At 46.7% G+C, this 60,948-nt stretch overlaps 2 protein-coding genes and 1 long non-coding RNA gene across 6 annotated transcripts; all 3 read right to left on the reverse strand.

The window, feature by feature from the left end:
• Positions 1-8,555: 8,555 nt before the first annotated feature.
• LOC122900439 lies at positions 8,556-33,374 on the reverse strand. The gene is made up of 2 exons (XR_006383225.1): positions 31,864-33,374; positions 8,556-9,200 (listed from the first exon to the last, which is right to left on the reverse strand). It is a non-coding gene; the product is annotated as an uncharacterized LOC122900439 (long non-coding RNA).
• Positions 33,375-33,660: 286 nt separating this feature from the next.
• On the reverse strand, positions 33,661-39,490 carry ECM1 (extracellular matrix protein 1). The gene is given in 11 exon segments (XM_044239120.1): positions 33,661-33,950; positions 33,953-34,136; positions 34,566-34,653; positions 34,823-35,043; positions 35,555-35,929; positions 36,196-36,518; positions 37,186-37,266; positions 37,362-37,442; positions 37,599-37,700; positions 37,781-37,843; positions 39,276-39,490. Coding segments are annotated over 11 exon segments (1,632 nt in total). The 5' UTR covers positions 39,346-39,490; the 3' UTR covers positions 33,661-33,906.
• Positions 39,491-40,139: 649 nt separating this feature from the next.
• TARS2 (threonyl-tRNA synthetase 2, mitochondrial) lies at positions 40,140-55,923 on the reverse strand. 4 transcript variants are annotated; one of them, XM_044239122.1, is made up of 18 exons: positions 55,803-55,923; positions 55,296-55,492; positions 54,849-54,972; positions 52,970-53,094; positions 51,495-51,612; positions 51,317-51,381; positions 50,974-51,052; positions 49,712-49,858; positions 49,477-49,575; positions 48,982-49,199; positions 48,346-48,508; positions 47,992-48,129; positions 47,743-47,820; positions 45,551-45,651; positions 45,235-45,336; positions 44,988-45,060; positions 44,266-44,380; positions 40,140-40,502 (listed from the first exon to the last, which is right to left on the reverse strand). In XM_044239122.1, exons 1-18 carry the CDS (start codon positions 55,866-55,868, stop codon positions 40,354-40,356), a joined length of 2,157 nt encoding a protein of 718 aa, XP_044095057.1. In that variant the 5' UTR covers positions 55,869-55,923; the 3' UTR covers positions 40,140-40,353. The 4 variants fall into 4 exon arrangements, with proteins under 4 accessions (XP_044095057.1, XP_044095058.1, XP_044095056.1 ...); XM_044239123.1 differs by having other exon boundaries at positions 45,560-45,651; positions 55,794-55,923; XM_044239121.1 differs by having other exon boundaries at positions 55,794-55,923.
• Between the last annotated feature and the right edge of the window lie 5,025 nt (positions 55,924-60,948).

Genomic DNA, 60,948 nt, shown 5'->3' on the forward strand with positions numbered 1-60,948 from the left:
AGCTATTTTCTGTATATGCATGTATGTATGTACAGATTTTTGAGAAATTTAGCTGAGTTGGCTTAATCATTTTTTTTCTAGTATTAGATTAAGGGAGCTGTGTTTTGAAGTAAGTAAAAATTTTAACTGTTTCCTGTGAGACATTGTCCTTATTCCAGATAATGTTGCTGTGTATAGGTGGGCCCAGGAACCCGTATGAAATCATCTGTCTTTTGGTTTGTGGTCACAGTAACCATTTTCAGAAAGCCTGGTGTTGGCTTTTCTGCCTCTCGGAATCACGGTTTGCTCAACTCCTTTGTTCCAGAAGAGCCGCTCTTTTCCCAATCGCTACACACCAGGCTGGTCTCCAGCTGTTGATTCCCAGTATCCTGTCACATTGGTTCATGCTGTTTTCTTTCACTGAGGCCATTCTTCTGACCATTAGGCTTTGCCTTGGCCCATTTAGCTCACTTCCCACAGGTTATTAAAACAGCCGATTGTGACCTTTTCCCTGCAAGGAACCCGGTGGGTGGGACCACTGGGCACCTCACCCTGCACATAGCAGGCATTTAATAAAAGCTTATGGGATGAGCCCATGAATGAGAAATAGGGAGCACCGTCTTAGCTCTGGCCACCTTCTAGCTCTGATAGCTGTCTTGTCCTAGCATGGCTCCAGGGGCTCTAGGGTCATAAAATGACGCAGAAACAGAATGTGACCTGTTTGCTAACAGCAAACAAGGACCAAGGACCAAGGACCAAGACACAGTGGGACGCTCTGGTTTCCTAGTCACTGCTCTGGAGACATTAAATGTGCTCTGAAACTCCCAAAGTTAGAATTCTTCTCAATTTGAGTTCCATATTTCAATCTAATAGTGCCCCTCAGGTAGGTCCCTGGTCCTCGGTGACAGACTTTTCCTCAGTACCTCCCTGAGCACGTGTCTGTCTGTCCTTCGGCATTCTACAGACCGGACACACTCAGCAAATGTCAGTGGAATCGAGTGAATTGATTGGACAGAACTTGGCAGCCATTAGGTTTATAATATTGTCGATACTTTCACAACCGTGTTAAGTGGTTTGGGATCATATGCATATCTTCTTCCATATGTGTTTGAGACATGGCCATAAAGCTAGGGCTTCTGGATCAGTCCTCTGAGATGTTTGTGGATATTCATTGTCTGCTAAGTTGGAAGATTTCTCAGGCCATATCCTCTGTGATAGTCTCCACACAACCAATTTAACAGGTTTAATAAAGTGGTACCTGTCTCCAGGGATGGGAAGGACTGGCCAGCACCTGTCCCTCTGATGCAAGCTCCCAATCAGTCTTGTCATTAGGATCTTAGAGAACATTCAAAAGTATCCACATGCCCTTGCAGCTACCAGGCCCTGGGGAGCCCACGGTGGTCCGAGCTGTTGCTGCCACTGCGAGCTGGTGATACTCGGCACCTGGTCCTGAAGGGACTCCAGACTCCAGTTCCTTTTTTTGCCATTTGGGGACCTGTGTGGCCTCAGGCATGCGCGGCTTCAGCTTTGTCATCTCTAAAAATGGACTAACAACAGTGTGCAGCTTCTCTACTTCATAGGTTATTGTAAAAACCAAAATAAAGATGATAGCATGTGTATGTGAGCTCAGAGTCCTGTACAAAAGGTGGTCAGAGTTATGGTTAACGATGCTGTTCAAATTGTTTTCCAGCTGACGTGCCTTACAGATCAAGACTCTGCCCTGTGTGAAGACTTACAAGCTGTTCTGTCTAGAGGCCCCGAGTTCTCTGCCCAGCATGACTCAGCAAGGACTTGCCAGAGATAAAGTGACATATTCGTGTGTTCTCTCAGCAGGTTGAGATGGCGGGAGGGCGGGGGCGGGGGCAGCCTCTGTGCCAGGGACTGGGGAAAAAAGTGATGTTGCTGTCTGGGCAGAAGTTGTCTTCCTTACTAAGATCTCTGGCTGCAGGGCCACTACCAGGACTGAGCTCTGTGAGGTCTTCCCCACTTGGCAGGCTCCTTGCTGCCTTGGGGCTCCTGGACCAGAGCGTGAGATGCTCTGTCCTGAGTGGGCAAGGGCTGGCTTGGGTTCAGCGGAAGCTGAACCCAGGGCAGAGATGCTCTGGGCAGAAGGGCTGGGCTACAGAAAGAAGGGCAGGCACTGCCTAGTGGTGGTGGGGACCAGGCTTCAGGACTCCAAGCATTCTGAGAAAACAGAGCAACCTATTGTTTCGTTCTTGAATCTGGAAGTGCACTTAGTGTCCTGGCCACACAAAGTACTGTGACCAATTCCAAGATCAACTACAGATGTGAGTTAAAAGCAGGAAATAGTGCATGTTGTCCCCAGTAAGGAAGGTGACAGAAACATATCTTCCCAGCCCAGAGAGGCTCCTACAAGAGAATAAAGGTCCATGTGATAACTGGACCCAATGTCCCACCCCACACCTAATTCCAGACATAAATTAAGAATTTTCCAAGCAGAGCAGAGGTAAACAGAGAAAGCAGGTTCTGGAAGTGATGAGGGTCCTATTCATGGTTTGAGGAAGGTGTCTCATTTGAAGTTACAGAACAAAACAGGGAAGGGCCAGCGGAGCACCAGATTCCATGGGCCAGAATCCATATTCCTACTTACCTGCGCCTCAAGAAATGGCTTCTTTCTCCAATGGGTTGTCACGGGACACAGAAGACTCTAACTGCCTTAAGGAAGGGGTCACGGTAATTCTTCCCACATGACATGAATTTTGCTCTCGTGCCTAGAAGTTTCCCTGCCTTTCCTCTTTCTAGAGAAAGCCAGTTTGGTGTCAAATTAATCTTGACAGATTGTGCTGAAGGCCCAAGAAAGGCAGACATAAAAGGGTAAGAATAAGGGTACAAACTCAAAACTGTGGCCAGAGAGGCGGGCAGGGCTGCCAAAGGAGGGGCAAGAATTTCATACATACCAAGGCCTTGAAGTCAGAAATAGAAGTGTCTGGGCATGATGTGAAGGCAAGGCGAGTCGAGGCAGGAGGTAGTGCGGGCTTGCCCTCTGACCACAGGCCACGGCTCATTTGGGGACTTCAAGAGCCCTGAGTGGACAAATAAGGGCCACATCTGTGCCTGGTGCTGGAGATGGTTTCCCCTCTCTGCTCACAGCCTTCCCTGCTCTTGGCAGCTTCAGGATCTAGTCTGGCTCTGAGCTTGGCATTCAGAGCTTTGCCCTGTGACCGCAGCCTGCCTCTCCAGCTTCACACCCCGCCAAACAGGCAAAGCCCCTCAGCCAGGGCCTATGTGTCTCCTTCCCTGCCTGGAGTGCCCTCTGCCCTCCCTCCCCTCTACGCCTGGAACATCCACCCCATCCCCAAGCCCCCACTCAGTCTCTCTGAGCCAACTCCTTGTCTCCCAGGACCATCTCCATCCATCCCTCTCCTGGCCCCAACCCCTGGCCGCGGCAGCTGTCTCCCAGCCGGGGAGCCTCTCACCTAGGTGCTACTGACAGCTGCCTACGGGGATAATTAAATCACAGGAACCGAGTGCCCAGCCTGGGGAATCCTGTTCCCGAGGGGTTGTGTTCATGCCTAAGCATGATGCCCCCATCTGAACCACTCACCGGAGGTTTGCCTGTGAACCAGGTACTCACGTAGGTGCGGGAACCCGGGCATGAAGGAACCACATTTCAATTTACTTCCCAACAATTTATTGCTCAAGCTTCCCTTACCCTGGGATGATGGAAACTCAACTGTCCCTTTAGGGGATCCCACCCCAGCCTTCAAGCATTCTGCAGCATCAGCTCCTCTTCCAGAAAGACCGTGTGGGTGACAACAAGGTATTTATTCACCGAGGGAGAAGCTAACAAGTCTCCCAGAGCAAAGGCCAGTTCCTCTTCCTTGCTCTGACCTTCCTGCTAGCGGGGTCACGCTCCCAGAGGAGGGGACGCAGTGGGACAGACCCAGTCAGCCTAGTGGAAGGCAGGGTCATGGTGGGGTCCAGCCTGTTTACTTAAAACTGAAGTCTTCTCCCCAAACCTGATTCCTCTCCTGATTTCTCACCTCCTGTTGTTGGGACTGTTCTTCGGAAGCCTAGAGTCACCTGAGTCCTTTCTCTCCTTGCTCTAGAATAGTGTGGACCGTTAGAGACATTTTGCCCAGTCCTTCATTTTACAGGCGAAGCACTTGTGGCAGTTCCTGGCAAAGCCAGAGTTAGGCCTCAGGTCATTTCACAGATATGAAATCCAGGGCTCTGAGCCCAGAGACTGACTTTCTGGCCTTCGCATAGTTATGTGTTCTCGTTCTTTCCATGGCCATCACCTAATGAAGTTCCCCTGGCCTCCTACATGGATGATCAGTGCAGAAGCCTGACACTGTGATCACAGCCTCCACAGAATGCCTTCTCGCCTTCCCCTTCCTCACACCCGACCTTCTTTAAGGTCAGCTCCACTGGCACCTCTCTCAGGGGGCCCTGCTGGTCTTCTCTCCCTCCAGCTGCACCCGGCTCTGCTAGTCCCTGCGGCTCTCCGCAGACGGCAAGCGCGCTGCGTCAGTAACTGGCTTCTCCATTGCTCAGGGCCGGAGCTTTGCTTTAGACTTCTGGGTTTCACCTGCAGGGCCGGCTCTCCGTCACCTCTTGTGTGTGGCCTATGCGGAGGGGAAACCTTAGCAAAAGTCTTCGAAATGGCCACAGAGACATGAGTCCAAAAGAACTGGGGACACACGCCAAAAAGGAAGTGTTTGCCCTGTGCTGCGAGCAAGCTCCAAGAGCGGTGAAAGCACTCTGGGGGGAGAAAAGCGTGCATGGGGCCAGCAGGTGTCGCAGAACAGGAGGGGAGGCTGAACACGTTGAGGACAGAAAGGCAGAGCCAGGAGGGTGGAGGCTTGCTACGGGCCCGAGGCAACTCAGCTCCCACAGCCCCAGGGTCCCCCACCCACAGATGCATGGGTGCATCTAGAGTCGGAGGTGCCATTGTCCCCAGGGGATTTCCAGGGCTCTCAGGTGACCACTGCCCTTCCTGGTCTCTGCTCAGCGGCCACCTGGTCGGTGCAGACTTCAGCCAGGCTCCAAGACCTTCCCACTCTGGCCTCCCTGGGCTGCTCGCTCCCTGTCCCCATGGCCAGCAGGCTCCACACCCCTGTGGTCCTAACATGGGCAGCAGGCCTTCTGCCTTGAGCAGTTTGCAGCTTGCTTTTCTCCTCTCTCGGGTACCTAGTGCCCAAGCAATGACTGTGTTTGATGACTGAGTTGCCTTATCTGGGCCCTGAGACTCTTCCTTTGAAGCCTTGAGGAGTGAGCTCCAGGGTGGGTGTCAGGAGAAAAACATATCTGAGCTCCTCCTCAGCCCTCCTCGGTGTCTGCGCCTCAATCTGGCCACTGGAAGGCTCTCACATCTGATGTCTTGCTTTCTTCCACCCGTGGGAAGGGTCCCTGCCACTGGAGGCCACTGGCCAGAGGCAGGGGATGGACTGTTGGTGATGCCCAGTTCGGCCTCTGTCCTCTCCCTGCATCCTGTTCCGCCTCAGAGGCTGGGAAACGCAAGCAGAGAGAGGCTAAGAGACACACCACACCCCCAAATTCGTGAACTCGCCCTGGGCCTCACAGTCTCCACAGGGTTTTCAGATTCATCACCCAAACCTCATAAAGTGAGGACGCGTTGGTAGATAGTCCATGTATCAGATGAGAGAAATGAAGCTGGAGACCCCAAGCACTAAGCCAAGCAGCCAGGCTTCCCTCCAGTCTCCCGCCTCCCAGCCAGGCACCTCCCACACACCTGCCCTGTGCCCAGGGTAGGGAAGAGGTTTGGAGGGTCAGCCAGGATTTCCAGCTCCCAGCACCCCTGCAGGACGGACTGATGGACACCATCATCCAATGTGATGAGCAGCCTTTGGGCGGCTGGAGAAGTACAGGCTGTCCCCTTATTTCAGAGCTGGTAGGCGCCCCACACTGCCCGCTCTGAGCTCAGTGTGTGGAACCATCAAGGACCCGTGCTTTTGTTCTCTGGCTACCAGGCTGAGGACTGGATACCATTTGGTGCGAGGTTGTAGGGTCCTTCTGCAGATCACTTTGTTTTCATTTGCGACCAGCTCCCGGCATGGTGTGCCCAGGCTGCCTGGGCTCACATCGCAGCTCCCTGGTTGGCTATGGGCCAAGGGGACCTCCTTGTGCCACCACCACCTAAAGGTTCTGCGGGACTTTTAGGGAGGTGATACACATGGAGTCTTCACTGAATCAGGCCCCGCCACAGTGACTCCCCACAAAATACTGGTTGATGTTATTATGTACTTATTCTAGAGTTAGAAGAAGAGGCAGGAACATTCTGTTTGGCTTTGTGAGTGGAAGTGGCTGTGCCGGTTCCCATGTGATCCAGAGGCCTCAGGAGGGTGTGGAAAGATCTCAATTGTTCTGCAGCAGGACAGGAGCTCTGGGGTTTAACTGACCTGCACATAGCCACCCTCGTACCCTCTTCAAGTGTGAACCAGGAGGCCCTAGCCTGCTCTGCATCCTGCCAGGGACCTTTCATCAGCGGCTGACTCCACTCCCTGACTCATGGCCCCAGATTACCGGGGATCAGAATACCCGAGGGTGGCTGGTTCCTACCCCTGGCTGATGGCTGAGAACAGCTGGGTCCTGAAGGCCCGGCCAGACCTATTTGTGGGCAGGCAAAGCATATCCAAGGCGAGATGTTGGAGAGAATTCGAGAAAAACAGCCCCATCTCAGCTTCTATTCGCCAGGCTAGGGCCGGGCACGAACCCAGGCAGAACCGGGGAACTTCTATTCAAAGCAAAATGACCAACCAAGCCGTTGGGAGTTGAAGTGTGCTTGGATCTTAGCCAAGAGCTCCTGGGGGGACTCAGCGGGGTGCTTAGGGAGTCCAGGATTCTCTCTTTGAAGGTGTGGGATTCTGAGGAGCCTGGAGCATGGACAGAGGACAGTGGCTTCAGTGACCTGACCAAAGAGCATCTTTGGGAGAGCTGTTTCTGTCACTCTCCCAGAACAGTGCAGGTGGTGCTCACTGGGCAGCCGAGCCCTCTGAGGACACAGGGTGAGACTGCTCTAGGCGTGAGGCATGTGTGCACAGGCCGGGGGTGGGAGAGCCAAGTTAGGATCAGCCTGTATGTGTCTCTGCCCCTCCCGGGCCACACCAAGGCTTTGGCAACTTCTTCCCCACCCATCCAGTCCTCTCCAGCTTCGGTCCTTTATACTGAAGTGGACTTTTAAAAATAGGTAAAGCACATGGTACTCACTGAAGTTTCCCATCCTGTTCTGCCCCCCACTCTCCTCTGCAAGGCATCGTGCACAGGTCCTTACTGAGGCGGCACGTGTGTATACAGGCATACAGGTCAATATTCTCCTTTTCTGGCCTTTTTTGGTGGCAGACTCCTCTGAGTCTGGAAAACTCTGGGTTACTCCCTAAAATAAGGCATGCACACACACAGAATTAGTGTATAATTTCAGGGGTTTACTCTATGACCACTTTTGTCTTGCTCAGCAAGGGGTTCTGGCTGTGACTTGCAGCAACTGGGTCTGAACCTTATTTTCTCTCCTTAACACTGTCTTCCCACGTTCACACATCCCTCACCTACCTAGATCTTCGCAGGATTTCATCGGAGGCGAGCTTTGAAGGCCTTGACAAAAGAGCTTTAGCAAAACAGCCGTTTTGTGCCTTCCTTCAGTAGCTTCCTATTATATTGAGACCAAAATAAAATCTCAACTCTTAGAATGGCTTGGAAGGCCCTTGACTCCTGCTGTCCCTGAACGTCCCTCCTGGTCTCATCCCACCATTCTCACCTTCTGTTCACGCAGCTCTGGCCACAGCGACCTTCTTTCTGTTCCTTATTGAACTTGTCAGAGTCAGGTCTCCCATCAGGGTCTTTGCTTCAGCAGCATCCTCTGCCTGGAAAACTGTTTCCCCTGATGGCAGAACCCCTGGTTCCCTCTGGGTCAGCCTCCAGGTTGTGGCTCCAGGAGGCCCTCCCCAGCCACCCCTTCTCATGGCGTGTCCCTTCCACAGTACCATCCCATCCCCCGGTCCTCAGGGCACTTACCACTCTGAAGTTATTTTACTTCTTTAGCCATTTACCTACTAGGATGTGAACTCCCATCTCCAGCACTGCAGAATGGGGCCTGGCACAACCTAGGCACTCAGTAAATGTCTGTGGACTGAATAAAGGGTCTCAGTGGAGGTTAGATAAGAATCTGGACTCCCCCCACCCCACCCCCCAAAAAAAAGAATCTGGACTCCCTTCTCCATCCCACCAAAGCAGCCCCAGGCAATCTCTGGCTCCTGTTCTAGGCAAAATTCCGGCCTCTCCCTCATTTCTCTATTCCCAGATGTCCTACCCTTTTCCCAGACTTCTGGGCCCCTCCTTCCCAATCAGCATCTAACAAAAACTCTTTTGTGATTTTATGCCTGGAAGATTTAATCTGAGTCAATTTGGCTTCTCCAGCTCTGGCTCAGTGGAGTCCAAAGGTCTGATCAGCATTTCCAGTGGCCCAGCCAGCAGCTCTGCTGTCTGAGGGCTTGAGCTCCACCCCAGGTGGACCAAGGGTACTGACGGAGGATGGTCCGAGCCTTGCTCCCTGAGCTGCCGTTCCTGGGTCTTGGGGAAATAGACGAACACCAACCAGATAAGAGCAAAGCCTATTTATTCAGAGCTTGTTACATCAAGGGAGTCAGTCAGCCATGGTCACTTGTTCTCAAAGAGACTGAAGGTCAGGCAGAGGGGTGGGAAGGCTTTATTTATAGCAGGAAAAAGGGAAGGATTCCGATGTGCCTTCTCTGCAGGCTGTCTGCCTGGGTAAGCTGTAAAGGCAGGTACCTAGAAGCCAGGCATCCTGTGTGACTGGTTGGGGGTGCGTATTTGGCCATTTACTGTCTTCCACATTGTTTGGCTCTAAGTTGCATTGTGGACAAAACTTGGGGAAGTTGACCGTTCTGGCCATTTTGAGCCAATTGTTACAGAAAGTTCACGTTTCGCTTTCTGAATTGTAACTAGAGATAGTCTTCTTACAGATGTGACCTATGGATAGCCTGGGTGTTTTCTTGTTGATGAGGAGTTGGTTTGCTGGGCAGGTTTCTGCAGGTCATGGGTCGGAATTCTGTTTTTCCATCTGCTCTGGCCACTGCCTGTGTGTTCAGTCTCTTAGTCCATGGTGCAGATCAGTCTCTCGTTGTCTCCTCTTTCCCTCCCTTCAAGATGGGAACATCTTGGGGTGGGAGAATCATCACCATTCTGATCTCCTTCATTCAGCAGCTTTCTGGCAAAGGCCTTGGCTGTGGGAGGAATCTTGGTGAGAGGTGCAGGCTGAGCAGGACTGGCCAGACATCTCTCATGGGATTGGTTCTGCAGGGGGATTCTCAGTTGGGAAGGCTTTGTAGTCAGTGTGGTGCTTCAGGAGTGGGATTGCTATAGATGGGAACTGGGGAGAGACGGGGTGGGAGAGACTCTTGGAAGGGAATACGACGAGGCAGGGGCAGGTGGAGGGGCCTAGGGTAGTCACTTTCTCTCTGCCGCTGGGAGGCAAACATGGCATATGCATGAAGGTGCTGTGTGAGTTGTGAGTTGTGTGAGCGTGAGGGAAGGCGGTGGGAATCGCCTGGAAAGGGCCTCTCTCAAAACAAGGAGACTGAATGTACCTAGGCAGCAATAATCGTAATACCAGCAGAAGGGTTCCTGGCTGGCTCAGTCATAGAGCATATGACCCTTAATCTTAGGGTTGTGAATTCAAGCCCCACGTTAGAGCCTGGTTAAAAAATTAAAAAAACAAAACAAACAAACAAAAAAAACCTACCATTTACTGAGTTGAGGCCGCTGCTCTGAGCCTGGCAAGAACCCCTATCACAGTCTGGTGAGGTAGTTACTATTATCATCTACATACTGCGGGTGAGATCCCTGAGGCACAGACAGGCCAGTTAAGGAACTTGCCCTAAGTGCCAGAGGAGAAAGTATGCTTAGATGTGTGCTTTGCACAAGATCAGCAACAATCATGCACCTTCAAATGCTGCTTCCTTTTTTTTTTTTTTTTAAGATTTTATGTATTTATTCAGAGACTGAAAAAGAGCCAGAGGGAGAAGCAGGCTCCCCACTGAGCAGGGACCCCGACATGGGGCTTCATCCCAGGTCCCTGGGATCATGACCTGAGTCGAAGGCAGATGCTTTACCATCTAAGCCACCCAGGCACCCTCAAATGCTGCTTTCTGATTCAAGGTCTTTGTCCACGATGTGCATTCCAATGCATCACTAACAATTAGCTATAATAAAAATCGGACCTCACTAAGTGTGAGGAAGCATCCTAACATTTGCAAGTATTAACTCATTTAATCTTAGTATATCAGCCTCTGAGGTAAGGAATGTGATTATCATTTCCATTTTATGGAGGAGAAAACTGAGGAGCTATGTGGCACGGCCTATGCCTCAGTCCCTGGGGTCTGCACATCTACCACCGTGCCACCACCTCCTGTCAACAAGCGGGACCATGACTCCTCCGCCATCAAGCCCTGACCCCCACAGTGCTCCACAGCTAGAAGTTAACCCAAAGTCAGTGCTTCTCGCCTTTCTGGACACTCACCCCAGAAAAACATGCATGTGCACACACACCCACACCCCTTAGGAAATTCACAGATACCCCCTCAAATCTTTCCATGGCAAGTGGGTGATAGGGGAAGACTATGGGGGTGAATGCTTCAGCCAGGGGGTATTCTGCAGTTTGGAACAAAAGAGGTCAACAAAAAGTCAAAAAAATTCAAAAATCTTTGAATTCTAAGAGATTGACTTTATTGAGAGAATGGAAATGAAATTCTACAGCTACTTTTATTTACTTCACTAGAAAACAGCCTGTTCAGGGCACCTGGGTGGTTCAGTCCGTCAAGCATCTGCCTTCGGCTCAGGTCGTGATCCTGGAGTCCTAGGATTGAGCTCCAGGTCAGGCTCTCTGCTTGGTGGGGAATCTGCTTCTTCCTCCCCCTCTGCTCCTCCACCCTCTCCCTACTTGTGCACACACGCTCTCTCTGTCATACTAATACATAAAATCTTTAAAAAAAAATTAAAATTAAAAAAAGAAAGAAAACAGCCTGTCCTGAGAGTCCCCATCTTTGGGTAAACTTAATTACCCAACATGTCTCACACATCCAGCCAGCTGGACACTGCTGGAGAAAATCTCTTAATTCTGCCGATTTATGCCAATGCACATTTATGGGGTCTAATCCCAGCTGGGTCTTTAACACAGCTTGGCAGCTCTTACTTGTACCAGATAAACACTCACACCCATGCTCACAATGGCCACTCCAACCCGTCTATAATGACTCTTTGAGCTTTAAGAGTTTTCATGTGTTAGAAGCACAATTGCACAAATTTTAATTCACATCCGCCAGGACTTTTATCCAGTTCCTCCCTCTGCTTGGCCTCTTGACCCTTTATTTTGTTTGTTTATTTGGATAATTATTGATTTAGAGGCTAACATGCCTGGCACTGGGCTGGGCTCTAGGCCCCTACCATGGTCTCTCTTCCCATGCAATTTACAGCCCAGAGAGAAGGACTGCCATTCCACATATAATTACAAATATGATGAGGGACACTAAAAGGAAAGTAGAGAGACTGTCAAATGTGTTGATATGGAGGTTTTAGGAAGGCCTCCCTGAGGAAGTGGCATTTCAAGCTGAGTCCCAAAGGATGACATGTCAGTTTGGAATGCTTTGGGTTGCACACAACAGAAAATCCTACCAACAGTGAAACCATAAAGATGTTTATTATTTCCTTAAGAAGCCTGGAAGCAGAGTTTCAGGGCTTTTAGTTGGCTCAACAATATCAAGGGCCATGAGTGGATATCCCTTCCTGTTTTTTCTTTCAGCCATAAGAGGGTTGCCATAGATTCAAGTGTGACTTCCTTACATAACATCATCTCAAAGCCCAAAAAGAGGAGAAAGGGCTCTGGTTCCCATGCAGCTCTCTTTCAAATGGGCACAAAAATTCATCCACAAATTCCCAGGAGTTTTCCTCTTGTGTTATTTTCTCCCCAAAATGGGTCATAGGCCCACCTCAGGCACAGAGAGAAGGGGTTTCCCTGACTGACTCAGACCAATCAGGATTGATCCCATAGCACAGTCAGGACCCCACCCTTCCTGAAGCTATTCCTGCCTGTTGGATCCCTCAAATCAAAGGGTCTACCAATTCTGGATTTGGACACCTAGCTATTATGTAAATAATAAATATGTTTGAATGCCAATAAAAATAAATTTTTAAAAGTCATCTTAGGAGAATGACAGAAGTAACAAGATCTGAGGAACTGCTGAATTGAGATGCCGAGATACTGGAGAGGATGGGAAAGTGGAGAAGTGAAGCCTCCTCTGAAGGCTTAATACTTAAGCCTTCAGGTTTTGTTCTGGAACAGTTTGAGCTGCAATTCTGGCAGCCTCCAGAGGCTTGTGGAAATATTTCAAAGTCAGGTGGTTCCAACTGCTAGTGCCCTCAGGAGATGGCAAAAGAATAAGTTCTCTTTAGAGGAAGACAATATTATCTTGAACGTCAGGGTGTTTCTATAAATAATTTTCTAAAACAATGTCTAATACACAAAGATAACCCAAGGATTTCAGCACAAGTAAGAACAGTAGGTACAGTAGGTAATAGAAATAGACTCACAGGGTCTCCAGATACTGAGATGACTAGCATAGATTACAAAACAATTATGCTTATTATGTTCAAGGAATAAAAGCCAAGGATGGAAAATTTGGTTGGGAAATAGAAATTTTTAAAAATGATATTGTAGGGGCATCTGGGTGGCTCAGTGGGTTAGGCCTCTGCCTTTGGCTCAGGTCATCGTCCTGGGGTCCTGGGATCAAACCCTACATTGGGCTGTCTGCTCAGCAGGGAGCCTGCTTCCCCCCTCTCTCTCTGCCTGCCTCTCTGCCTGCTTGTGACCTCTGTCTGTCAAGTGGATAAACGAAATCTTTAAAAAAAAATGATATTGTAAATATTAAACAGGAAAAAAATGTAAATTCTGGAACTTAAAACCCAGTACCCCAAATTAAGAACTGAGAGTTTTACCAGCAGGTTAGAGATAGCAGAAAGGAAAATTAATGAACTGGAATATATAGGTTAGAAGAAAATACCCAGAATGATGCATAATGGAGTAAAGAGAAAGAAAATGGAGAGGAGTGGGTAAGAAACGTGGATGTCATAATGAAAAGGTCTAAGAAGCATCTGAAAGGAAAGGAAGGAATGGACATAGGCAATATTTGAAGAAAAAAAATGGGTCAAAAATTTCCAGAATTGAAAAAATTAAAAAAAAAAATTAAAAAAAAATTTCCAGAATTGAAGAAACACATTAAATCGTACATTTAAAAATCTAACGAATCCTAAGCAGGAAAAATAAAAAAGAAACTCACTGCCTTATACATTAGTGAAATTGCAGAAAATCAAAGAGGAGAAAATAGTAAAAGCAGTCAGAATAAAACAGACAAATTACCTTTAAAAGCCACAAGATTTAGAGGACCCACACTTCCCTATTTCAGAACTTACTATGGAGCTACAGTAATCAAGCCGGTGTGGTGTTGGCATAAGGGTAGACACACAGGTCAGTGGAACAGAATTCAGAGCCCAGGAAAAAATCCTTACATTTAATGGCCAATTGATTTTCAACACCAGTGTCAAAAATTCAATAGGGAAAAAACAGTTTTTACAGCAATCAGTTCTGGGACAACTGTATATCCATTTACAAATAAATAAAAGTGAACCCCTGCCTCATGTAATATATAAATATTAACTCAAAATGGAACAAAGACCTAAGTGTAAGAGCTAAAAATATAAAAATCTTAGATGAAAACAAACACAGAAGTAAACCTTTGTGACCTCAGGTTAGGCAATGGTTTTCTAAACTTTTTTTTTTTTAAGATTTTATTTATTTATTTGACAGACAGAAATCACAAGTAGGCAGAGAGGCAGGCACAGAGAGGGGGAGGCAGGCTGCCCACCAAGCAGAGAATCCGATTCAGGGCTTGATCCCAGGACCCTGGAATCACGACCAGAGCGGAAGGCAGAGGCTTTAACCCACTGAGCCACCCAGGCGCCCCAGGCAATGGTTTTCTAGATAGGACATCAAAAGCATAAACAATTAAAGTAAAAATAGAGGGGGGGGGCGGCGCCTTTAATAAATAAATAAATAAACAAACAAATAAATAAAATCTTTAATAAATAAAATAAAATTTATTTTTAATAAAAAAATAAAAATAAGGGGCGCCTGGGTGGCTCAGTGGGTTAAAGCCTCTGCCTTCAGCTCAGGTCATGATCCCAGGGTCCTGGGATCGAGCCCCACATCAGGCTCTCTGCTCAGCGGGGAGCCTGCTTCCCCCCTCTCTCTCTGCCTGCCTCTCTGCCTACTTGTGATCTCTGTCTGTCAAATAAATAAATAAAATCTTTAAAAAAATAAATAAAATCTTGAATAAATAAATAAAATCTTTAAAAAAAGAAAGAAAAGTAAAATTAGAGGGGCGCCTGGGTGGCTCAGTGGGTTAAAGCCTCTGCCTTCGGCTCAGGTCATGATCTCAGGGTCCTGGGATCAAGCCCCGCATCAGGCTCTCTGCTCAACCGAGAGCCTGTTTCCTCCCTCTCTATCTGCCTGCCTCTCTGCCTACTTGTGATCTCTGTCAAATAAATAAATAAAATCTTTTAAAAAAAAAGTACAAATAGATTGATTAGACTGTATGAAAATTTAAAGCTTTTGTGCTTCAAAGGATATCATCAAGAAAGTGAAAAGAAAGGGCACCTGGATGGCTCAGTCAGTAGGGCATGCAACCCTTGATCTCAGGGTCATAAGTTCGAGCCCCATGTTGAGGGTAGAGTTTATTATTTATGATAATCGACCATATACTAAGCCATAAAGCTAGTTTCAACAAGTCTAAAGGATTAAAATCATTTAGCACTATTTAGCCACAACACAATTATGCTAGAAATAAAAAACAAAAGGACAGCTAGAAAACCCCAGAAAATTATTTGGCAATAAAACAATATATTTCTAAATAATTCATAAATTAAAAAAAATTTTAAATAATTCATGAATCAAAGAAGAAATTATAATAAAATTACAAAGTTTGAAATAAATAATTTAAAAACATTACATATCAAAAGTTGTGGGATACAAGCCATTCTCTTGATGGAAATTTATAGCCTTATACAGTTAGATCAGAAAAGAAGAAAATATGAAAATTAATGAACTAAATATGCATCAAAAAGTAGAAAAGAACAGCAAATTAAACTTGAAGTTAGAAATGGGGAAATAACAAAGATAATTGAAAGCATACATACACACAATAGAATAAAAATAAAACAAGTTGGTACTTTGAGAAGACTAATAAAACTGATAAACCTTTGGTGAAATGAAATAGAAAAGAGAGAGAGAGAAACAGACAGAAGGCTGGAATGAACCCTGTCAGGAATGAGAAACAAGGCATTACTAAAGTCCCCGCAGATCCTTGGAAGAAACCAAGAGAATATTATGAACTTTAAGCTAAAGCACTGGAAAATTTTTATGGAATGGACAAATTCCCAAGGGGAAAAAGATAGTTTATAAAATACCCAAGAAGAAACAGGAATTCTGAATAGACCAATAACTCAAAAGAGCTGAAACCCTAGTTTAAAAAATCTTGGTTAAGCATCTGCCTTCGGCTCAGGTCATGACTCTGGGGTCCTGGGATGGAGTTCCCTATCAGGCTTCCTGCGCAGTGGGGAGTCTCCTTCTCCCTCTGCACCTCCCCCCCATTCATGCTTTCTTCTCTTGCTAACTCTCTCTCAAAATAATAAATAATCTTTAAAGAAAGGTGGAAAAATATTTCCCTACAAACAGGTTCTAGGCCCACATGGCTTCATCAGCAACTTCTATCAAATATTTATGGTAGCTATAAGTCAATATTGTACAAACTCTTTCAGAGAAAAGAAGTAATTAATTTTGAGCCTAGTACAATGTCATACACACACACACACACACACACACACATTTTAAAAATACATGTATTTTTAAAGTTTTCAAAGAAAGAGAATATGGAGGACTTAGGAGAACTCTAAGCTCACCTTGTCCCACAGATACAACTAGATAACACATCAGTGTAAATCACCTAAAACTTTCTATATCTTACTATGTTTTGACGTCCTAGAAAAACCCTTTCCTGGCTTGGGAGAGATGGCAAAGGGCCCAGCTGAGAGCATCATCCAGGGCCGTCTCTCCTCTGTCTGACCCAGGAGGCAATAATCCTCTGCCTTAATCATCCCAGGGCCAGGTGCCAGGCAACTAGGGACCAACCCTGGAGCCCAAAGCTGGCCAAAATTACTCAACTAGCCAGTCCTACACCCTTCCCTGACTTTTCCCCAGAAACCCCTGTAAAGGCCTAAATATTCCCACATCCCACTGTTTTCTGCCACCCTGGTGTCTTTCCAATGTGGCCCTGTAAAAATTTATTTTTTTCTTTTAAGATTTTAATCATATATTTGTCAGAGAGAGATACAGTGAGAGAGGGAACACAAGCAGGGGGAGTGGGTGAGGAAGAAGCAGGCTCCCCGCTGGGCAGGGAGCCCAATGTGGGGCTCCATCCCAGGACCCTGGGATCATGACCGGAGCCAAAGGCAGACGCTCAACGACTAAGCCACCCACGCATCCCCCAATTTTTTTTTAAATTAGCAAAAGGTGGATTTGTGTCTGCTGTCTCTAGGACCTGTGCATTCTGGGGGCGCCCCCCGCTCTTTTCTGTCTCCTCTGTGGCTGCAGCTGACTGACCACCTCATATAAACCATAAACATAAAATATGTACTTTTTATTTATTTATTTATTTATTTATTTAAAAAAAGATTTTATTTATTTATTTGACAGAGATCACAAGGAGACAGAGAGGCAGGCAGAGAGAGGAAGGGAGGCAGGCAGAGAGAGGAAGGGAAGCAGGCTCCCTGCTGAGCAGAGCACCCGATGCGGGACTTGATTCTCAGACCCTGGGATCATGACCTGAGCCAAAGGCAGAGGCTTTAACCCACTGAGCCACCCAGGTGCCCCAAATATGTACTTTTTAAAAATATTTTCTTTATTTATTTGAGAGAGAGAGGGCATGAGAGAGGGGAGGATCAGAGGGAGAAGCCGACTCCCCGCTGAACAGGGAGCCCAATGCAGGGCTCAATCCCAGGACTCCACGATCATGACCCTAGCTGAAGGCAGATGCTTAACTGACTGAGCCACCCAGGTGCCCCAAAATATGTAATCTTTTTTTTTTTTTTAAAGATTTTATTTATTTATTTGACAGAGAGAAATCACAAGTAGATGGAGAGGCAGGCAGAGAGAGAGGGAAGCAGGCTCCCCGCTGAGCAGAGAGCCTGATGCGGGACTCGATCCCAAGACCCTGAGATCATGACCTGAGCCGAAGGCAGCAGCTTAACCCACTGAGCCACCCATGCGCCCCTGTAATCTTTTTTTTTTTAAAGATTTTATTTATTTTATTTGACAGACAGAGATGACAAGTAGGCAGAGAGGCAGGCAGAGAGAGAGAGAGGAGGAAGCAGGCTCCCTGCTGAGCAAACAGCTCAATGTGGGGCTCGATCCCAGGACCCTGGGATCATGACCTGAGCCGAAGGCAGAGGCTTTAACCCACTGAGCCACCCAGGCGCCCCCAAAATATGTAATCTTGATACCAAAACCCGATACGCTATGGAAGAAGAAAAATTACAGATAAATCTTATTCATGAAAAATGACACAAAAATTCTCAAGGAAATATTAGGAAGCTGAATTCAGCAATATGTAAAAAAGAATGCCACAGGGGCACTGAGTGGCTCAGTGGGTTAAGGCCTCCGCCTTCAGCTCGGGTCATGATCCCAGGGTCCTGGGATCAAGCCCCATATGGGGCTCTCTGCTCAGCAGGGAGCCTGCTTCCTCCTCTCTCTCTGCCTGCCTCTCTGCCTCCTTGTGATTTCTGTCTGTCAAACAAATAAATAAATCTTTAAAAAAAAAAAAGAATGCCACATCATGTTCAAGTTGTGTTTATTACAATTTTAGTAATGTAAGCTAAGTTTAATTTTTAAAATATCAATGAATGAATTCACCATGTTAACAAACCAAACAAGAAAAATCACAGGTCATCTCCATAGCTGCAGGAAAAATATTTAATAAAAAAAATTGACATATATTAATGATACAAAACTCTTAGCGAGGGTGCCTGGCTGTCTCAGTTGTTAAAGCATGTGACTCTTTATCTCGGGGTCGTGAGTTCAAGCCCTATGTTGGGGTACAGATTACTTTAAAAAAATAAACAAAACAAAACTCAACTCTTAATGAACTAGGACTGAAAGGGGACTTTCTTAATATGACAAAGGATACTACAAAGCACCAGTAGCAAACATCATGTTAATAGTGAAATGTTGAAAGCTTTTCCTTTGAGGTCAGTGATTTATTATGGTATAGCAAGTTACCTCAACACTTCGTAGACTAAAACAACAAATATATATATTATCTCATGGATTCTGTGCTTTAGGAATTTGGAAGTGACTTAACTGAGTGGCTCTGGCTGCAGTCAAGAAGGGAGCTGGGGCTATAGCCATTTGAAGACTTGACTGGGGTCAGAGGACCCCTTTGAGGCCACTCACATGACTGTTAGCAGGAGGCCACAGTTCTTTACTTGTTGGCTGGAGTCCTCAGTTTCTCATCATAGACCTCTTCTCACAAGATGGGAAGTGGCTTCCCCTAGAACTAGTTTCCATGAGAGAGAGGCAAATGTCCCCATGTCTTTTATGTCCTAGTCTCACAAGTGACATACCCTTACTTTTACCACGCTCAATTGGTCACACAAACAATATGAGGGGGGACTACATGAGGGTGTGAAGACCAGTAGAAGGTATTGACATTGAGGGCCATCTGGAAGGCTGGCTACCACACAAGATCAGGATGCCCTTATCTCCACTTCCCATCAACATTACTTAGAGGTCTATCCAGAGTAGTAAAAAAGAAAAAGAAGAAAGAAAGAAAGAAAAAGAAGTAAAAGGCAAAATGATTGGGGTACTGGTTGGCTCAGTCAGTACTGCATGCAACTTTTGATCTCAGGGTCATGAGTTTAAGCCCCATATTGGGCATGGAGCCTACGTTAAAAAAAAAAAAATGCAGGGGCAAAAGGATTAGAATGAAGGCGTAAAAATATTGATATTTACAGAGAACGACTATGTGTGTAGAAAATCCCAAAGACTCCACATCTTTCCCTCTCATAGCCAACCCCAGGGTGCCGAAGTAACAGCTTTCACCTTGCTCGTCACAAGCCAATTCCACTGACAGCACGTTCCACTAAGGGGGAGATAAAGATCCTCAGGGGATGGTCAAGGTTTCTCTGTAAAAAATGGAAGCTATGTCAAGAAAACAAGAAAGGGTAAGTCTTCAGATTAAAAAAAAAAAAAAAAAAAAAAAGACTTTTTTTTTTTTTTTTTAAGATTTTACTTATGTATTTGACAGAGAGAAAGAGAGAGACAACACAAGCAAGGCTGTCGGTTTAAGTGTCTGTTTTCAGCTCAGGTCCTGATCCCAGGGTCCTGGGATCGAGCCCCACATCAGGATCCCTGCTCAGTGAGGAGCCTGCCTCTCTCACTCCTTTTGCTGCCGCAAACCCTGCTTGTGCACTCTCTCTCAAATAAATAAATAAAATCTTACCCCCAAAAGAACAGTTATGTGCAAGGCCTTATGTGGATATGTTTCCATTTCTCTTGGGTAGATACCAAAGAGTAGAATTTCTGGGTCATATGGTAAATATGTTTAGCCTTTTGAGAAGCTGTCAGTTTTCCAAAGTGACTATCATTTTTTATTCCTGCCAGCAATGTTTGAGGCTTCCCATTTCCTCACACCTTGCCAACATTTGCTATTGTCTGATTTTTTAAATTATAGCCATTTTGGTGGGTGTGACAAGGTTTGCACATAGTTTGGATTTCCATGTCCCTATCATTAATGATACTGAGCATGTCATCATATTCTTATCAGCAATTTTTATACCTTTTAGGTGAAATGTCTATTCAAAATTTTGCCCATTTTCTAATTGGATTGTTTGTTTTATTACTGAGGTGTGAGAGTTCTGATATTTTCTTCTGGATATACACCCATGTTATTTTTCAGCAGAATTGTCACTTTTTTGGGGGGGGGAGAAAGAGAAAGAGTAGCATAGGGGCTGAGGTAGAGAGAATTTTTTTTTTTAAGATTTTATTTATTTATTTTATAGAGATCACAAGTAGGCAGAGAGGCAGGCCGGGGCGGGGGAAGCAGGCTCCCTGCTGAGCAGAGAGCTCGATGTGGGGCTCCATCCCAGGACCCTGAGATCATGACCTGAGCTGAAGGCAGAGGCTTAATCCACTGAGCCACCTAGGTGCCCCGAGAATCCTTTATTTTAAAAAAAAAATTTTTTTTTAAATTTACTTGACAGAGATCACAAGTAGGCAGAGAGGCAGGCAGAGAGAGAGAGGAGGAAGCAGGCTCCCTGTTGAGCAGAGAGCCCGATGTGGGGCTCAATCCCAGAACCCTGGGATCATGACTGAGCAGAAGGCAGAGGCTTTAACTCACTGAGCCACCAAGGCGCTCCCCCTTTTTTAAGATTTTATTTATTGGGTGCCTGGGTGGCTCAGCTGGTTAAGCAACTGCCTTCAGCTCAGGTCATGATCCTAGAGTCCTGGGATCGAGTCCCGCATAGGGCTCCAAGCTTGGCAGGAAGTCTGCTTCTCCCTCTGACTATCTCCCCTCTCATGCTCTCTTTGTCTCACTCTCTCTCTCTCAAGTAAATAAATAAAATCTTAAAAAAAAAAAAAGATCTTATTTATTTGACAGAGAGAGACCTAGCAAGAGCAGGAACACAAGCAGGGGGAATGGGAGGAGAATCAGGCTTCCTGCAGAGCAGGGAGCCTGATGCAGGGCTTGATCCCAGGGCCCTGGGATCATGACCTGAGCAGAAGGCAGTCGCTTAAGGACTGAGCCACCCAGGCGCCCGCAAAGAGAGAATCTTAAGCAGTGCAGCGCAGCATGCAGAGCAATGTGGAGCTTGATATCATGACCCTGAGATCATGACCTGAGCCAAAATCAAGAGGTGGATGTATAACTCCTGGGTATTTACTCCAAAGATACAAATGTAGTGATCTGAAGGGGCATGTGCACCCCAATGTTTATAGCAGCAATGTCCATAATAGCCAAACTATGGAAAGAGCCTAGATATCCATCAACAGATGAATGGATAAAGAAGATGTTACACACACACACACACACACACACACACACACAGGAATATTATGCAGCCATCAAAAAGTGAACTCTTGGGGCACCTGGGTGGCTCAGTGGGTTAAGCCGCTGCCTTCGGCTCAGGTCATGATCTCAGGTTCCTGGGATCGAGCCCCGCATCGGACTCTCTGCTCAGCGGGGAGCCTGCTTCCTTCTCTCTTTCTCTGCCTGCCTCTCTGCCTGCTTGTGATCTCTCTCTGTCAAATAAATAAATAAATAATCTTTAAAAAAAAAAAAAGTGAACTCTTGCCATTTGCAATGACATGGATGGAACTAGAGGCTATTATACTGAGCGAAATAAGTCAACTGGAGAAAGACAAATATCATATGATCTCCATGATATGAGGAATTTGAGAAACAAGACAAAGGATCATAAGGGAAGGGAGGGGAAAATGAAACAAGACGAGACCAGAGATAGAGACAAACCATAAGAGACTCAATCTCAGGAAACAAACTGAGGTTTGCTGGAGTGGAGGAGGTTGGAAGGAATGGGGTGGCTGGGTGATAGACACTGGGGAGGGTATGTGTTGTGGTGAGCACTGTGAATCATGTAAGACTGATGAATCACAGACCTGTATCCCTGAAACAAATAACACATTATATGTTTAAAAAAAAAAAAAGAGCTGTATACTTAACTGACTGAGCCACCCAGGTGCCCCTTTAGCCATTGAATTTACAGGAATTTGTTATAGCAGCTATAACAAATGAATACAGATAGCATTAGTCTAAATTTTTTAAAAATTTTATTTATTTAACAGAGACAGACAAAGAGAGTGTGAGAGAGAGCAAGCACAAGCAGGGGGAGTAGCAGAGGGAGAAGGAGAACCAGGCTCTCCACTGAGCAGGGAGCCCGATGCGGGGCTCAATCCCAGGACCGTGGGACCATGACCTGAGCCGAAGGCAGATGCCCAACGAACTAAGCCACCCAGGTGCCCCTTAGTCTAAAACTTTAAAAAAAATTTTTTTTAATTTATTTTAGAGGGACAGCATAGTGGGGAGGGGTAAGGGAAGAGGGAGAGAGTCGTAAGCAGACTACACATTGAATGTGGAGTCTGGGTCTTTATGTGGAGTGTGGGTCTTTATCTTATAACCCAGAGATCACAACTTGAGCTAAAACCAAGAGTCTGACCCTTAACCAACTGTGTCACCCACGTACCCCTCTAAATTTTTATTTAAATTTAATATTATAGGGCGCCTGGGTGGCTCAGTGGGTTAAGTCGCTGCCTTCGGCTCAGGTCACGATCTCAGGGTCCTGGGATAGAGCCCCACATTGGGCTCTCTGCTCAGCTTGGTGCCTGCTTCCCCCTCCCTCTCTGCCTACTTGTGATCTCTCTCTCTCTGTCAGGTAAATAAATAAAATCTTAAAAAAAAAGTCAAACATGGAATACTATCAAGCCATCAAAAACATTCATATTTTTGCAATGACATGGATGGAACTAGAGGGTAATTATGCCAAGCAAAATAAGTCAACCAAAGAAATACATTATATGATCTCATTCATATGTGGAATTCAAGAAACAAAAGGGGATCATAGAAGAAGGGAAGGAAAAATAAAACAAGACAAAATCAGAGAAGGAGTGAAGCCATAAGAGACTCCTAATCATAGGAAACAAACTGAGGGTTGTTGGAGAGGAGGGGGGGCTGAGGGATGGAGTAACTGGGTGATAGACAGTAAGGAGAGCACATGATATAACTAGCACTGAGTGTTATATAAGATTGATGAATCACTGAACTCTACCTCTGAAGCCAATAACACATTATATGTTAATTAACTGAATTTAAATTTTTTTTTTTAAGATTTTTATTTATTTATTTGACAGAGAGAAATCACAAGTAGATGGAGAGGCAGGCAGAGAGAGAGGGGGAAGCAGGCTCCCTGCTGAGCAGAGAGCCTGATGCAGGACTCGATCCCAGGACCCTGAGATCATGACCCGAGCCGAAGGCAGCGGCTTAACCCACTGAGCCACCCAGGCGCCCCAACTGAATTTAAATTTTTAAAAATAGAAAAATATTTAAAAAGTCAAACCCAAAGAATACAAAAACACTAATTCAAAAAGATATATGCACTCCTATGTTTACTCAGCATTATTTATAATAACCAAATTATGGAAGTAGCCCAAATGTCCACCAATAGATGAATGAGGGCTGCCTAGGTGGCTCAGTCAGTTAAGCATCTGCCTTCAGCTCAGGTCATGATCCCAGGGTCCTGGGATCAAGCCCTCCATCAGGCTCCCTGCTCAGTGGGAAGCCTGCTTCTCCTTTTCTCTCTCCCTCTGCCTCTCCTTCTGCTTGTGCTTGCAGGCACTCTCTCTCTCTCTAATAAACAAAATCTTAAAAAAAAGAACATTCTATAAAAAATAGATGAATGAATGTAGATGTATATGCACAGGCATGCACACACACACACACACACACACACACGGGAGTATTACTCAGCCATAAAAAAAGAATGAAATCTTGCCATATGCAACAACATGGATGGGTCTACAGAGTATAAAACTAAGTGAAATAAATCAGAATCAGACAAATACCACACAGTTTCATTCATGTGGAATTTAGGAAACAAAACAAATGAACAAAGAAAAAAAAGACAAACGAAAAGTATACTGTTTCTTTAAATTTTTTTTATTATGGGAGGGGTGCAGAAGGAGAGAGAGTATCTTAAGCAGGCTCCACAATCAGCACAGAGCCTGACAAAGGGCTCATCTCATAACCCTGAGATCATGACCTGAGCCAAAATCAAGAGCCAGACACCTAACTGACTAACCCACCCAGGCATCGTCCAAAAAACCAACTGCTAACTATGGAGGATAAACTGATGGTTACCAAAGGGGAAGTGCGTGGGAATGGATAAAATAGTATACTTATCATGATGAGCACGGAGTCATATCGAGAATTGTTGAATCACTATATTGTACACCTAAAACTAATATAACACTTACGTTAACTATCCTGGAATTAAAAAAAAAAAATCAAATGGGACAGATGAGAATAATTTCAATAATCTACTTCATTTAACACAATATACCCCAAATATCATTTCAACATGTAATCAATGCAAAAATTATTAACAAGATATCTGAGATACATTGCGTTCTTTTTTTTCATGCAGAGTCCTTGCAATCTGGTGTTCCTTACACTTACAGGACTACGGCAGTTGAAACCAGCCACATCTCAAGTACTCAATAACCACAGTGACTGGTGGCTACTTTATTGGACAGCATGGCCAGCTACTAAACTGGAAAGACACGGAATAACCATTCAGAAAAAGATTACAACAATGTGGGCTTTCTGCTTTTCATACTTACATAAAATACTCTGTACAGACTATTCTTAACGTTTGATACTGATCATTAAACAAGAGCCAAGACACTCTTCCCCCCCCCCAATACACTCTTGAAAAAGAACTATGGGGGAGGACTGCCTTATAGATACCAAAATTTGTTATAAAGCTACAGACTGGGAGCGCCTGGGTGGCTCAGTTGGTTAAGTGTCTGGCTTCGGTTCAGGTCATGATCTCAGTGTTCTGATGTTGAGTCCTGAATGGGACTCTGCACTCAGTGGGAAGTCTGCTTCTCCCTCTCCCTCTGCCCCTTCCCCTGCTTATGCTCTCTCTCTCAAATAAAGTCTTTTTTTTTTTTTTTTTTTAGATTTTGTTTATTTATTAGAGAGAGAGAGACTGTGAGCATAAGCAGGGGGAGCAGCAAAGGGAGAGGGAGAACCAGGCTCTCCGCTGAGGAGAGAGCCGGATGTGGGGCTTGATCCTAGGACCCTGGATCATGACCTGAGCCGAAGGCAGATGCTCAACCCACTGAGCCACCCAGGCAGCCCTAAATAAATAAAGACTTAAATGCAAATTAAACCCAATACAAACAAACTTACCAGAATAGCTAAATACACAACCTTAAGAGTTGGTAAGAATGTGTAAAAGGAACTCTCAAACCCTGCGGATAGGAATAAAAATTAGTACAACCACTTTGGCATTATCTCGTTAGGCTGAGGAGACTCTGACTCAGTCATCCAACTCCTAGCTCCCCTGTACACCCAAGAGAAATGCACACATTTTTTTAAATTTTAGCATACTGGAAATAGCCTGAAATTGTAAACAAGCCAAATATCCATCAACAGTAATACAGATAATTGTGGTATATTTCTAAAAGGAATTCTATGAAAGTTAATGAACTATGGTATATGGAAAAATGTGAATGCATGCTTAAAAAGCCAGACATACAAAAAATATGATCTAATTCCATTCTTTTTTAAGTTTTTTTTTTTTTAATTGACAAAGAGAGATCCACAAGAGGCAGAGAGCCAGGCAGAAAAGAGAGGGGGAAGCAGGCTCCCTGCTAAGCAGAGAGCCCAACATGGGGCTTGTTCCCAGGACCCTGAGATCATGACCTGAGCCAAAGGCAGAGGCTTAACCCACTGAGCAACCCAGGTGTCCCTCCATTCTTTTTTTTTTCTTTTAAGATTTTATTTATTTGACAGAGAGAGAGCACAAGTAGGCAGAGTGGCAGGAAGAGGGAGGCGAAGAAGCAGGCTCCCCACTGAGCAGGCAGCCGGATGCGGAGCTGGATCCCAGCAGCCTGGGATCATGACCTGAGCTGAAGGCAGTCACTTAATCGACTGAGCCACCCAGGCGTCCCTCTAATTCCACTCTTATGAAGTCCCAAAATGGGTAAAATTAAGTGACTGTGCAGTCTTCATAATAGCAAAAAGGTGGAAACATTCCAAATATCTATCAACAGATGAATGGATGAAGAAAATGTGGCATATCCATACAACAGAATATTATTCAGCCATAAAAAGAAATGAAGCTCTGCTACATGCTATAACATGGATGAACCTTGAAAACATTATGTTAAAAGAAATAAGCAAGATACAGAAGTACTTCCAATTTTTTTTAAAGATTTTATTTATTTATTTGACACAGAAAGAGATCACAAGTAGGCAGAGAGGCAGGCAGAGAGAGAGAGGGAAGCAGGCTCCCCACTGAGCAGAGAGCCCGATGCAGGACTCAATCCCAGGACCCCGAGATCATGACCTGAACCAAAGGCAGAGGCTTAACCCACTGAGTCACCAGGCACCCCAGAAATAATTCCATTATTGAAGTACCTGCATGAGGTTACTAAAATAAGCAAAGTAATAGAGACAGAAAGAGGATGAGAAGTTATTAAGGGCAGGGAGGAGGTGGCCAATAAAGCTTAAAAAAAAAAATTAAAAAAAAACTAAATGATTGCTACATTTGTGGTGAGCACAGCACAAGGTATAAACTTGTCAAATCATCGTGCCATACACCTGAAACTATGCAACAGTGTGTGTCAACTCTATTAAAAAATAATTTTTTCAAAATGCCAAATGTTTGTTAAAAAACAAAAACCCATGGGGCGCCTGGGTGGCTCAGTGGGTTAAAGCCTCTGCCTTCGGCTCAGGTCATGATCGTCCTGGGATCGAGCCTCACATCAGGCTCTCTGCTCAGCAGGGAGCCTGCTTCCTCCTCTCTCTCTGCCTGCCTCTCTGCCTACTTGTGATCTCTGTCTGTCAAAAAAAAAAAAAAAAAAAAAAACCCAAACCAAAAAAACCCAGAATGGTGCCTGGGTGGCTCAGTCTGTTAAGAGTCTGCCTTCAGCTCATCCTGGGATCGAGCCCTGTGTAGTGCTCCCAGCTCAGTGGGGAGTCTGCTTCTCCCTCTCCCTCTGCCTGCCACTCCCCCTGCCTGTACTCTCCCTCTGCCTGCCACTCCCCCTGCTGGTACTCTCTCTCTGTGAAATAAATAAATAAAATCTTTAAAAAAAACAAAACAAAACAAAAAAACAAAAAACCAACCAACAGGGGCGCCTGGGTGGCTCAGTGGGATAAGCCGCTGCCTTCGGCTCGGGTCGTGATCTCAGGGTCCTGGGATCGAGTCCCGCATCGGGCTCTCTGCTCAGCAGGGAGCCTGCTTCCTCTTATCTCTCTCTCTGCCTGCCTCTCTGCCTACTTGTGATCTCTGTCTGTCAAATAAATAAATAAAATCTTAAAAAAAAAAAAAACCAACCAACAACCAAAAAACCCTAAATGACTGTTTTTAGGATTCATATTTAGGTGGAAAAAATATAAAGAAAAAGCAAGGGGTGCCTGGGTGGCTCGGTGGGTTAAGTCTCTGCCTTTGGCTCAGGTCATGATCTCGGAGTCCTGGAATTGAGCCCCACATCAGGCTCTCTGATCAGCAGGGAGCCTGCTTCCCCCTCTCTCTCTGCCTGACTCTCTGCCTACTTGTGATTGATCTCTCTCTGTGTGTCAGGTAGATAAAAAAAATCTTAGGAAGGAAGGAAGGAAGGAAGGAGAAAGCAAGTAAATGATTACAATAAATATGATGACAGGAGAGTCGTTCCTTTACAGGGGTGAGGAGCTTGAACAGAAAACAGCATTCTGGAGGGCTTTTTGGATGCTGGCAGTGTCCATGTGCTTAAACCTAGGTGGTTGTTGCAAGGAGTTTCACTTTATAATCACCCACTGAACTACACATTTATTTTCAGTACAATTTTTAAATGTGTGTTATTTTACAAAAGGCTTTTTTTTTTTTAAATTTAAAATTCAGCAAGACCAAGGTATTAGGGGATTGGAAGATGGCTTGTTTAGTAGGCAAGAGATGTCTTGCCACAGAGGTACAGAGCTTACCCGTTTTACAGAGAGGGGAACAGAGTTCCATTCAGAAGACAGCATGCCAAAGCCCCCCAAGTACAAAAGAACATGGAGAATCTGAGGAACTGAAAGGTAAGCAGCCGAGTTCTGAAGGGGCCTTCAGAAAAAGAGGGAAGAGGTATATGTGATTAAGTCTAAGGACTGCAGAGGCCAGATGGTGGAAGGTTGGGCAGCCAAATGGTGGTGTGTCAGACACTGTTGTAAGGGAACAGTGGGATATCACTGAGGTGTATATATATGTATTTAGAGAATGAGAGAAACGGGGAAGGGGTAGAGGGAGAGGGAGAGAATCTGAAGCAGGCTCCATGCCCAGTGTGTAGCCCTATGCAGATCTTGATCCCAGGACTCTGAGATCAGGACCTGAGCTGATACTGAGAGTGAACACTTAACCGACTAAGCCACTCAGGAGCCCTATCACAGAGATATTTTAAAGCAGTGAAGTGACCTGATCACACCAGTTAGCAGGTCATTCTGCCTGGACTGTGGAGAATGGAATGGACAGCACCAGGAGACCATTTAGGAAGCCACTTCAATAATCGTGAGGGTTGGGGCAACTGGGTGGCTTAGTGGGTTAAGCCTCTGCCTTTGGCTCAGGTCATGATCTCAGGGTCCTGAGACTGAGCCCCACATCAGGGCTCTCTGCTCAGTAGGACCCTGCTTCCCCCTCTGCCTGCCTCTCTGCCTACTTGTGATCTCTCTCTGTCCAATAAATAAATAAAATCTTTAAGAAAAAATAATCATGACAGTTGGTGGAAGCTTGGACGAGGGTGAAGACACTGGAGAGGTGAGGAATACAATGTCCTTGGGCCTTGTGTTCATTTCACAACTTTGTTCAACTACATGTAGCACTATCTCCCCATTTTTTTTTATGAAGTTAAAAATATCGGGGCACCTGGGTGGCTCAGTGGGTTAAAGCCTCTGCCTTCAGCTCAGGTCATGATCCCAAGGTCCTGGGATCGAGCCCCGCATCGGGCTCTCTGCTCGGCAGGGAGCCTGCTTCACCCTCTCTCTCTGCCTGCCTCTCTGCCTACTTGTGATCTCTGTCTGTCAAATAAATAAACAAAATCTTAAAAAATTTATCTTAATGTTATACTGTATATCCTATGACATACTGTACCCTACCATATAAACTTGTATATACATCTTGGGTACAGAGTTATGAACACAAGACTACGGCCACTGTATTTTCTGAGTGGTTTAATGGATTTTCAAAGGTTATGTTGACTATGTAACTTCTGCCTTAAGTACTGTCTTCAGAACCTAACCTTGGTGTAAGGGACAACTCCACTGTTGATGGATTTAAGAGGTATTTAGGAGATTTGGTGACTGACTGGAATAGAAGGAAGGAGGAAACTGAAGAATGATATTCCCAGATCTCTTGCCTAAACAATTGGGGCCCACTGGGGCAGGAACAGCTGGAGGGTAGAGATGATCACTTATTTTTCTCAATATTTCATGAAAAATTTCAAAAATGCAGAGAAGTTGTCAGATTGTATAGTGAATATGCATATACCTACTGCCTAGGTTCTACAACTCACTTACTATTCTATCTTCTTTCTCAGATCTTCCCACATACCCAGAGGAGTTCTAAGCTGAAATCTGTTGTACCTAAGATATTTCCAAGTGTCATATCTAGTAAGCTACTGGTCTACAGGACAGAAGTACATTTAAAGAGCATGCTGCACATGCGGCCTCCTCTTCTTCACCTCCCATTCATACTCAATTCCCTAGAATTGAGCTTTTAAAAAAAAGTTTATTTTTAAATAATCTCTACACCTATCGTAGGGCTTGAACTCACAACCCTGAGATCAAGTGTCACATGCTTTTCCAACTGAGCCAGCCAGGTGCCCCTAGAATGTGGCTCTTTTTTTTTTTTTTTTTAAGATTTTATTTGTTTATTTATTTGAGAGAAAGAGAGCAAGCTCAAGTCGGGGAGAAGGGGAGAGGGACGGAGGGCAGAGGGACAAGCAAACTCCCCGCTGAGCAGGAAGCCTAACACTGGGGCTTGATCCCAGGACCTAAAATCATGGCCCGAGTCAGTCAGATGCCCAACTGCCTGAGCCACCTAGGTACCCCTAGAATGTGCTTTGTTTTAAGATTTTATTTATTTGACAGAGAGGGAGAAAGCACCAGCAGGGGGAGGGGCAAAGGGAGAAGCAGGCTCTCTCTGCTGAGCAGAGAGCCCAATATGAGGCTTGATCCTAGGACCCTGATATCATGACCTGAACTGAAGGCAGACGCTTAACCGACTGAACCTCCCAGGCACCCCTAGAATGTGGTTTTAACATCTCCCTTCTGAAGGTGCTTTTAAAAAAATTTTTTTTTAAGATTTTATTTATTTGACAGACAGAGATCACAAGCAGACAGAGAGGCAGGCGGGGGGTGGGGGAGAAGTCAGTCCCTGCTGAGCAGAGAGCCCAATGCAGGTCTTGATCCCCGGACCCTGAGCTGAAGGCAGAGGCTCAACTCACTGGGCCACCCAGGAGCCCCCTGAAGGTGTTTTCACTAAGACACTGATTACTTTAGTCTCCAAAACTGAACTCGTTATCATCCTCCTGTAAAACCTGTTCCTCCTTCTGTACATTCTACCTTACAGGTACCCGATCCTCAAGTTTGGGAGTCATTTTAAGATACCTCCGGCATCAAGCAGGGTCTGTCAGTCCCATCTCTTAAATATCTTTGTTTTTCTTTTTTAAGATTTTATTTATTTATTTGACAAAGAGAAAGAGAGAGAGAGAGAGAGAGAACAAGCAGGTGGAGTAGCAGGCAGAAGGAAAGGGAGAAGCAAGCTCCCTGCTGAGCAAGAAGCTGGATGCGGGATTCCATCCCAGGACCCTGGGATCATACCTAAGCCAAAGGCAGTCACTTAACCAACTGAGCTACCCTGGTGCCCCTCTTAAATATCTTTAAAAGATATCCTCTCTGTCTTCATCCCCTGTACCATTAAAGTTCTGGATCTCAAAATTTTATTGCTATCGAAGAACTACAATTTCAACCTCCGAACTGTCCCCATCTCTATTCCTTCTCTGGCATATCTAGTCATGTCTACCTGTCTATCCAACTAATTTACTTTTTTTTTTTTTTTTAAAGTCTGTTCACTGGGGCACCTGCGTGGCTCATTTAATTAACCAGCCAACTCTCCATCTCAGCTCAGATCTTGATCTCAGAAATGTGAGTTCAACCCTCGCACTGGGCTCTAAGCTGGGTGTGGAGCCTATTTAAAATAAAATTTAAAAGTCTGTCACATCACTTTTCATTTACAATCTTCTTTTCAAATTTAAATTCAATTAGCCAACTTATAATACATCATTAATTTCATTAACAATCTTTTACAGGTGCTTATACCCAGGTTGCGCGACTTCCATAGTCCTTCAAGATCTGCCAGAAAGCCTGACTAAGCCTAAATTCACCACCTCCCGCCTAGTGACCCACCCACACCATTTTTACTACTTATTAGCACTTCAAATATACCAACCACACTTTTTGAAACTTACTGCCTCCTCCACAAAGACTTCCCTGAAAGCTAGGCTAGGTGGCTCCCACAGAATCCCAAGAATATATCTATCATTAGACATACAAGTCTCCACAGATATAAAAATCTTTGGGGTCGGTGCTTTAGTCATCTTTATGGCCAGAATACTTAGACTCATTACCTAAGAATACTCTGCCTAACACAAAACACTGTTTACTTTAGGGGAGCTCTGCATATATCCAGTATTTTGTACACTCTCCCTTTTCTTTCTTGCAAAATCCTACTCAAGCTTCGATTCCTTCCTGAAGCTTCCCGGGTCCCTCCAAGTACTTAGGGGGCTCTGGCTCCTTTATCCCCTGCGCCCGAGCTTAATAAATTATATCTTAATATTTTTATCTGTACAACTAACTGCCGTAAATGTTAACACTCTTTTTCTGGTACGTAACCGCACTCTTCAATACACGGCTAACTACCCTGATTCCTAGAGAGAATGACTTCTTTTAACTCTCACCTCACGATGCTTACCACGTATTTAGCACCTGAGCGGCTTTCATCGCGGCTCACTATCGCTGTCCCGGGCCCCTCCTGGTCCACTCCACAGGCCTTAATCTTCTAGCGGCTGGGAGGGCGGTCCTACCTTTCTGACTGCCCCACCAGCACTTGGAGGCGCTGCGCGTTGCAAATGCAGCCGTAAAGCATCTCCGGGAAGCTCCTGAAGAGACAGAGCCCTGTAGAGATGTTCCTGCGGCGTATCCGCCCGCCCTTCCTTGAGTCACGGCTCCGCCTTCTCAAGTCCAGCCCCGGGCTCCGTGGCAGGAACACGTGAGCGGTGAAGGGGAAGAGTGGGCGTGGCCTCTCCCTGCCTGGTCCCCGGATCTCAGCGGCCGCCGGAGGATCGCGAGACCGCCGCCCGACGCCCGCGCAGGCGCAATAATGCCCTCCGAGCTTGTGACCCTCAGCGAGAGGCCGCAGTGGCCGGCACAGGGGCGGGACCCACGCGGCTCTCTTGCGCTCTTTGAACCCGGTGCTGACAGACAGTCAGAGGAGCGGCTAAGACGCAGCATGGTTAGAAACGGCCATCCAGCGGAGGATGCATAAGTAAATAATAGACCTGGGAGAGGGAAGTACCAGGTGTCTTTTGGGAGCTGCAGGATTTCAGCTTGTTTCTATATGGGTCAGGACGGCAGTCAGTGCCTCATCCTCCTCCGCCGTAGCTGGGGCCAGGGAAGTCCCGCTTTTTGGAGACTTGTCCTGGCGACAGAATCACAGAGGACTTGTCCTCGCGAGTCTTCATTTCTATTCTTTCGGCTCCGGTTTCTTGGGCAGCCTCTAAGGGCTGAAGGGTCTTGGCACCCTGTGGTCCAACCCCCTCCCCTCAGGCATGGGCACGATACTCTCCAAACTGGACTTCCAGGTTCCTGCTTGTCTGTCTACAGACAGGCAGGTTGGAAAACGCAAATCTGAACACCACCTCTGCTTGAGGCTGCCAGTGTCTTCGTGGGCAGAGGCACCAGAATCCACTTTATTAAGCCCTTGCTGATGAGGCATTCGTAGGGACCTCCTGCTTACCATTCCATCTACATCTCCAAAGGAGACCACCACAGCCTTAGGCCCCTCTCAGCCTTGTGTTTCTCTGCCAGAACCATCCTGCCTGGGTTGTACCTAGCCGTTGCACCTTCTGTTTCTCCTGGAGGACCTCTTACCTCAACCCCACAGACTTTCCCAGTGTACTCATATTGCCCTCAAACCTACGCCCATTTCCGACCGCCTTATCTGGTACCCGGAGAATACTGGCAATCTGGCATTACAACACCACTTATCACACCTGCTATGCTCCTGGGATATGAGCAGCTTGACAGAAGGGGTGCATGCTTTCTGGATGTGTATCCCCTGGTCTAGCATATAGCATACTGTAAGTGTTCAGTAAATGGATAGTGATGAATCAAGGTGTGGACTCCAAGGATCAAAAGTGAAAATTTAAAAATGTCAGGGTAGGGAGTGCCTGGGTGGCTCAGTCAGTTAAGTGTGGGACTCTTTTTTTCAGCTAAGGTCATAATCTCAGGGTTTTGAGCTACAGCCCCACATCAGGCTCTGTCCTCAGAGCAGAGCCTGCTTAAGATCCTTTCTCTCCCACCCACCCCCAAAAAAGTAAAATTAAACTAAATTAAAATTAAAATATTAGGCTGGGCTGTGGTATTTTGGGGGCTCACCAAAGACATGAAACTATATATATATATAATATTTTTTTGCCTTTAAATGATAGCTAGCTAACAAGGTGATACTACTTTTCAAATATATGAATAACTTCAAGATGACAAATAATGAAGTTAAGACATTTAGTTATGGTACCATCATAGCCTGTGGAATAGTTCTGCTCAGTCAGAAGGGGCAGGGCAGTGGGCCTCAGAGGCCAGTCCCTGAAGAAAATCCAAGCAGGCTTAGGAGGGTGTGTTTGTATGTGAGATGCTAAAGACAATGAGGATGCCAAATCCAAGAGGTGTTTACTGTAATGAGTGCTCAAGGAGGGTGGGGTTCCCCCAATCTGATCCTCCAAGGCTCTGGGGTGACTCACTCTTCCTTGGGCTCTGGGGTGGGGCTGATACTTCTTCCCCGACTTGGCCCTGCTTGCCCTGGCCCTTGTCATCCCCACTGTCTCCAGCCACTAGAGCCACATTCCTCAGATAGTAAGTGTTGAAGCAGTTGGTCTGTTCATCTCCAGGATTCAGGTTACAGCAGAGGGCAGAGTCTCGCCAGAAATTATGTCGGGGACCACAAAGATCCTCAATGAAGGCCAACTTCTGAAGGAGAAAAGTAAAGCAGAGATGATGGGGAGAGGAGTGTTTAAGGTCAAGCATCGATACTTGGTTGTTCAAAGTCCCCCTTCCCTCAGCTTCTACTGCTGTCTCCCTAGGTCCCCTCCTGGGGCCCAAAGAAAGTTCAAGCCTGGCTTCCACAGTTAGATTTTTTGTAATGGACATGTGCCCATATGGAAATGCCTGAAGCCTGAGGCCCAGAAAAGACATAATAAGAACTCAGAAGTGGGGAGCAGATTAGGTCAGGAATGAAGACTTTGGGATCAATAAAAAAGATCTTCCCCACTCATCCTCTTTATTTCTGTGGGCGGGTCTGAGGTACTAAAGAGAAGGGATAGCCAGCAGTTCTAGCCCTCTCTCCCCTCATCCCCTGCCTTTCTTGGGAGACTATGATCTCCTACTGCCCCCACTTACCTCCTCCTCAGCACAGCAGGCCTGCTCTGGAAACGGCAGGTCACAGCAGTGGGCAGTCATGTTCCGGATCAGCCCAGGAATTTGTTTACTATGTTGGTGGGAAAGGGGAGAGGATCAGGGTCTTTAGGCATCCCTAGGCTTCAAAATGGTACTCGGAGACCATGGTTTTGTTCTTATCAATAGTGCCCCACGGGGTACCCCAGGAGGGAGGTTTTGGGGAAGGGAGGAGAGTTGAGGAAGAACTTGGCAAGACTCACTGCTTGCTGAGAACTCTTCCATTTCCACAGAGATGGCCCATAAGGTTGGGGGTAACTCGGCTGAGGTCTAGAGTCAAGATGTCCCGGTCATAGTTGGGGTAGGGAGCCCGACGGGCAAAGCACTCATCACGGACAGGGCTAGGAGGGTAGTGGCAACACGAGTGGTGGTGGGTCTTGACAGACTGTTCCTGATCACAGTATCCATCAAGGGCATCCTCCCACTGTGGGCCAGAGAGAGGGAAGTCAGAAGCCTGGACACTTGGCCCCTTCTCTTCTGACCCTCTGCTTCCCTTACTGCCCTATGCTATGAGATGAGGGACCCAGCCACAGGTGCCAAAAGGGAAGGGTAAGGAACCAGAGGACAAGGACTGGCAAGTGTGGATGTATGATGCTGGGAAGGTGGAAGGACGGAAGCACAAATGAGGCTTGGATCTGGCCACAGGACATAGGCTGGAGTAGACGAAGGGGTCAGATAAGGCCAGAGCTGCAGGGATGGATGGCACATGGGTGCAAGTGTGGGATCATGGGTAGACCAGGCCAGAAGTGCAGGATGAAGGCTCAAGGTGAACAGACGCAAATGACGAAAACAATGGATGGACGGACACTTGCAAGCAGATGAACGGGCAGACGTGCTCACACTGGGGAGGTGCATGGATGAACGGATCAGCAGGACCAGAGGTCGGAGATGGGCGGACGGGCAGACAGGTTCTTGGGACCGGGACGCCCACTTACGGCCTTCCATGTACAGGTGTGGTTGTTCCCCTGCCGGCAACAGCGCTGGAACTCCCCCTCTAGCCGGGTCAATGCCTGCAGCTGTCTTTGGATGGGGTCAGTAGCTGGGAGGTTGCGTGGCACAGAACGGAAGCGTCTTAGGTGGCAGATGTTCTTGACATTGTCCAGTGTGGGTACCCCGGGGGGGAAAGGCACCTCGGGGCCCGAGGAGATACCAGGCTGGTGGCTGGGGCAGGCCCGGAGCTGGTAGTATGGCCGGGGAGCTTCCTCCTGGAAGCAGGAGAATCGAGCCTCCCCCTGCTGTTTGCAGCACCAGTGGGGTCGGGTCTTGACTGAGAACTCGGCCTCACAGAATCGGGTCATTGCGTCCTCCCACTAGAGCAAGAGGGATGGATCAGCCCAGCAGCCCATTGTCCACATTCCTGTCTTCCTCCCAGGCTCCAGAAAAGGACCCTGGGCAGGTAGATAAGAAAGAAGCAGAGGCTGTCTTCTGCCCTCCCAGCACACTGAGGAGGCACAAGGTAGGGCCAAGAAAAAGTTCCTGAGTTTCCTACATACCCAGGCCTAGAAGTCCTTCAAACATACACACATACTGTCTGGAGGTTAAAGGACACTCCTGGCATCAAGAGCCCAACGCTTACCACGAGTTTTGCACAGTCCAAGCGGTTTGTGTGGCTGTGACAGCGGCAGCAGCGGGAATATCCAGTCTCCAGCAAATTGAGGGTCTCACCCTGGCGAGTAAGGTGGGAGAAGCCAGACTGTGGCAGGTTCCAAGGGCCATACACCACATGCTGACGATTAGGAAGGCAGATCTGGTCCAAATTGTCTGGAGAAGGCCGCCCAGGGGGGAAGCCATCCAGCCGGTGGCCCCAGCCCCCTCGGGATCGGCCCTGCTGGCAGTGCAGGGCTGGATTCCAAGACTCAGGCTCAGGGGGGCTACGATCCATGATAGGAGCTGGCTTTTCTAGATTGGAGAAAACAGAGTGTAAAGGGGAATGAGTGGGACACAGAAAGTCTGGATGAGCTGAGAGGACTGAAAGAACTTGGGGTTAAGGAGAAAAGGTTGGGAGGATAGGGGATAGAAATGAACTTGTGGCTTTTGCCTTCAGGATGACTGATGGAAAGGAAAGAGAACCGGGGCATGAAAGGATTCCCCTTTATAGCCCCACAAACCAGGCCTGTTCCCTGTGCTGCTTCCCATGGCTCAGGCTCCTTACCTCCCTCCCCAGGGTCCAGAGCATGAAAGCAGAGGAATGGACAGACCAGAGCTGTCACTCACCCTCTCTCTGCTTAGATGGGAAGGTCATTTCCTCCTGATGTAGGAAAGATGGTTCTACTGGGACAGAAGGAGATGTGCAAGCAGAAACCATGGGATGGGCTAGAAAAGGGGGACCTGGCCAAATGCCACTCATAAAGAGGAAGTCAGTACAGAAGCAAGTGAAAATAAATGCTACTTTTATGCCATTTAATCTCATAACTTTATAAAACAGGTGTTATTTCCCCATTTTTATAGATGAGGAAACTAAAGCTTAGAGGGACAACTCACCCGAAGTTACACAGCTAGCGAGTAGCAGAGCCCCAAAGCCCACGCTCATCAGGCAGGAGGGTGATGAGGAGAGGCAGTCACTTACTTTCCTTCTGTTCAACAGGGTCCTGGGGAGGGGGCAGCTCTTCTTGGAGAGGGATGGCTTCCTGAGGGAAATGGGGGTCCACTACAAGACAGGAGTGAGGGCACAAAGAAGCAAAGATCAGACTGACATCAGCAAGATTGTAGTGGGCTCGTGGTGAGGAAAGGGTGAGCGCTCACCTTTGTTTTCCACAGGGAGTTGGGGAGGAGGCAACTCCTCCTCTTGGATAGGGATGGCTTCCAGAGAGCGAGGGGGCTGCACTACAGAAGGGAGGGGGGTATGTGAGCAGACCATCCATGCTCCCAGCCAGGGCAAGAAATGGCCAGGGCCTTCCCACTCCACCCCATGTGAGGAATGGGAAGTAAAGCCAGACTAGAAACCTGGAGGGGCAACAGAAGGGTGCATGGTGGACTTACCTTCACCCTGTCCCTCAAAGTCAGAGCCACGCTGATGGGTGTCAGGGTGGTCCATGGGGAGGGCTCGGGTCCGGGGTGGGGAGGGGGGTGCTGCATAGCCAACTAGAGGTTAAGAGGGGAGATGGTCAGAGCTGACAGTTTCTCCTAGCCCCCCATCTCTTGCTGCTCCTCCAAACTCTTACCTTCTTGAATGTGGTACGTGAGGGTCTCTGGGCCCAGCTCCCTCTTCCCTGGAGACTCGGAGCCTGGCAGATGAAAGGTGAGTCAGAGGTGGCTTGAGGAGCCCATTCTTGTTCCCAAGCATAGGATGTGGGGGCAGTAGATGTCAAGGGTATAGGCAAGATGAACAAGATGCCAGATGCCCCTCTGTATTGCTCTTGTCCCGTTCCCTAATGAATACCCCCCCGCCCCCCGTCCAAACCCACCTAGGTGTGCCAGTTGGGTTCTGAGAAAGCCATGCTATTCTGTCAGCCTCACCTCCACCAGGCTCAAAGCCTTGGGTCTCGAGTCCAGGCCTGAAGGGAATGTGATGGATAGGACTGGGAGCAGGGGGGAGTGAGATGGTGGAGGCCTTAATCTGTCAGTGTCTCTCCCTCAGGGCTTCTGGGCTCTTCCTTTCAGTCTCTCAGCCAGGATGCCTCTCTAGTTTTTCAGAGGAGCAAGTCTGGACTTTGAACTGGTTGGGGCTTCAAATGCTCACCAACTCTAGGCTGTTTAAATATCTGCGGGCCTTCTGAAAAGCCCACCTCTAACTTTAAGTGCCACCCCTTTAGCTGGTCCTAGATCCTCCTCAGCTTAGGTCTCAATTTAGGACCCAGGGACTGGCATGAGTAGGATTCCTGAGGCAAATCGCCCCACAGCCACAGGGAAAGGTTTCGCCTGGAGCTGATCTGCAATCACAGAAGATGAGCACCTAGGCGGGACAATGACACAGGCCTTTGGAAAACCAGATCTCAACAGTTGTTTCCCTTGGTAGTGTTTTGTCCAGCATCCAGCAGATGTGTGTGTGCTAGATAGAGTCACTGGGCCTGGTCCCCTGTGGATAGACACCCTCTCAACTCCTCCTAACCAGGAAAGGAGTTGGTCAAGGCTCTTTGGATCAGCAATTCAGCTGTTTTTTTTTTTTTTTTTTCTTTTCAAAGATTTTATTTATTTGACAGGCAGAGATCACAAGCAGGCAGAGAGAGAGGGAAGCAGGCTCCCTGCTGAGCAGAGAACCTGATGCGGGACTCAATCCCAGGACCCCGAGATCATGACCCGAGTGAAGGCAGCAGCTTAACCCACCGAGCCACCCAGGCGCCCAGCAATTCAGTTTTGACCAGCCTGGAGGCCCCATTCTTTCTCTCTCCCCTGCTTGATAGGCCCCATATATATATTTTCTTGAGGCAGGAACCCCTCATTCTGGGAATCCACCCATCCTCTGAAGAGTTGTCCATTTGACTCCCAATTTCCTGTTTCCTGGCAGGAATCTCTAGGAACCCCTCTCCTGTGCACCTGCTCCCTCTCCCAGTTTAAAAGCTCCAGTGCCCAGCCCCGCCTTGGATCTGCTGAGAAATGCAAGGCCAAGTATGCAATCACCCTACTGGCAATGAGCCATATAGAGGACGGCTGGCCCCCGGCCCCAGGCCCACACTGGTCAGAGCCTCTTCCCAAGTGCTGGCTCCAACCCCAACTCACCTCCCTCAGAGGCTATAGAAGTAACAGCCAGACAGGCCAAGACCAAGGCTGCTCTGGACATGGTCCCCATCCTGGGGCAAAGACTTGTTGCTGGCACCCAGCGGGGGGGTTGTCCTAGGTAGATCTGGGTTTGAAGGGCTGGGCTGCTGGGAGCCTGCTTCTCCTGTTGCTGTTACGGCTGTTGTGAACCTCGGGGCTGGTTCCTTCTCCTTTTATATGGCTATCTGGGGAGAACTCCCTCCCTCCTATTTCCTGCCATGACTCAGTCCCAGCTGCTCCTCCTCTGGTGGCCACTCCTTCCAAATTCACCCTGAGGTCTCCTAAGAGGACTGAGGAGAACAAGGCTGAGAAGAGGAAAGCGTTCTTATGATTCCCAGAGAAATGGATTCTGAGATTCATGGAGTAAGAGATGTTGAGACCTGGGGCACCTGGGTGGCTCAGTCTGTTAAGCACCTGCCTTTGGCTCAGGTCATCATCTCCTGGGTCCTGGGATAGAGGCCCACGTTGGGCTCCTTGCTCAGTGGGGAGCCTGCTTCTCCCTCTGACCCTCCTGCCCGCTTGTGCTCTCTCTCTCAAATAAATAAATACAATCTTAAAAAAAAGAGATTATTTTATGCCTCGGCTCCCTGTCTTCATGCTGCCTACTGTGGAGCAGTACAGCCTGCTGAATTGGGGTTGGGGAAATAAGGAACTAAAGAGTCCAGGGTGGGGGACAGGACAGCTACCCCAGGAGCTCCCCTACCAGTGAGCGGCCAGGGCTGCCCCCTTTCTGTTTCCCCAGTGCCCTGGGACAAATGAGACGGAGACAGAATCCAATTCCCTTTTATTCCCCGCTCAGGAGTCAGAGATGAAGATGAAGACACGTACCCAAGAGCTTCAAGTTTATTCTTTATACTTTCATGCTCCTCACATCCAAACAGCTGAGCTTCCCCCAGATCAAATATCTTTCCAGGAGAGCAAACTTGTGCCTCCACATGAATTCTGATCGGTCTGGGGGCCTCCAGACTCTGGCAGTTAGGTCAAGGTCTCCCCACATGAAGGGAAGCCGGCAGCTCCTGCCATATCTGTACACAAAAGCTCAGAACACTGCCTCAGCATCTGCGGCCCTGGTGTTCTGGAGCTCCAGCAGCCGCTGCACAGCATCAGTCAAGTCCCGCTTCCCGAGTCGGCGGTTATCTCGAGTCCGAATGTTCACTGCTCTCTCACTCTGCTCTTTCTGGCCAACCACTGCAGGAAGAGAGGAGGTTTGCGACTGTCAGGGCACACGTACCCACATGGGATAGGCAAAAATTCAAGAGACCCCAATCTTTAAAAAGGGTGAGAGCACAGCCCAGATATAGTTCAGGAAAAGGGTATATTTAGTGTCTCTTGCTCTCCAGTTCCCCTGATCATCCTGACGAGATAAGGAAATGTTCCAGACATGCCCTCCATGCCTTATCACTTCCAGTCAGGAGCCTAGGGGTCGAAGATAGTAGGGTCAGCCAGAGAGAGACAAACAGAGCAAGCAGCAGACCCAGAGAGAAACTGTGTGTGTATGGGGGGTGGGGGGCATTAAAGAGAGGGAAGGGTGACAGGCGTACAAGACTCATAGGCAAGCCCAGGGGGTCATGGGGCAACTTGCTCTAAGTGCCACCGGGCGAGTAGGTGTATAAAACAAGAAAGCTGAGGGGCGCCTGGGTGGCTCAGTGGGTTAAAGCCTCTGCCTTTGGCTCAGGTCATGATCCCAGGGTTCTGGGATCAAGCCCCGAGTAGGGCTCTCTGCTCAGCAGGGAACCTGCTTCCCTTCCTCTCTCTCTGCCTGCCTTTCTGCCTACTTGTGATCTCTGTCCTTCAAATAAATAAATAAAATTAAAAAAAAAAAAACCCAAAAACAAACAAACAAAAAACCAAGAAAGCTGAGTGATCTGATAAGTGGAGTTTCTGCTCCTTGTCTTCAAGACAAAGCTCCGAGTGGAGAAATAAAGAAGGAACAAGGTGGCCTGACTCTTCTTAAGTTCTTTCTCATCATCCCTTAGGGCTGACTTCATCTGGGTCTAGAATAAACAAAGCTAACTAATTAACACCTTATTAGTCCTTCCTGTCCCTTTCTCTCTAATGCTCCTTTGGTTAATTAACCTAACAGACACCAACAGCTTGGAGGAGGGTCAGAAGAAAACTGTTTTCCTGAAACCATAAAATTCCTAGAAGAAAACATAGGTGATAATATCTTGGACATTGGCTTTAGGAATGTTATTCTGGATGTCTTCCCAGGCAGGAGAAACAAAAGCAAAAATAAATTACTGGGACCACATCAAACTAAAAAGCTCTTGCACAGCAAAGGAACTGTCAATACACTGGAAAGGCATCCTACTGAATGGAAGAAGATATTCACGAACACTATATCTGGTAAGGGGTTAATATACAGAACATATAAAGAACTCATACAATTCAACACCAGAAAACAAAACAAAACAAAAAACAAAAAAACTGGGGCGCCTGGGTGGCTCAGTGGGTTAAGCCTCTGCCTTCGGCTCAGGTCATGATCTCGGGGTCCTGGGATCAAGCCCCGCATTGAGCTTTCCGCTCACTGGGGAGTCTGCTTCCTCCTCTTTCTCTCCGTGTGCTTCTCTGCCTACGTGTGATCTCTGTCTGTCAAATAAATAAAATCTTAAAAAAACAAAACAAAACACCAAAAAACCACCAAACAGTCATACTTGAAACTAGGTAAAAGGCCTAAATAGACATTTTCCCAAGGATGACATAGAGATGGCCACCAGGCACATAAAAAGATGCTTAACAGGGCGCCTGGGTGGCTCAGTGGGTTAAGCCGCTGCCTTCGGCTCAGGTCATGATCTCAGAGTCCTGGGATCGAGTCCTGCATCGGGCTCTCTGCTCAGCAGGGAGCCTGCTTCCCTCTCTCTCTGCCTGCCTCTCGGTCTACTTGAGATCTCTCTCTGCCAAATAAATAAATAAAATCTTTAAAAAAAAAAAAAAAGATGCTTAACAACACTAATCATCAGGGAAATGCAAAACAAAACCACAATGAGATATCATCTCATACCAGTCAGAATGGTTAGTATCAAGGAGACAAGAAATAACAAGTTTTGGCAGGGGCGGGGAGAAAAAGGGACTTTTGTTCACTGTTGGTGGGAATGCAAGCTGGTGCAGCCACTGTAGAAAACAGTATGGAGGTTCCTCAAAAAATTAAAAAAAAAGAAATACCGGGTACCTGGGTGGCTCAGTGGGTTGGGCCTCTGCCTTTGGCTTGGGTCATGATCTCAGGATCCTGGGATCAAGTCCCGCATTGGGCTCTCTGGTCAACAGGGAGCCTGCTTCCTTCTCTCTCTCTCTGCCTGCCTCTCTGCCTATTTGTGATCGATCTCTCTGCCAAATAAATAAAATCTTTAAAATAAATAAATAAATAAAAATAGAAAAAGAAATACCATAAGATATCTTGTATTGGTACTAGGTCTTACTAGTACCAATACTGCATGGTATTTACCACCTCCCCGACTCCTGGCTAAAAGAAAACACTAATTCAAAAAAATGTATGTACCCCTCCATTTACTGCAGCATTATTAGCAATAGCCAATATATGGAAGCAACAAAAGTGTCCATCAACAGATATATGGATAAAGATGTGGGGGGGTAAACACAAACACATACACACAACAGAATATTACTCAGCCAGAAAAAAAAAGGAGGGGTGAGATTGTGTGACAAAACAGATGGACCCAAAGAATACTATGCTAAGTGAAGTTAGTCAGAGAAAGACAAAAACCATATGATTTCACTTTCTTTTTTTTTTTTTAAAGTAAGCTTTACACCCAACTTGGGGCTTGAATTCACAACCCTGAGATCAAGAGTCACATGTTCTACTAAATGAGCCAGCCAGGTGCCCCATATGTCATTATCACTATGTCATTATTGTAATAACATTGTATGGTGACAGATGGTAGCTACATTTATTGTGACAAGCACTGAGTAATGTACAGAAGTGTCCAATCCCTATGCTGTATACCTGAAATTAATGTAACATTGTGTCAACTATTAATGTAATATTGTGTCAAATATACATCAATTAAAAATTTTTTCATTTAATTTAAAAAAATAAAGAAATTGGGTGGGAGGTTGGGGTACCAGGTGGTGGGTATAATGGAGGGCACGGATTGCATGGAGCACTGGGTGTGGTGAAAAAATAATGAATACTGTTATGCTGAAAATAAATAAATTTAATTAAAAAAATAAATAAAGAAATTAATGTTAGAGTTACTATGCATATAATTAGAAATAAATGGTAAAACATACAAAAATTATAAGGATAAAATTGAGTCCAAAAAGAAATAGTGTATTTGCATCAAAATACAGTGAGCCTTGGGCAACATCCCCAGAGCCAATGTGGTTCAAACTGTCCCACTCAGTCTCAAGGGGAACTTTAGTGGAGATGTCTGAAAATATGGGCCCATCGGGTAAAATTCAAACACTGGCTGGCTACACACAAAACCAGCCCTAGTCTTGAAGGTACTCACTTTCCACCATAAATTGTAATAATCTAAATCTCACCAAATGTTTTCTCAAGTGTCTATGATTTTGTACTTTTTTTTTCTGTTGAGAATATTATTTTGTACTAGGTGTTGGTCTGCCTTCAGCTCAGGTCAGATTCCAGGGTCCTGGGATCGAGCCCTGCGGCAGGCTCCCTGTTCATTGGAGAGCCTGTTTCTCCTCTCCCTCTGCCTGCTGCTCTGCCCACTTGTGCTATCTCGCTGTCAAGTAAATAAATAAAATATTTTTAAAAAGAAGAAAAAGGAAATTATTCTGAGGGTGAGAACTGATTGTCAGGGGGTGAAGGAACCCAGGGCCCAAATGGTTCAGGTGTCCTGAATCCAGCTCAGGTAATGAATGAACCCCAATTAACCCAAATAAGCAGATAAGCAAATTTAATAGGAAAGAATAGCATGGCAGGCCAGCAGAGAGTGCAGGGTTCTGAGGGTCTGTGCTGCTGGTCACTCACCGAACTGAAAATTGTAGTGGGCAAGCTGAGCCCGGCGGACTCTCCGGCTGAGGGTCAGTCCTGAGTCAGCATCCAGGTCACAGACCAGACCTGCAGCCTGCAGCCTCTGCTGTACCTGGGGCAGAGGGACAGAGGTTTAATGCCAGGGACTGAAGGCTGAGAAGCTAGAATAGTCTGATACCAATCTTCCTGATGCCCCAGATCTGTTCCTCCATCCTCTGCCTCAAGGGTCTCTGATTCTTGCGGACAACCCCTCTTTGTTCATCTTTGCACTGAGGCCGGTCCCCATCTCCCCCGTAGTTTCTGTCTCCTTCCTACTGGAGCCAAGCCTGCCACCAATTCCCCAACTCTGCCTGCTCTAGCCACAGCACTACCCAACTAGCTACCTGACTTTGGTACTATACACATCGTTACTTCTCTCTAGAAAGGAAATATGAAACCAACACTTCTCCAGGTCCCTTTTGTGCCAAGTGCTCTACTGTCAGCGTTTAACATTTGTTAATTTGTTAAATTTCCAGGCATCCCCAGAGGCAAGGAATTAAGTCTCATTTCTCAGATGTGGTTCCAGCATAAAGGCAGGCAGCCATTTGAGCCCAGTCCAGTGGCTCCAAATGCTATTTCCCTTCCACTCTACTATGTGACACCTTCCTACCCACTGATCAGCTCTGGACTCCAGGTAGTCCTGCTTCAGCCCCTGTGCACCCTGCCCAGCTTCTCCTTACCTCCCTGGCATATTCCTCTTGCTCGGTTCCCACAGGGATGACCAGCACCTGGAATGGGGACAGCCACAATGGCCTGGTGGAGAGAGGAGAGGAAGGCAAACTATTTACTCTGGCTCTGACTGCAACTGTGGCTGCGAAGAGATGATCTGAGAGGAAAACAGAAGAGGCGATCTGAGGAGACCAGGACCTGGAGCATGCACCATCTGCTCTGAGGACCAGAACAGAAATCAGGGGCCAGAGGTCTCACCATTTTCCTCCACAGCTTTCCGCCAGCACTCCCAATATCCTTTCCACAGAACCTAGCACTGCTCGGTGAATGAGGACTGGACGCTCCAGGACACCCGCCTGCCTTGGAGGGAAAGAGGAGGACAGATGGAACAGAGGAAGAGTCATAAGATGTGCGTGCACCCAAGAGCACCATCCAGTTTCCAAGAAATATTTAGCTCCAGCAAAGGTGTAGAGGATTCGGGTTTCATTTTTAGGGACAAAGATAGAAGGGGAAGTTGCTCTCTACCTATTCTGCTGGTAGTCAAGGGAAAAGGGGACCGGGCGAGGCTCTGTACCCCTTGTACCGGAGGTCAAATCTCAGGGGCAGCTGGAAGTCAAGCTGGATTGTCCCGCACTGATGGGGCCGACCCAGGGCATCGTGGAGGTGCACATCAATCTGGAGGAGACAGATGGGAGGATGTAAGGGCAACCAGAAGCAGGGGCTTCTACTGAATGTGCCCCCTACCTTCTACCGACCCACATGGCAGGCTGTTTTGAGATGTGTCATTGCTATAACATACTCTACTTCACTCACTAGGCACTCTAGCAGTGGTTCCTTCTACTCAGTAATGGTATGACTTTAAGGGACATCAACATTGACACAAATGACCCACCCACACCCTGGGCTCTGAATTCCCTGACTTCATCATCTTCAAGATCTTTATGAGCACTCATGCACAGATATAGCCTTCATCTTGTCACTGCCCCGAACTGTGCGCCTCCAGAACACCACATCACACACCCCGCTCCTCTGATGACCGTCTTTGGTCTTCTGGCTCCGACAATTATTCCTACGAATTGCTTGTAAGTTCCTAGGTTCCTTCCCATTCACAGCCCATTCCCTACCCACCTTTCCTTCTTTCCCCATGCAGCTGGAACCACTCTTCCTGGTTCTCTTCTACCACTGTTCTCCTGTCCCATGCCCACGGCAAACCCCAGCCTGGTGGCACTCTGGCCTCCCACCATCTTGGCCCTACAACAGAAACCCCCCGAGCTGCCTAGCATGCCCCATACCACACCTAGCATGCATTACCCCATGCATAAATGGGAACTGATGCAACCATGCTAGTCCCTGTTTTGAACTTTAACTGGGGCCTGGCTACTGTCAGCAATCCTTTGCTGCCCTAGTCAGTTTTGTGTCCTATTCTCAAGGATTCTCTTTCTCCTCTTCCTATCTTCACTGCCTCACTGGAAACTCTCCTCTGCCCAACTCCCATCTCAGCAAATGATCCTGTCTCCCATCTCACGGGGAAATCAGATAATGGTAACATGAGATGGAAAGATGTCTCAACTTCCTGTCACACCTACAGACTTCCTTGGATGTACCCCCAACTTCTCTTCCTGCCTCCAATGTGATGCCAAAGGTGGTCTCTCAATCCTATCCTTTCAAACCTCCCTAAGAAATTCCCTCTACTGAAACCCTTCTACAACTTCAATTTCTCCCTGACCCTAACAGGCTCTCCTTCATCAGAGCATTTAAACATTCTCAAATTTCTCCTTTTATCACCAAAATCTCTTTTGATTACCCATGCCCCTTTGGCTATTCTCCTTTACTTTTTTTTTTTTTTAATAGATTCTATTTATCCATTTGAGAGAAAGAGAGTGAGAGAGAGCATGAGAGGGGAGAAGGTCAGAGGGAGAAGTAGATTCCCCATGGAGCTGGGAGCCCGATGCAGGACTTGATCCCAGGACCCTGGAATCATGACCTGAGCTGAAGGCAGTCGCTTAACCAACTAAGCCACCGACGTGCCCTCTCCTTTACTTTTTTAAGAGCCAAAATTCTCAAAAGAGTTATGTTCATTCATTCAGCTCAGACTCCAACTCCAACCTCCACTTTACCAAAAATAGTCCTTCAATATCTTTTTTCTTTTTTAAAGATTTTATTTATTTGACAGAGAGAGTAAGAGAGCACAAGCAGGGTGATGTGCAAAGGGAGAGGGAGAAGCAGGCTCCCTGCCAAGCAGGGAGCCTGAAGTGGGGCTCAATCCCAGAACTCTGAGATCATGACCTGAGCTGGGGCAGACTCTTAACCGACTTAGCCACACAGGCACCCTGGTCCTTCAATATCTAACATTTTCACCAAATCCAGCAGACACTTTCCGGTCCTTTTTTCCCCCTAACTTCTACTTCTTCCAACTTGGTCTTCAAGTTTGAACCCTGACCTCAGCCTCTGCCTGCACTGTTCTCACCTAGAATTCCTCTGTACTTGGCGAACAGTGAACTTTCAGGTTAGAAAGAGAATCCTGCAGAGACCTTTCCTGACCTTCCTGAGTGACCTGCTCCCTTGGTACCTACAGAGGGCAGATTCAGAGGCCCCCAAATGCCCATTTACCTCCCGTACCTTTCACAAGACCACAAGCTTCATGGGGGCAGGAGATGTACTGCTCTTCTTTACATCTTACACAAGTTTAAAAATATTCCTATTAAACACCTAATAAAGCAAACAATAAATGAATGAATAAAACTCTTAGCAGGGTCCCCAACCTACCTTAGGCCCATAGAATGCCCCATCTCCAGGGTTGAGGTCCCAGGGTTCTCCAAATTCTTCCAAGGCCCTCTGAAGGACCTTTATGAGGGAATGAGATAAGAGAGGACTGTGTCATCTTATACTTTACGAGCAAAGGATCTCTTCAGTCCCCAACAAATGACCCACTTAGCATATGCCTCTAAGGAGGACCCTGATTCCCATCTCCCCTCCCCCACCAGAGAGTGTTTATCTGCCTCTTCACCTACATACCTGCTCAGCCTGGTCCCAAAGGCAAGGCTCTCCCAGGAAGCCAGAGGGCCGGGTGGATAGTGCCAGGCGGAAAGAGAAGCCAAGGACAGCATAGACAGAACGGAGGAAATCAAGACAGCCTCGGATCTCTGCTTCAAGCTGGGGGCAGAAAATCGAGTGGGTGAGCTATACCTAGAGCTCTGGCGTAATGGGAGTTTGGGGGGAAACACAAGGCAAACACGTAGGACAGTTAGGGGTATCATGTAACTGAGTTGTAGCATATGAAGAGAGAGACTGGCAGTCGGTAGTGTTGGCAGTTCATGTGGAGAGTGGAAAGTGGTTCGGAAATGCTTGGGCGAGTTAGGCAAGAGCCACCTGATCTGGTGCACAGAAGATGTGAGCATCGTCCTGCTGGAAGCACCGCAGCCGGGTCAGTCCCCCTAGACTGCCAGAGGCCTCGGCCCGGTGTAGGGCCCCGAAGTCGGCCAGTCGCAGAGGCAGCTCTCGCCAGGATCTGGGCCGATGAGCGAACATCAGGCTGAGGATGGGGTGTGGAAGGGTCAGGGCCATAGGGAAAAGGACCCCCTGCAGACTGCTCCTCTACCCAATATGCTTATTTTCTCTGTGCCATCAGCTAGCACCCTCTCCAACCTTAGCATGCCCTCCTGCTGAGCCCTGTTCATCCCACTCAGCACAATTTGAGCCCTGCGTGGCTTAAAGTACATTCTTTAGGAATAGCAGCAGTGGACTCATTTACTACACCCCTACTCTGTGACAGGGACAGAGGCGAAAGAGGAACTCTGGACAGCAACCCCAAACCCTTGATGTTACACAAGGAGACTAAGGCTTAGAGAGGTATGGTTTCCCCAAATTCACCTCCCGTTAGCTGGAGGGTAGATTCAAGACTCAAATCAGGTGTCCCAGTGCTCTGCAAAAGGCGCTTTCTGTTATTTCAACCTGGCTGCCACCCCCAGCCCTGGGAGGACCCAGGCCTCCTGGCTCCTCACTCACCAGTGTGCAGGGCAGTTCATGGGCTTGAGGGCAAGTGTGTCTGTGGGACGGCTGGCAGAGTGGTCACTCAGGGAGCTTGCGAGCCTGTCAGAGCCTGGGGGCTGCAGGGCAAACATATCTTCCTGGTAATGTTCCCAGTGTCCTGAAAGCTCCCAGAGTTTCGTAGAAAACAGCATGGGAGTTTTCACTTCTGAGAAGCCACGGCGGGTATACTCGGCCTGGAGAGAAGAGTATAGACGTGGAAGGTCAGAGTGACTGGGGGAGAGATGGATGGCTGGCAGGTATGTGAGTCTCCTGAGATCTCAAGCCATGCTGCTCTCAGCCACAGTCTGTTACGTACCATGTTCTCTCTCTACACTCCCACCCTAGGACCTTGTTAAAGGACACCAGCACTTTACAATGTTTACGTTTAATCCTCCTCTTTTAACACTTGGCATCTTCTGGGCCTTGATTTCCTCCCTGGTCTTCTTTCCTCTCAATTTGGGTCCCCCTTACCTTGATAAAAGCCACCAGTGCGTTATACACCCTTGTCCCTCGAGGCAGGAAGAAGCAGCTCCCAGGGCTCAGTTCATGGAAGAAGAAGAGCTCCTGTGCCTGTTCAGGAATAGCAGTGTCACCCACGGGACAAAGTGGGGACGAGGGAGCTGCTCAATCTCTTGGATTTGTAATCTGCTCCCAACTTCACCATCAGGTTCCTTCACACCCACTCCTCTCCTCCCAATCTCTGTACCTTCCCAATGCGCCGGTGGTCCCGTAACTCTGCTTCTTCCTTCCATTCTTCCCAGGCCCTCAGCTCCTTTGCTGTGGGGAAGGAGATCCCTGACACCCGCTGCAGTGTCTCTGGGGCACCTGAAGACCTCCACAGGGATGAGGAGTTCTATGGGAGGACAAGGAAGTCAAAGAGAAGATGGGTTGATTGTAGATACCTAAGCTCTCCTTGAATGATGCTTATCTGATACTGAGCTTAAGCACCGCAAGTGTCCCGTCTCAGTGCTCATTGTTCCCCGTGCCCCCACCAGCATACCACTATCTTCCCAGACTTCCTGTCATGTTTATAGCCTCAGAGACACTCAGACTCCAAATCCCTACTTGTGTCCTGCTCAGGCCTAACTTTAACCTGCCACTTCTTTTTCTTCCCATTCTCCCACAGGCACCATTGTACTTAGGACCCCCCCCTCCTCCCCCAGTAACTGCTCACCAGAGTAACCTTAAGCTCTGGTCAGATGTCAGTCTATCCGTCCACTTATCAGCCTCCCACACTATGTTCTACTCCTGGCCACATGAAATTCAAATGCCTCTGCTTGCTCTTTTCTTGAGCCATTTAACAAGAAACAGCCTATGTTTTATAAGCACTTTTAGCTTTTCCTCAAATACTTTCTCCCATGTTAGCTGACTTTGTCTCTGTGATGTGCATTTACTGACAGGATATAAATTTACAACAACCTTATTTTATAGGTGGGGAAGACAGGTAAGGAGAGTTACCCAAGGCCACATACTTCACTGGTGGCAGAGCTAGGACTAAGCACAAATGGCTAGGTTTTCAGTCCAGCGCTTTTGGCTCTATATACCTGCCTCTCCCCTTGCTTCCTGCTCCTGATTCCAACTAATAAATAAAGCACCTGGCCCAGGAACAGTATTGTCATAGAAGGCATGGCTTTCACTGATAGTATTCTACCTGTACCCATCATATGATGTTCTATACACCGTCTCTCCACAGAAGCCTCCCTCAAGTGACTCTGTCCAACCTGTTCACACACTCCCTCTCCATCTCCCTACCACTGAAGTCCAACTACAGAATGTGAATTGGCTTCAGGACCTGGGAAGGATGTTTGCAAAAGGTAAGGGATTTGTAGGAACTAAAAATCTTTCTCCTTCTGGATTCTCCGCTCAGCTATTAGAGGAGAGAAGGGGCTGGGAGAGATCATCTTCCCATTCCCCTGCTCATCCCAGTGAACACAGGGATCTCAACCTAACCTTGCCCTCAAAACTGACCGTTAGCAGCTTCAGTCCTCCAATCTGTCCAGTATGCCGAAGGTGGGGGCCCCGGCAAAGATCAACCAGCATGCCACACCTGGGAGAAAGAAAAGGCCATTTAGTGGTTTCCAAATTCTTGAGCTTCTAGTGTTTTCCCTCTCATGGACTTCAGCAGACAAATTAAAAAAAAAGTGAAGAACTGTACTACGAAGAGCGAGAGCAATGGGAGATAAAATTATTTCCTGTTCCTATTCCTTTTCTAGAGCAACAGATGACCTTCTACCTTCTTTCCCTCATCCCAATTCTGGCCTTCATTGATGCATCCCACCTCTCCCTTTCCGCCCATTTTGACAACTCTCACCCGTATACTGTTGCCATTGGACCTGTCACTTTCTCCTCAATCAGGCGAAGCTTAAAGGGGTTATCCTGGAAGGAGAATGAGGGTAAGTCTTTATTCCTACCTAGATGTCCTGGGAGAGAGCTACCCTTTCCCTCATGTTTCTGGGTCTTTCTCCTAAATGTGTGCACCTCCACCCCACCTTGAACAGCTGGCGAAGCTGATCCTGAGACACCTCTAGCCTCCGGAAAGGTTGAGCGGCAGCTGTGAGTTCCTGGCAAATCCGCTCCAAAGCAGGCAGCTCTGAGCCCCGGACTGTCCTGGAAAGATGAGAATTGGGTGGCTTGCATCTGCTGAGAAGCATCACCTGGGTGCCAGAACTGTTGGCTAGGGGGTGAAATCCTGCTCTCTAGAGAATCTAGAATTATTGGCAAAGGCAGACAGGTATAAATTTTCCTGCAGGAGGAAAAGCTCTATGTATGAAATTAAAAGCTGGATGCAGGCAACATGGATGGACAAAATTAGAGCAACAGTAATGAAGGAGGAAGTAAAAGTTAATTCATAAAGACTAGAGAAGTTTCAAGCAGAATTAGACAGAAAAGGAAACGCACGGACTAGTGGAGAAAATGGCACCAATGTCACAGTTGAGGCCTGGAGAGGCTCCTCCCCAAACTTTCTCCTCCAAATTGAACATGCTTGATACCCCAGAAAAGGGACAGAAACCACCCCAGTGAAAGGGTACACACTCAGTTATAAAATGAATTACATTTGAGGAGCTAACGTATACCATGGTGAATATAGTTGATAATTCCACATTGTATATATATTGAAATTTGTAAGAGCAAATCTTAAGCATTCATATACACACACACACAAAGCGAGGAACTGAGGTAACGAATATGTTAATGAATTCAATTGTGGGAATCCTTTCACAATGTATATAAAGATCAAATTACCAGGCTGTACACTTTTTTAGTTTGTTTGTTTGTTTTTTTAAATATTTTATTTATTTATTTGACAGAGAGAGATCACAAGTAGGCAGAGAGGCAGGCAGAGAGAGAGGAGGAAGCAGGCTCCCTGCTGAGCAGAAAGCCCGATGCAGGACTTGATCCCAGGACCCCGAGATCATGACCCAAGCCGAAGGCAGCGGCTCAACCCACTCAGCCACCCAGGCGCCCCCACTTTTTTAGTTTTAAAAGTTTATTTATTATGTCATTTCTACACCCAACATGGGGCTTGAACTCACAACCCTGAGATGAAGAGTAGCATACTCTTCTGACTGAGCCAGCCAAGACCTCTTACACTGTACAATTTAGTGTGTTTGCTGCCGAAGCAAGCACTATACACTTTAAATACGTTACTTTGGGGGCGCCTGGGTAGCTCAGTGGGTTAAAGCCTCTGCCTTCGGCTCAGGTCATGATCCCAGAGCCCCATGTCAGGCTCTCTGCTTGGCAGGGAGCCTGCTTCCTCCTCTCTCTCTCTCTTCCTGCCTCTCTGACTACTTGTGATCTGTTTGTCAAACAAATAAAAAAATCTTAAAAAAATATACTTTGTCAATTATACTCCAAAAATTACTTTGTCAATTATACTCCAAAAAGTCAAAAAATGAAATAAAACACGGTAAAATATCAAAAAAGAAAGCACCCCAGAATCGTTCTCTTTCTTTGCACTACTTACCGCTCCTTTCCCAGGAAGAAATCATGGTAGAAGCCATATTCTGTACTTGGACCTCGGCAGAGGACAGCACCAAGGAGCTGTTCAGCTGCTGCCCCCAGGACATGGGTGCTGGAGTGCCAGAACACCTGGGTTCACAAGAAAGGAGTTCATAATCATCTCCTTTAACCCCTCACTCTCTGATCCTCTCCTCAGAGAAGCTGGTGTGAAACCAGTAAGGCTCTTCCAGAAAAAAATACCACAAAATGGGGAACCTGACCTTGGAGGTGAACACTAAATAGTAAAAGAAAAAAAAAAATGAATAGAAAACAAAAGGCTAGTATAAGCAATGCACGGATGACAGTAGCCCCCTGCCCCACTCCTCGGTGCTTCCCAGTCCTAGAGCATAGAAGCAGGAGCCCAGGCTTCTTTTGTTGCTCTTATAACATCCCCTTTTAGGGCTTCAGATTAAGATGGTAGTTCCTAAGGGCTCTGTTTGGTCTTTTAGTTCTATTTTTTACCATTCCAGGAATCTAATGTGATGCAACCCCTCCTCCAGGATTTGGTCACCTTTTATACATAGGTGACAAAATTCCATTTTTCTGGATCCTAACAGATGAGCTCCATTTTACCTAAGCTGACATGAAGACGACAAAGTGGGAAGGAGGCCAGTTGTGTGCTCAGTTGTGCAAGTCAAGTTAGAATTAAAAAATGTAGGGGCACCTGGGTGGCTTAGCCAGTTAAGCATCTGCCTTCAGCTCAGCTCAGGTCATAATCCCGGGGTCTTGGGACTGAGCCCCAGCTCCGGTTCCTGGCTTGGTGGGGAGCGTGCTTCTCCCTCTCTGCCCTGCTCATGCTCTCTCTCAATATCTCTCTCTCTCTCAAATAAGTAAATGAATAAATCATCTTCAAAATAAAGAATTAAAAAATACATGCTACAGATGACTTGTAACGTATGTCTGTAGAGTTGCAAGGACTAAACTGGCAAATTACCTATTTTCAGCTTATGATCTCTCCTTTTTACTAGTACAAATGATGTCTACTTAATAGACTTGGTTTCCTAAGTTTCTAGCTTAGCCAGGTCCAGTTAAGACAAGCAGTGTGTGTTATGTCTCCATCCCAGCTGCAAATGGAGTAACCGAGGCAAAATACTAGAAATATGCCCACTTAAATATCCCTTAGTTTAGGGACACCTGGGTATTACAGTTGGTTAAGCATCTGATTCTTGGTTCAGGTTGTAATCTCAGGGTCCTGAGATGGAGCCCTGTGTTGGGTTCTGTGCTCTGCACGGAGACTGCTGGGTTTCTCTCTCTTTTCCCATCTCTCCCCACCCGCTCTTTCCCCCTCTCTAAAATAAATAAATCTTTAAAAAAAAAAATACACACACACATAGAGTGGTGCCTGGGTGCCTCAGTTGGTTGACCTTCGGCTCAGGTCATGATCCTGGGGCCCTGGGATCGAGCCCCACGTCTAGCTCTCTGGGAGCTCAGCAGGGAGTCTGCTTCTCCCTCTGCCCCTTCCTATCTTTCATTCATTCTCTCCCTATCTTTCATTCGTTCTGTCCCTCAAATAAACAAAAATTTTAAATTAAGAAAAAAAAAGTATAGGGGCGCCTGGGTGGCTCAGTGGGTTAAGCCGCTGCCTTCGGCTCGGGTCATGATCTCAGGATCCTGGGATGGAGTCCCGCATCGGGCTCTCTGCTCAGCAGGGAGCCTGCTTCCTCCTCTCTCTCTCTCTCTCTCTGCCTACTTGTGATCTCTCTCTGTCAAATAAATAAATAAAATCTTAAAAAAAAAAAGTATATAAAGATATATATAGATAGATAAATAGATCTCTCTCTCTACATGTATGTATATCCCCTTAGCTGAATTGCCACGGTGTTCCCAAAAAGGAAGAGACTTACTGCCTTGCCCTCTGCAGAACTGAATGTTAGAAACCTGAGGTCAGAATCTGTCTCCAAGGGCCGCTCCAGATCATAAAGTTCTCCATTCACTTGAGCAGCCACTGCAGTATCTGCCAGTGTTGAACTTGGCCAGGGGAAGGGTGATGATAAAGAAAAAGACATGGTTACAATCCACAGGGGAAGAGAGGGACTTATCTCTCAACAACTCCAAACATGAAAATGGGGAAAGGTGTCACCAGAGCAATAAAACCTATCATTTCTTTTCCCGATGGATAATAAATGAAGGGTAGACACTATGAAACTAATGCAGATAAAAAGGAATCCTCAGGAAAAGGCAATCTTGATAGGGACGGAATAGAAGCAAGCAGAATTTTCATTTCCTGTTCGAGTCCTTCGAAGTACAGAGGAAGAAGGATAATCCTGGCAGGTATAAAATGAGCCTGGTACCTGATCTGCTGGGCTAGTTGGTAAGGCGTTGTGTTCCATGCCACAGCATCCACTTTTTGGCCTCCAGGGAGGGATATCTTAATAGTCCGCTGCTCCTTCTGTGCCATGCTTGCTAACCTCTTTACCTGAGCAGTCCATAGCTCCTCAAAAAGGCCAAGCCGCTCTGTCAACCAGTGTGGAGGGGTCGGCACAGCTGCCTGGAAGGAAAGAGGTTAGGGGGTAACATGGGTCCCATCATTCATTTCTGGGACTGGGGCTGGTGGGAGATGAGAATATTGAAGTGATCTTGGTTCCTAATCCCTAGTCTGTAAGAGGACTACGACATACAGGGGTGGGATATGCTCGCCAGTCTGTCGACCTTAGGAGAAATGGCTGCAACTAAGAGCTTAGGGTAGCCGGGTCCAGCGACTCAAGGCAGAGGTAAGGGACGTCAGGCTGGGTTTAGAGTCTACACCCACAGCAGGGCTGGGTGCGACGCGGTTCATAACTTTTAGGTACCTCACGCACCGTGTGCAGCACGCATGTTTGCAAGCCTGGGAGCCGGAGCCGCCGCCACCTCTGATAAAACCCCATGTTCCTTCAGACCCGTGCCTACATCCTTAAACAAATTGCGGTCGTTTCTCCGTCACCGGATTCCTCCTCATTGGCTTCCGGCCCAACAATACCATGGCCTATTGGTTTCTATAGCTGCCACTCTAGTCTGGGACCACCTCCAGGATCTCCGAAGAGGTATGCCCCACACAGCACAAACAGCTGTGTGGGTGGTTCCGGGCGAGCGGAAGACCTAAACTGTTACACACACCAGCAATTCGGAAACCTGATGTTTTAGCCCAAAGCAGCCGTTACCTATCCTGCAGCTTTGAGAACTGCGGCAGGAAAACTCTTGAGAAATGAGAGTGGGAGAAAAACAGTTGGGAAAGACTAGCTAGTCATTTCCTTTGAACCACAGGTTTTCTTTTACATAGTCTTTACTGGCAGGTAGGAACACAGATAGGGCAGTCTTTGGAACCAGACAGTATCAATCCTGGATCTATCTTCCATTCACTGTGTAATTTTAGGTAGATTACTTAATTTCTTCTAAGCATCAATTTCCTCAGCTATAAAATGGGAATAATACTAGTAACACTTCCAACTATTGAAGTTAAGTTCATGTAAATCGTGCATGGTACACGGTAAATGACTACAATAGCGACAAGCTGTTAGAATAAATGAATTTAACAGCGTTGGGGCTGGAGCAACGAATCTGCAGAGGGCACTTAAACTGAAATCACCTCATAGTCATAGTGCATATGAGGGACCTTAGAGATCTCTTAATCTTACACGTGGAAGAATTTAAGGTCAGAGAAGTTAAGTGACTTAAGGTCAAACAGTAAGTGCTGATGCTAGATTTTGAAACCATGTCTTACACTCTCCTATCAGATTATGCTTTCAATAGAGTTTACTTCAAATATACTTCCACATCACTTCAGAAAGAGGTGCCTGACTCTAGAATCTTAGCTGCTTCCTACACAAGACCTTGCCTCCCATTCCCATCCTAGCTCTCCAATTCCTTTCTCTCTTTTCTTCCCACTCCCTGCAGTATCTAGGACAGAGGACCAGGTATACCTGATTTATTTTGCACGGTAAAAATTGAAACACGATCACATTTGTAGTCAAGTATGAGGTGAAATGGACTTGGGGGCAGCTGTAAGGTTCTCAATAACTCTCCTTTGTCCCCTCACCTGGGGGTGGGGATGGTTGGAGATTGTTCTCAAGTTTCCAATGATAGTGGAATCAAGGATTGTGGAGAAAGAGCTGTCAGAGAAAGCTGTTTAATCTAGGCTTCCAGAGGTCAGAGGTTCTTTCTGGGGTAGGCGGTAGTTGACTTGAGTCACAGGCACCACTTGGCATCTTGGTTCCATCTCCTGACATCCTGAAATACAAAAAGATACAGACAAAACTGTGGAAGAGGAAAATCACTTGTGTGTGGGAGGGGCGGTCTGGAGGGTTGGAAAAAGGTAGGATTTAAAAATGACATTCAGAAAGTGGGACAACAGGCAGAATTTGTCCCATGGCTTTGCCCCAAAAGGGATGGGAATATTATATTGCAGGTGACAAAATGATAGGTTCTCAATAATCATTGCATTAAGAATGTATCAATCACTGTATTGACTTCAAACTCCAAAGGATACATTTATTGACACATACATTCTTTAATCATTCCACCTCCTCCTCCTTTGGTATACTAGAGGGATGGTAGAATAAACAGGCTACACTGTTATGGCAGTTCCCTGCTCTCATCCTTCAAACATGTACTGATTTACTGTGTGCAATGCACTGAACTGAGGGCTCATGGGATGCCCATCAATCAACAACTTCATCATCACCTGTGTAACTTGTGTTGCAGTGGAGGAAGGAAGGAATGTCAGGAGTTACTGCATTCTTCTTGTAGGAAGCAAGCCAGCCAGAGCCAATTCATTCATCAGTGATTCTTTTACAATTTCTGATTTGTGACTGCCATATCTCAGCTTCAGGGAATTTTAACCCATTTGTCTGGGAAACATTTATCCCTAAAACTGCTCTTACCTTCCATACAGAATATCGCCAAACACCTACTATGTGCCAAGTGCTATGCCTTCACTATCCTATTTAATTCCAAGAACAATCTTGACAGGTAATAGCTATTTTTATGCTCCCTTTAAAACATGGAAGACAATCCTCAGAGAAGTCAAGCCCTAGCCCATCTGAATCCAAAGCCTGTGTTATGCCATGCCATGCTGCCTTCCAGCAACCAGAATAGTCCTAATGCATCAGGTTTGGTAGCAAATCTCCCTTTTTCTCTGCCCAGTACATCACTTGTAGGGCCAAAGAGGCCTTTAATATAGCGTGAAAAGAGGGGTCCAATAAAGGCCAAGGAAAGAAGTGTATTACCAGATTTTCTCCAACCAAAGTTAAAGAAAAATAGTGTTTAGGAAATCATGCCAGCAGATTTCAGAGAAGTTCAGAGAAAAGGCAATCCTCAGTTAAGCATAGCCTAGACCGTTGGTCACATTTTGGGAAGTCCTCAGCTTTACTCTACTTTTAGAATAAACATCATAGGGGCACCTGGGTGGCTCAGTGGGTTAAAGCCTCTGCCTTCAGCTCAGGTCATGATCCCAGCCAGGGTTCTGGGATCAAGCCCCACGTAGGGCTCTCTGCTCAGCAGGGAGCCTGATTCCCTTCCTATCTGGCTGCCTCTCTGCCTACCTGTGATCACTGTCTGTCAAATAAATAAAATCTTAAAAAAAAAAAAAAGAATACGGGTGCGTGGGTGGCTCAGTGGGTTAAAGCCTCTGTCTTCAGCTCCAATCGTGGTCCCGGGGTCCTGGGATTGAGCCCTGCATCAGGCTATCTGCTCAGCGGGGAGCCTCCTTCCTTCCCCCCTCTCTGCCTGCCTCTTTACCTACTTGTGATCTCTGTCAAATAAATAAATAAACTCTTAAAAAAAAAAAAGAATAAACATCACAAGTTAGCTAAAGCTTTGGATGAACAGGTATTATTTTTATATTCCTAAACTACATGTAAGAAGGCTCTCCATTGATGGTAAAGTACATTTCCACTTGTCATCAGGATCAACATACACCTTAAATTCTATCTCAGCTCTTCACAAAATTTCCTGGCACCAAAGAAGTAGTAAAGATGCTAGAGGTAAAAAAGAGAAATTTAAGAGGGTAAAATATATAAAGAAAGGTTTATGTCATGGTTACCAAATGATTTTGAAGCCCAGAGAACTAGCCAAGTGGCTAAAAGTGCAGTGGGTTTGGGAGGTTAGATTTAAAAATAAAACCAAATCCCCCACAATACTTTAATGATGAAGATGTAGGATGGGGCCAAGCTTTTAACTTTGCTTTAAGATGCCAAGAAAATCTTTAAGTCTAGCCACATTTGCTGATTTAAAAAAAGGTGGGGGGGGGACTTCCTACCAGGGGATGGGGATGAGTTGAACTGTTTTGAAAACAATGCCTTAAGCTTACCTAGAATCTCTACTATGACTTCCCTTCTCCAAGACAACTCTTGAGTCTGTAGAAGAGAAACAAAGACAGCCATCTCCATCCTCCCCCCACCCACCTTAAATGACCCCCATTTGTTAGGTGAGGCCAAACACAGGACCCGTGCAGGATGTGTCACCTTAGGTTGATGTTGAAGTAAAAAACAAAAGAGAAAAGTACTGTGAAATAAAGCCCTAAATACATCTCTAGAAGGCAGTGCACAACTAAGGCCCACTACCAAATAATAGATATTTTGGATTAATCCTTTACTAAGCTTTACTGCCCTTGGCAATGATTGGCTATCTAGAAGATACAGGATCTTAAGTGATGTTTCACCTCAGTGTAAAGGATTCCTAGCTAGGGGACGACGAAACAAGGAATTGGATGCTGCGTGTCTCCTTTATTTCTACCCATTCCAACTGAAACACGGCAAGGAGGACACACACAGTTTCAAGTTCTTTTAGCTCTCCTTTCCCAGAAATTAAGCAGCAAAAAATTTGAGTAATTCGAAAAATGAAGGGGACAGAACAGGGATGAGGAAGGAAGTAAAGTTGCTGGAACATCTAACTTGCTATGAACCCAACAGACCCAGGGCAGACTGGTTTTGGCAGCACCCTTTCCAATCAAAAACCTGCAGCCCGTACCTGTTGCCTCTGTTGGCACTGATCACTACCCCTCCACCCATATCTGCATTTTCAACTTTTGACTCTTGCTTCAGTGCGAACAAAGGGAGAGAAAGCAACAACAAAATGATAGTGCCATAAGGGAACTGCAGTAGCAATTCCTAAAACTGGTATCAGCCTTTTTATACCCTATGCCCCACAACTTATAACTAAGCATAGAATGTTTTTTTCCCCGCCTAGAGTTAGTCAGAAGCAATTCATTAGTTTTACATTGCACTTGCTCCTTTCCTTTAAAGCATGTATGCTTCTCCTTACTTCAAGGGGGAAGGGAGAACAGGATGTTTACTTAAGAGCTGCTATCTCATTTGCGGGTGAATCTCTTGTAGCTTTGTCTATGCAGCTTCAGTGAGTTATTACTCAGCAATTGTGAATAGCAGCTGACCGGACTTGTCTATACAGTTACTCATAAACAAGTATGAGAAACGCCCCAATACCCCAAAACCCATTTGGATGGTGTTTGTGTTACTGTCTACATACATGAGGGGGTAACTCATCGCTCTTATACAAGATTGGCTTAAACAAAAACAATTCCAGGGGATGAAACTTTGCATTTTCAACATGCCCAGAAACACCAATGTCGAAGTCTAAAAGCTGTTGCTTCCTTGGAGATGGAGAAAGAAATCAGTTGGGCAAGTCAAAGTTCCAAGAGAGGACCAGGAAAAAGGTGAACCAGATTCCAGAACCAGCCAGTACAATCGTACACCCTACATACTGGGTGTGTTCGTAGGCTGCTATTTCTGAAGTGTCTGGTGACACACGCATGTAACTTCATGTAATGAAGGCTGCTATTTACAGCCTTCTACCCTGCTAGTGACCCAGGCGGGGTCTGGATGCAGTGACTCTCTTTACCCCTTAAAGCTAACATTCCACTTACTAAGCTTCACTGGGGTATGAAAAAGGGATGGGGCAAGAGCGGCGGGTTAAGTGTGGCTTACGTAGGATAGACTGATTGCCAACATGCAG

Source organism: Neovison vison, chromosome 2 (genome assembly GCF_020171115.1).
Source record: "Neovison vison isolate M4711 chromosome 2, ASM_NN_V1, whole genome shotgun sequence".
NCBI lineage: Eukaryota > Metazoa > Chordata > Mammalia > Carnivora > Mustelidae > Neogale > Neogale vison.

What these genes read in the sequence shown, in the direction of transcription:
- TARS2 (XM_044239121.1), bottom strand. Translation starts at nt 55,868, where the DNA reads ATGGGGTTTTATCAGAGGTGGCGGCGGCTCCGGCTCCCAGGCTTGCAA. An exon ending in ACCACCGGCGCATTGGGAAG is followed by an intron (nt 49,576 to 49,711) that starts GTACAGAGATTG and finishes ATTCCTGAACAG; the next exon opens with GCACAGGAGCTCTTCTTCTT. An exon ending in GAAAGCTGTGGAGGAAAATG is followed by an intron (nt 45,061 to 45,234) that starts GTGAGACCTCTG and finishes TCTCTCCACCAG; the next exon opens with GCCATTGTGGCTGTCCCCAT.